The sequence below is a fragment of the Pelodiscus sinensis genome, chromosome 19 (genome assembly GCF_052426305.1).
Source record: "Pelodiscus sinensis isolate ZL-2025 chromosome 19, ASM5242630v1, whole genome shotgun sequence".
NCBI classification, from domain to species: domain Eukaryota; kingdom Metazoa; phylum Chordata; order Testudines; family Trionychidae; genus Pelodiscus; species Pelodiscus sinensis.
This window is the reverse complement of record NC_143070.1, coordinates 33267433-33329814: the sequence shown is the minus strand read 5'-3', so window position 1 is coordinate 33329814 and position 62382 is coordinate 33267433. Positions and strand designations below refer to the sequence as shown.

The 62382-nt window shown below is 51.8% G+C and overlaps 3 protein-coding genes and 1 long non-coding RNA gene across 9 annotated transcripts; 2 read left to right on the top strand and 2 right to left on the bottom strand.

The window, feature by feature from the left end:
- Positions 1-17326: 17326 nt before the first annotated feature.
- LOC149523103 (uncharacterized) lies at positions 17327-19476 on the top strand. The gene is made up of 2 exons (XM_089770521.1): positions 17327-17459; positions 18616-19476. Exons 1-2 carry the CDS (start codon positions 17327-17329, stop codon positions 19284-19286), a joined length of 804 nt encoding a protein of 267 aa, XP_089626647.1. The 3' UTR covers positions 19287-19476.
- Positions 19477-20022: 546 nt separating this feature from the next.
- Positions 20023-34682, bottom strand: LOC149523102 (uncharacterized). Of its 6 annotated transcripts, none has more exons than XM_089771390.1 (4): positions 34267-34681; positions 31650-31775; positions 25068-26288; positions 20023-22900 (listed from the first exon to the last, which is right to left on the bottom strand). In XM_089771390.1, the coding sequence occupies exons 2-3, from the start codon at positions 31738-31740 to the stop codon at positions 25117-25119; spliced, it is 1263 nt and encodes a 420-aa protein (XP_089627516.1). In that variant the 5' UTR covers positions 31741-31775; positions 34267-34681; the 3' UTR covers positions 20023-22900; positions 25068-25116. The 6 variants fall into 6 exon arrangements, with proteins under 6 accessions (XP_089627516.1, XP_089627517.1, XP_089627518.1 ...); XM_089771391.1 differs by lacking the exon at positions 20023-22900 and adding an exon at positions 33533-33801 and having other exon boundaries at positions 23025-26288; positions 34267-34682; XM_089771392.1 differs by lacking the exon at positions 20023-22900 and having other exon boundaries at positions 23025-26288; positions 34243-34682.
- A 4329-nt stretch (positions 34683-39011) lies between these two features.
- On the top strand, positions 39012-52200 carry LOC149523101 (uncharacterized). Its single transcript, XM_089771353.1, has 4 exons — positions 39012-39144; positions 43510-43712; positions 47731-47844; positions 49137-52200. The coding sequence occupies exons 2-4, from the start codon at positions 43574-43576 to the stop codon at positions 50405-50407; spliced, it is 1524 nt and encodes a 507-aa protein (XP_089627479.1). The 5' UTR covers positions 39012-39144; positions 43510-43573; the 3' UTR covers positions 50408-52200.
- Positions 52201-52337: 137 nt separating this feature from the next.
- LOC149523100 (uncharacterized) lies at positions 52338-52652 on the bottom strand. The gene is made up of 2 exons (XR_016347404.1): positions 52488-52652; positions 52338-52452 (listed from the first exon to the last, which is right to left on the bottom strand). It is a non-coding gene; the product is annotated as an uncharacterized LOC149523100 (long non-coding RNA).
- Between the last annotated feature and the right edge of the window lie 9730 nt (positions 52653-62382).

Below are 62382 nucleotides of genomic sequence, written 5' to 3'. Positions count from 1 at the left end.
CTCTTCCACACCTCCAGGCGACCTCCAACACTACCGCATCTTGCTTGCTCTCCCCAACGTCCTCATAGAATCCCAGAATCCCAGGGTGTGCATAGACCTCAGGAGTCATCGAGTCCAGCCCCCTACCCACAGCAGGACCGACCCCAACTCAATCATGCCAGCCAGGGCTTGGTCAAGCCGAGACTAAAACTCCTCTAGGGATGGAGATTCCACCCCCTCCCTAGGGAACCCATCCCCGTGCTTCCCCACCCTCCTAGGGAAATCGTTTGTCCTGATCTCCAACCTAGACCTCCCCCACTGCAACTTGAGACTTACAGCACTGAATCACTTTCCTTGACTCTCTTTTGACCTCCTCGCTGCCCCCAGCTCTCTTTCTGGCCCCTCTTGGGCTCTGAATTCATATTCCCCAGTAACTAAGTCACCTCTTTCCATACAGTCCCCCTTCTGCCCAACTGGACAGCCCTTCCGTCACCTTCGCTCTGTGCCTCCCTTGATGTTTTCAGCCTCTTCCTCACCTCGCTGCCGAGTCACGCCAAGAAGCGTGAGATTCGTTACTGATCACCCATTAGCCGTTGCATCTTCATTCATGGGCTCCTACGGCGGGCAGAGCCTTCAGGAGTCATCAAGTCCAGTCCCCGGCCCAAAACAGGACCAACTTCAACTTTCTTGTCTGTTCCATCATGCCCTGGTTTCTGCTTCTCTTCCAGCTCCCATACCGCCGGGAGACTCAGGAGAATATCCAGTGACGATGCCTATTTCCTCCAGTACAGGTTAATAGTCGTTCCGTTCTACCATCTTTCCTTGCCTAACTCTGCCCATCACCCACCCCTCCATCTAGGTACTATCCGGTGCCTACTTATTCTCCTTGATTGTAGCCTAGAGCTAGAAGAATAACAGTGATTTGTGAATATGTTCATATTCAAACGGGCTAAGTTGTGTTTCGCTTGCATTTACGCGAGTTATTCCCAAGTAGAACTGTTCGATTTTTTTTTTTAAGAAAATATTTTTAATGACACGAGCCCTTTTTCAACAATGAACATTTTTGCAAATTCATTTGGATTTTGGAATGGGGTGGGGTTGCATTTTGGTTTTTATTTTATTTTTTACAGAAATGCTGCAAATATGTTAGTTGCTCTTTGAGGCGGGTTTTTTTCACTTTTTCTTGTCATTTTTGGAGGGTTTTCATGTTGCTGGATTTCCATTGCCAGTTTCGATGCAGACCACTGGCAATTTTCAAAATCGAACCAACTCTTTCATCGTTGACCGTTTTTTTCATTCCCGAGTCAAAAATTCCATTTTCCAAAGTTTCGAAAATGAAGATGAAGCTATAAAAAGAAATTCTGAAAATGTGAAGGGGAGGGAATGAAAATTCAGTAACTTTTTTTAAAAGCAAAGGAACAAAGATACTTTTGTCAAGGTCACAACCGTAAAAGAAAAATTTCCGTCGGTTTTATTAATCGGAGGGCCTGCGGCTTCCTTGTGAAGATGTTCACAAATCCAGAATTTTCCCACAAGTTTTCCTTTTCGTGTGTATGCCGGTTCAAAAATACACCCTGGCAGGAGTGAGTCCTCGGTTGGCAAAAGTTTTAGGAACACCTTCAGGAAGCAGAAACGTACCAGTCCTCATCAATATTTCAACTGCTTTCTCCTCTCTCTCTGACCAGAACTTTGCTAAGTGCTTCAGACGCAGCAAAGAAATCAAAACCACCTAGTAGGCGTCATCTGCTTCTTGAGTTCCTGTCCCCCACTCATGCCACCCCAACTCTCTTCTGAACCCCAGTTCCGTTTGCTCACCCTTTGACCGGTCTCCATCTCCTTCTGCCCATAGATGGGGAAAAAAATTAGCACAACCATTTCTCAGGGGTGTGAAAATTCCACACCCCCGAGTGACATAGCTAAGCCAACCCAAGGCCCCGTGTAAACAGCGCTAGGTTGACAGAAGAATTCTCTACCTTCTCTTGGGGAGGCGGATGACCTACCGATGGGGGAGCCCCCCCTGTCGGCGCAGGTAGCGTCTCTGCTCAAGTGCTGCCGTTGCACTGCTGAAGTGTTTCCTGTGTAGAGGAGCCTTCTCCGTTCCTTTGGCCTTCCGGCGTTCATGCCGGCACGGCAGGATCCCAGCTCCATGGCTTCCTTCCCCCGCTCTCCTTACTGCCTGTTCTCGCTGCCTCCGTCAGCAATTCCACTCTCCTGGCTGTCCCCAGAGTCGCCCCCTCTGAATTCCCACGGGCTCCAGTCTCTCTGTTCCTTCCTGTCCCGTCCTGTCTGTCACCAGAGTCCAAGAGCTTTTCCTCTGACCGCACCTCCCTGGCTTCCCCACGGGCGTTCCCTAGCTTTCCCGCCTCACTTCCCTTCCATCCCCACCGACCGGCTTCTTCCTCTCTGTACCAGGATCCCATCCCCCCATCCCACAGTCCAGCCCATTTTGGCATCAGCGTCATCAGGACTCGAACCCAAACACAGGGTCCCTCATCTTCCCCCCATGGCTGCACGAGGCTGCTCCAGCCGGCAGCTTGGGTCTTATCTCCTCCTGCTCCATCCCCTCTACCTAATCTCACCCAGTTTGACCTTCAGTGTGTTCAGCGCCCGAGTTAGTGCAAATCCGCATCAGTGGGGCAAAATACCAGGTTTCACTAGCTGAGAGACCAAGTCCCATGTCCTCCGTGGTGTCCCTTCTGGGAAGGTGTAGTGGGGGGGACCCGAGGGCATATCGGGGTACTGAATACAAGTTAAACAAGAAAGTAGGAAAGGGTTAAAGCCCCCATCCTGTAAGCACATGCTTAACTGGCACAGTCTCCCTGAAATCAGCAGGGTGATTCCCAGTTCATCAAGCGAAGCATGAACGTCCCGTCTTTGCCGACTGAGGGCCTAACTGGGCAAACCCAATCACTGAAGAAAAGTGTGAAGAGTTAAAAGACCTTTCTGGAAACCAAGAGGAAACTGGAAGGGTCAAACACACCTCCGAAAAACGCTAACGGAGTCCAAGAAAATCCCCAAAAGAAAAAAACGAAAAGGGTTACAAGCCAATGTTTAAAGGAAAAAAAAACGTTGAAAAAATAGAAAACGAGAAAGTTTTTAAAAAAGAAATTAGGGAAGAGTTGAAAACCATGCAACTGTACATGGTTACAAATGAAAAGGAAATTAGGAAAACGTTAAATATTCAAGGACTCGCAAGGGGTTCACAGTCAAAAAGTGGTGTAAATTAGAAATACAAACCAGAATCGGACAGTCTGAGAAATAAAATGTGAAATGTTGCAGAGTATAAGAAAATGGATTTTAAAATAGGAAGAAGAAAAAGAGAAACTGTCAAAGGTTAAAAAGTTCTACGGAAGTAGGAAAGGGTTTGTTGGGTTTAGTGTGTGGGGACTGGCACTTCCTGTGACGGACAGGAAGTCAGACTCAACAGTCCGGTTGTCCCTTCTGGCCTTAAACTCTAGGATTACGTACAAGAAGAGGCAAGTTAAAGAAAACGTGTATCAAAGAAATAGCAACAAAGCAAGAGTGCAAGATAAAACCAGAGAAAAGGGATTCAAATAATTTTTAAAACCGATAGAGAATATTTTAGACAATGGTTCATATCCTATATATGCACCCGAAACAAAACAATAGACAGTGTGGAAAGGAGGAGACGGCCAAGGAGAGGAATTGGGCGAGAAACGGAGGGTCCGAAAGGCAACCAGGTGTTGGTATCTAATGACACCGATGGCAGTGCTGATTCTGAGCGAACCTTGCAAATGCGGATACACGGGGGTGGGGTGGGGGGTGAAATTTCTCTCTTGGGAGAACCCCCAGTATGGGGTCACTGCCTCTGTGGGTTGTGACAGGCTGCCCCCAGAGGAGACGGCGGCAGCTGGAGTCCCGGACCTTTGGCTTTAAACGCGTGAGCTGAAAGAATTGATCTTGACAGCTTCACTAGCCGGCTCATGCGGCCCTCGAGAGGGACGGAAAACTGAGTGAGCATAAGTCCCAGATCTCCGGCCGAAGACGCCCGGGGACTCGTGTGGAAGGGGAAGACATTGGAGGGGCGGGAGTGGGTCGTGGGCAGATATCCCAGGCAGAGACTTCCTGGAGCAGTGGGACCGTATGGGAGCTCGTTGCTTGGGTGCGGGAGTGTTTGCAGGATCGGGGGTGCGACGGCCCACTGCCTGGCTTCCCCTCCAGGGAGCTATTTACACCTATGCAAACATGGGTGTTAAATACTGGGAAGGACCCCACTGGAGTTCCTGCTTCCCCTCCTGGTGTAAATCAGGAGTAACCCCACTGGAATGTCGCTGCTGGAAAACTAATGCAACAGAGCTGAGGAGCCGTTGACTACTTACTTAATGGGCAGGATACGCCTTTGGAGGACCCACGCATGGGCTCTCGGGCAGGTCGTTGCTGGCCTTCATCATCGGTGTAAGAGTCGTAAAGTTTCCGGGCCACCGCCTCGGGTGCTGGGAGCCAGCGTGATGCCGATAAGCCAGCCGAGGAACTTGGGTGACTGCAGGCACTGAGAAATTGTGGGAGAAAAGACCTGGTGGGCTGCAGAGACCGGGGTCTGGCGGCTCCCCCGGATGCTGAGAACGGATGCACCTCTCCATGCAAGCGGAACAGGGTCCCACCTTCTCTCCTTCAGGTCCCTTCTCAAGACATGCTCCTTCAGCCTGTTAGTCCGCCACCTGCAACACTTCTTAATAACAAACACTGCTCTTCTCTGTGACCCACCATCTGAACCTCTGGCCAGCTCTGGGGTCAAGGCCAGATTTCCCCCTTCCTCTGCTTAACACACGTATGAGCTGCTGTCTTTCTCGTAGGCGGGGAGGTCCTCCGAGCAGGGAAGTATCGTTTTCCATGTCCTGAAGAGCGAGAGCGCGCAGGCAGGCTACTCAATGTAGAACCAGCGGTGCCTGGAACTCCTGACACTGCTGGCGGTGGTGGCCGAGGGGACGTTGACGGCCCGTCCAAGATTCTGCATGGGAGAGAAAACCATCGTAGGCGTCCGCTGGCGGCCGGAGCTCAGGTCTGGCGCCATGGCAGAGAGTCCGCACTGGAGAGAGACTCTAAAGATCAGAGACATAGAACACTAGGACTTCTTCCTGAAATGCACCATCAACCTGTGGAACTCCTTGCCAGAAGATGCTGCGAAGAGCAGGACTTGTAACGAGGTTCAAAAAAGAGCTAGATAGAATCCTAGAACACTAGAACTGGAAGGGACCTTGAGAGGTCACCAAGTCCAGTCCCCTGCCTTCACGGCAGGACCAAGCACCATCCAGATCATCCCTGACAGGTGTTTGCCTAACCTGCTCTTAGATATCTCCAGGGATGGAGATTCCACACATACCCCCCCAAGCAATTTATTCCAGTGTTTCACCGCCCTGACCGGTAGGAAGTTTTTCCCAATGTCCAGCCTCAACTTCCCTTGCTGCAGCTGGAGCCCATTGCTTCTTGTCCTATGTGAGTAGCGTCTCGTCTCTGGGTTCAAGGGACAGCAGCAAGTAGCCCCAAACAGATCCTCTGGCCTAGCAGGGCCCATGTGGGTGAGGAAGAGAGAACCATCCTCCAGGGACTTCCAGTGCCTGTTTCAAGATCCCCTCCCCATGCACCACCTACTTCTCAACACCAGACCTTGGCTTGGATTCTTTCCGGGATGGTGATTGGGTGGGGAGTGGCCGGTGTCCTCATAACCGCCTTGGTCCCAATTTCTTCACTCACTGAGGCTGCGTCTAGACGATGGAGTTTTTTTTCCCCAAAAGGAGCTATGCAAATGTGGAGCTAATTTGCATATCTTCTTCCGATCGCTTTTTCGAAAGCGGGTTTTCCGAAAGCGAAAGTAGTCTGGACGCAGGCGGTTTTTTTCCGGGGAAAAAAACACACCCTTTTTCGAAAAACCACGAAATCTTTTTTTTTAGGAAGAGTGAGGTTTTGTTTTGTTTTGTTTTCCGAAAAAGGGGGGGAGGTGCCAAAAAAATGCATCCAGACTACTTTCGCTTTTAAAAAACCTGCTTTTGAAAAAGCGACCGGAAGACGGTGTGCAAATTAGCACCACATTTGCATATCTCCTTTCGGGGGGGGGAGGGGGGAGAACCATAGTCTAGATGTCACCTAAGCGAAAGGGAAGTCCTGCTTCCCAGGAGAGAGGGACTAAGCGTGGAGGAAGGTGGGGCAGGCATTTGAGGATGGGGGGGCGGGGAGAGCTGGGTTGGGAGGGAAATTGTGGGATGGGTAGAAGTGGGATCGAATGGTTTGGCCGTGCGGGGACGGGCATTAGAGAGGGAAGGAGCGCGGGTGGCAGAGAAGCAAACATTGGAAGGTTATAGGATGAGGGGGAAGGGGCAAGATCAGAGAAAGGCTGCCCCCAGATCACTCTCCCTCTCTGCCCCCAACCCTGCCCTTCCCGTACATGGGTTCTGTCCAGTCTGTCCCCTTCCTGCTCGCACTTGAGGAGTTTCCTTTCAGCTGGGACTCAGAACAGGTAAAGTGAGAAACCGTCCTATCAGAAGTTCTTGGGACCGGCTGGGCCCAGCCCAACCAGCAGGGGAAAAGTGGGGAGTCAGAGGAGAATAGATGGGAGGCATGGAGGAGGAAGGTGTGAATAACACCCATGAGCCTGGGAGGAGAGAGTATTCTTTAGATAATCCTTAGTGTCACATGGGTTTAACCTGTGGAACCTGCAGCTGCAGGAAATTGTGAGGACAAATAGCTCCACAAAGACCTCTCCTGGATAGCAGGGCTGGGGCTCTGCGTTGTAATACTTACGGGACAGACTACTCCGTGCCTCCTCCAAGGGAGACCTGCCTTGAGCCTGAATGGACCAGCACCAAACGCAAGGGCTGAGTGAATGACAATCTCCCCGCAGGGCAGAGACACTGACGTGTCCCACCTCTCCCAGGCCGAGGTCTTTGTGCTAATCAAGAAGGAAGCTGGCCCACCATAATGCCTGCACCCTGCCTGAATCACGTTGCTGAGGCCAGAGGGAGATGTTGACTTTTGGCCGGGCATCTTCCACCCCCTCTGCTCCAGAGCGTGGGGTGGGGATGACAGAGACTTCACCAGAAACTCTGCCTCTGCCACACTCATCCCCAAAGGGGATAAAAGCCTCAGCTAGGCTCAGAAATACTGCCCTCCTGCCGGCCAACAAGCGGCTACCGCTCCAATATTAGATGGTAATTACTTAACTACAATGTAACTGAGATTTATATATTTTCTAGTATCTGCTTGTTTGCTTTTGTAACTGGCGCCCACTGTGTCTGTACGTTCTGACCAGCTTGGAAATGTTCGACTGCTTGTGAACAGCAACGTGCCCACTTGGTTTGGGGTTGTGTTGGGTTGTTTGTTTGTTTTTTTTTAAATGCCATGTACTGGATTGACATGTTTGCGCATTGAGTTGTCCCGAGGGCTCGGTGTTTCTTTTGTTTTGTTTCGTTCCTTTTCTTTCGACGAGTAAGTAATAAACTAGACCGTAGCGATTCCCTGCGGCGTGGAGTCTCGAGTCCTTTTGTGGGAAGGAACGGGAGTGTTACAGGTTCAGTCCTGTCAGATATTGCCCCTTAGGGTACGTCTAGACTACAGGGTTTTGTCTACAGATACTGTCAACAAAACTTCTGTCGACAGAGCGTCTAGACACATTCAGTTCTGTCGACAAAGCAAGCTGCTTTGTCGACATGGCAGTGTAGTCTAGACGCAACCCTACAGGCAATAACACCTTCTGTCGACAGAACTCTGTCGACAGAAGGTGTTATGCCTCGTAAAATGAGGTTTACCAGCGTCGACAAAACTGCTGAGTTCTGTCGACGTTATGTCGACAGAACTCAGCGGTAGTGTAGACGCAGGTATAGTTTTGTCGACAAAAGTCCACTTTTGTCGACAAAACTCTAGTAGTCTAGACACACCCTTAGTGGCTACAAGGGGGCTCGCAACAATGACCTCACCCACTTGGGGTGAGATACAGTCCAATTGGCGGTCGAGGTGCAGGGTTCCCCGCTTGCGCGGGGTTCTTCCACACCACCAAGCTAGCCTCCTGTTGCAGGATCTAGCCTTGGTTCCTTGAAAAGGTCCAGCTCCCACTCGGAGCTGACCCAGGTGCTGATGCTCCCAGCCAGCCCAGAGTTCTGGCCAGGTTGAGCTCCAGGAAGGAACTAAGGCTGTGTCTACACTGGGCCACTTATTCCGGAAAATCAGCCGCTTTTCCGGAATAAGCTGTGAGCTGTCTACACTGGCCCTTGAATTTCCGGAAAAGCAACGATGCTCTACTGTACAAAATCAGCCGCTATTCCGGAAAAACTATTCTGCTCCTGCTCGGGCATAAGTCCTTATTCCGGAACACTGTTCCGGAAAAGGGCCAGTGTAGACAGCCCAGTAGTCTTTTCCGGAAAAAAGCCCCGATCGCGAAAATGGCGATCGGGGATCTTTTCCGGAAAAGCGTGTCTACATTGGCCACAGACGCTTTTCCAGAAAAAGGGCTTTTACGGAAAAGCAGCCTGCCAATGTAGACACTCCTTTTCTGGAAAAACTGAAAACGGAATAGTATTCCGTTTTAAGCAGTTCCAGAAATTCATGCCAGTGTAGATACAGCCAGGGTGTGTCTAGACTACAGGGTTTTGTTGTCAAAACTATACCTGCATCTACACTACCGCCGAGTTCTGTCGACATAACGTCAACAGAACTCAGCAGTTTTGTCGACAGTGGTAAACCTCATTCTCCGAGGAATAACGCTTTTTGTCGACAGAAGGCGTTATTGCATCTACGCCGTCCTTTGCGTCTACACTGTCATGTCGACAAAGCGGCTTGCTTTGTCGACAGAACTGGATGTCGTCTAGACGCTCTTTGTCGACAGAAGCTTTGTCAACAGCATCTGTCGTCTAGACGTACCCTGATTGACCTTCACTCAGCAGCTCCTTATATACCAGGGTGCTGAACTCTGATTGGCTGTAGGGCCGGCAGCCGTTCTGCTCTTCTTGGAGGCCCTCTCCACTGTCCCCGCTGCTGTCCAGGGTGCTGAACGGCCTCCAGTGGAAGATGGGGCTCTGTCCACCCCATCACACTGAGAAACTGGCCTTTGCCAATGTGACATGAAACTTTCCAAAAAATCGCTGGAAGAGGATCGTTCCATTTGAATTAGGGGAGAAGAGAAGCTGATGGCGGGAGAGAAGGAATCTGACTTTCAACAGGATGTCAGGCAAAAAACATTGAAGTGGTTTCAGGCTGCCCCTGAAGGGGCGGGGCCTCAGGTGGAAGGGTCGGGGCCTTTGAATAGGAGGTGAAAGGGCTTTTGCCTCCCCTGCGGTTCCCAGGCAACTTGTTGGTGGGAGCCGGGAGCCCTTTCAACTCCTGCTATTTAAAGGAGCCGCCCAGAAAGCGTGAGCCCTTTAAATAGAAGCAGTTGAAAGGGCTCGCGCCCCTCCGGCTCCTACAATCCCAGCCAAATTTGGGGAAAACACGTCAGCACTACAAGTTGAACCTCTCTCGGCTGGCACCCTCGGGACCTGACCAGGGCCTGACCAGAGAATTTGCCGGACCACAGGAAGTCGATATTGTCTAACAGCATGATCGACCCTTCCACTGCTTGCTGGGTTCTTAGAAGACATTGATGGGTAAATTCAAGCTAAATCAGAGCACAGACCACAGCGCCAGGCCTGGTGGCTGTCAACAAACTTTATGGGACCGTGGGAAACTTGGCCACATACCAGATAAGCAGACACCTGGCTCAATAAAATCATGCCGGACCACGGATGTTGCCGGATGTCGGTTTGTTTTAGATAGAAGAGGAGCCAATAAACACCTCAGATAAACTCTTTTAACTTTATCACACAGCGAATAGTAAAGGAAAGCAATGCAAAGTGACACAGATCTATTTCTACTAATGGGATGTGGTAGCACAGACACTATAGTAACACCTCTACCTAGGGCAATACACAAAATGCTCGATTTTAAGGATAGGGCTATACATGTACGTATTTTGATAAATCACACGCAGTTCCACTGCTAAGACCCTTATGATTGTCAGACGGGAGGTCATGGCCTCTTTGTTTTCCCATGTGCAGAGGCGTCCAGAATGCATCGGTCAGTAGGAACAGGCACAGCTTCTAGTTGCAGCGAGTTAGGTAGTGGGGACACCCTACCCGATCCCTCCCAATGATGATCTTTTCTACACCTATATTTATACTCAACTTGGTCATTCCAGAACATGGGTTCCCAAACTGGGGGGTACGCCCCCTGTGGGGGGGCATGAAGTAATTCCAGGGGGTTGCAAAGGGACCCAGTCCCCCCCATAATTGCCTCTCCCCCCTCTCCCCCCCCAAGAAAGAGTCCTGTCCGTTCGCTAGGGCTGGCTTGGGCAGAATTCAAAACGGCCACCTTAAAAGGGCAATGCCTGCTTTGCTTTTAAAAGAGCAATCTTTTTTTTTTTCCTCAACAAGTTTTGCTGCAAATTTTTTGGGGGGCGGGGTAAGGGTTTCTCAAAAATCAAAAAGGGGGTGTGATGCCGAGAAGTTTGGGAACCACTGTTCTAGAACTATCTACCAATTGATTACTTATTGTATAAAATACATGGGGTCGCCGTTAGAAGTCCAGCTTACGTTCCTAAATAATGCAACTTATAGTGAAACAACTTGTAAAGGGGAATTAATACCCATGAGGAATCATGGAATCCGCTTGAGATACATTCCCAACATATACAGTTCACACACGTCCGCATTCTTGGCAATGGTACGAACCATTGTCGGAGGTAGGCCAAGATGGCAAGCAACGTCGGCAGCCCGTTCACCGTTTTTGATGCGCTTTATCACGGTGAGATTCACACTCGCCCGTTGCCTCTTGCGAATAGCACTTCACTTTGCACCATCTGATTTCTCAGTCACGGTTAAAGGGTTACACAAATACCTTAAGATAAAGTATGTGCCCTCGCAATGCGTTCCCTTCAAAACTTACAGACCGTAAGGAGGAGGACGCAAAGGAGTGACGTCACGGCACACGACAGTGCCTGCCGCCCGGCCGCCACAAAACGTGCCTGGCCTACATCGCTGGCTTTTGGTCGCTTGAAAAACGACATAAGTGCAGATCCGTGTTATGAATTTGGTTTCCATAATTAATTGACAACGTATATGCAAAACGACGAATATAGAAGCACCTTATAAAGGGGACCCCTCTGTACCTGTTATGTGCTATTCGGGCTGTATTATACTTGATTGACAGTTTTGTGGCTGTATCTGTGATTTTTGCTTATCAGAAATATTATGTACCAGTACCAAGTTTCTCCCAATGTTCTTGGCATGGTTTCTCTAGTCCAGTGTTTCTCAACCAGTGGGACAAGGACCCTTAGGGGTACTCGAGAGAAGTCCGGGGGTACGTCCACACCACTGAAATTTGGAGAAAATGGAATTTTTGTGTTAAGTTTGACAGCGCGTTATTGGTTTTGTACTTTTTACACCCCAAAATTTCATCGCCCGCCCGGCTCCGATGAAGTTGTTTCAACATATGTGTTGCAACGGTAGAAAAAAATGTGTGTCTGAAAATTGTAGGTACTGGGGGTACTTACAATTTTTTTTAAAAGGGAACAAAAGACACGACTATGTAGCACTTTAAAGACTAACAAGATGGTTTATTAGATGATGAGCTTTCGTGGGCCAGACCCACTTCCTCAGATCATAGTCCTGTATTTTGTTTCAGCTACACCAGACTAACACGGCTACATTTCTATCACTTTTTAAAAAGGGGGTACTTTTTTTAGAAGGTTGAGAAATATTGCCCTAGGCGGGTGGGGAAGTGCTGGGCTGGGTTCCCTAGGGAGGTGGTGGGCTCTCCATCCCTACAGGTGTTTCAGTCCCGGCTTGACCAAGCCTTGGCTGGGATGATTGAGTTGGGGTTGGTCCTGCTAATTCAAACTGTGAGGGGCACTCCGGCTGATGCCGGTAACCCTGCTTTCACAAGGAGTACAGGAAGTCAGAGGGGGAGCCACTTCCTTCGACTTCCTGCAGTGCAGACAGAGCCAAAAGCCGAGTTAAGCTATTTCGACCGCAGCAACGGAATTGACGTCGCTGAAGTTGCGTCACTTCATTCGACCTTGTCCCGTCGTGTAAACCTCCCCTGGATGTCGGATCGTCCCCCAGAATCGACTCCGGCTCTAGCTCGATATGACAAATTAGAAATCACAATAATAAAAGTCAACGCGACAAGGAGTCCTGTAGCACCTTAGGGTATGTCTAGACTACTGAGTTTTGTCGACAAAAGTGAACTTTTGTCGACAAAACTATACCAGCGTCTACAGTACCGCTGAGTTCTGTCGACATAACGTTGACAGAACTCAGCAGTTTTGTCGACGCTGGCAAACCTCATTTTACGAGGCATAACGCCTTCTGTCGACAGAGTTCTGTCGACAGAAGGTGTTATTGCCTGTAGGGTTGCGTCTAGACTACACTGCCATGTCGACAAAGCAGCTTGCTTTGTCGACAGAACTGAATGTGTCTAGACGCTCTTTGTCGACAGAAGTTTTGTCGACAGATACTGTCGACAAAACTTCTGTCGACAAAACCCTGTAGTCTAGACGTACCCTTATAGACCAACAGATGTATTGGAGCATAAGCTTTCGTGGGCAAAGCCCCAATTTGTTAGATGCATGTCTGACGAAGTGGGTCTTTGCCCACGAAAGCTTATGCTCCAATACATCTGTTGGTCTAGAAGGTGCTACAGGACTCCTTGTCGCTTTTGCAGATCCAAATAAACACGGCTACCCCTCGAATAATAAATGTAGCGAGGGTGACGCTAGACACACGGCCGTCCTGGCTAAATCTGCTAGCAAGGACGTAGCCGTACGTTGATGAGTTTTGGTTGTTAAATATAAATTAAATCACTCCAGGCCCTTTCTCTGCACAATAACAAAGTGAACTGGCGAAGTGCTAGGAGTAAATCAAAAAAGAAATCCCCAGCCACCGAGGAGTCACAGCGGTGAACTCTTCTGAGACAGCTGTGCAGGCCGATGAGGAATTCTTTGTTTCGAATGGGGGAGGGGAGAGATTTCACTGCCTTGGCACCACCGTGGGTTGTATCAGAGAGGCAATAGGGTGACGGGGTATTGGGAGGTCTGGGCCTTTAAGACAGTGTTTCTTACACTTTTTAAGACCAAGGAACACCAAACAATTTTTTTGTTAATGGGGAACACCGAGGATTTTTTTTGTTGAGAGAAAAAAAAAAGCCCAGAGGAAAAAGTTGTTGAGAAAAAAAAAAAAAAGAGGCTTGCCCCTTTAAGGGCGGCCATTTTGAATTTTGTTCTCTCCGCGGCACACCCCTGACTGCCTGTGCCGCGGAACGCACTTTAAGAAACGCTGCTTTAAGATGTCCCAGCCTGGGACGTTCCTGCGGAGAAATTGTGACGTAGCGGAGACTGTACGCACTCTCGCCGTCCCGGTGTTCGCTCTGGTTTTGCACTCACGCTGGTTGCTCCGTGGTGTCGTGCGTGAGTCTACTGTCCTGTGCTGCTCTGGAATAACGCTGTGTGCGTGCCTCAGTTTCCCCGGGCACTGCGGCAGGATCTGGATGAGGCGGGGAAGGCTGGGTTCGGTTTCTCCCGGCGTGGGCCTGGGAAGCGGAGCTGCCTAAAGGGCTGAGAGTTGCAGGGTGGGCGAGGTTGTTTTTCAGCTGGCTTGGGGAGCGGGGAGTCTGGCTTGGCGGGGGCTGGGCAGGGGACCCAGAGCCGTGGGTCCCGCTGCCCCCCAGCTGGATTGTACAGACGGTTCCTGGTTGCTAACAAGCCAGCGCTACGGCTGTGTGCCTGTCAACGAATAAACCGTCTGTTCTCCCGGGCTGGCTGCGGATGGGGGGGGGGCAGCGTCCTGGGGGCTCCCCCTCCCACTGTGACAGAAGTACAGGCCTGGGGGAGGGGCAATAGAGCCCTAGAGCTGGAAGAGACCTCAGGAGTCATCGGGTCCAGCCCCCTGTCCAAGGCAGGACCAACCCAACTCAATCATCCCAGCCAGGGCTTGGTCACGCCGAGAACAGCCCTGTCGCTTCCTGCCCCTGCCTGGGCTGGGGGGGTTGCCCTCCGTCACCCGTTTCAGTGCCACACCCCCCGCGTTTACCCCCAGCTCCCATCCCCCCCTTCCCTGATCTTGCCCTATTTCTAGCCCCGGGAAAAAGCACGATGCAGCATAGGGGGCGAAAGAGGAGCCCCCGAATCATCCGCTGGACCCTCTCCAAGGGGTCCACGTCCTTTCCAAAGGGTGGGGGTGCTCAGGGCAGAGGTGGGGGGGTGCAGGAGTCTAGGCAGGGCCGTGCGGGGTGCAGGGAGCTCAGGTGAGGGGACTGGGGTGTGAGGGGGCACAGGAGATAGAGGACGGGGTGAGGAGGGAGTGCAGGAATCGGGTGTGGTGTGAAGGGGGCACAGGAGTCTTTTTCTTTCCTTTCTTTTACTTTATTTTTTTCTTTTCTTATTTTATTTTATTTTATTTTTTCTTTTGCTTTTTTCTTTTCTTTTTTCTTTTTCTTTCTTTTCTTTTCTTTCTTTTTTCATTTTTTCTTTTTCTTTTTCTTATTTTATTTTATTTTTTTATTTTTTATCTTTTGCTTTTCTTTTTTCTTTTTCTTTTACTTTTGCTTTTTTCTTTTCCTTTTTTATTTTATAGTATTTTTTCTTTTTCTTTTAATTTTAATTTTTCTTTTTCTTTTCTTTAATGTACTTTATTTTTTCTTATGCTTTTTTCTTTTCCCTTTCCTTTTAATTTGATTTATTTTTTCTTTTCTTTTTCTTATTTTATTTTATTTTTGCTTTTTCTTTATTTTACTTTATTTTGATTTTCTTTTCTTTTCTTTTCTTTTCTTTTTTCATTTTTTCTTTTGCTTTTTCTTATTTTATTTTATATTTTTCTATTTCTGTATCTTTTGCTTTTCTATTTCTTTTCCTTTTCCTTTTTTTATTTTCTTTTCTTTTTTATTTTGCTTTTAATTTTTCTTTTTCTATTCTTTAATTTACTTTATTTTTTCTTTTTCTTTTTTCTTTTCCCTTTCCTTTTAATTTGCTTTATTTTTTCTTTTGTTTTTTCTTATTTTATTTTATTTTTGCTTTTTGCTTTATTTTATTTTGATTTTTTCTTTTTCTTTTTCTTTTTCTTTTTCTTTTTCTTTTTCTTTTTCTCCACCAGGCAGAATTTGAAGCGTATGCAAGGACCCTGCCCCACTCTGAAACCTCCCTCATCACCCAACTCACCCTGACAGGCTGCAGAACGGCATCTGGGGTTTGCTCTCTTATCGTCTCGTCCTGCCAGGGGAAGGGAAATGCACCAGGTCAGAGAAGTTCAGGGGTTCCCCTGTTCGAGGGAGGGGCCCCTAAAAGCACAGGTAACACCGGGTCTAAAGCTGCCAGGACCGTTCATGGCCTGATTCACTTGGGATCGCCCACCAGAACCATTTCAGCCTTGTTTTTCAAAACTTTTCTTCGCCCCCAAACTTTGGTTAGGCCGTCGCTTTCGGCTCAAGGAGGAGCAACGTCTCGGTTCCTGGACGCTCCCGCGGGGCAGGAGCCCTGTTCTCTGAGAGTATGTCTGCACGACAGAGTTGTTTTGGAAACACGGCGGGTTTTCTGGAAGAACCTCACTTCCGTCCACACTGCAATCGTGTTCTTTCAAAAAAAAAAAAGCCCCAAAGCACGGAGGGGTTTTCTGACGTTGGTAACCCTCTTTCTACGAGGAAGAAGCCTTTTTGCGAAAGAGCTCTTTGGGAAAAAGGCGTGTGTGGAGGGGGAAGAGGGAGTTCTTTCGGAAGAAGAGAAAAGCGGAAAAAGTACAGGGGCCCTGGTGACCACTCCGCCCATAGCGATCACAGCCGACATGCGAGAGAGCCTCCATTCGGTGTGCATGCTCTCTGTCAAAAAAGCAGATGGCTGTTTCGATGCGCTGTGGCCGCGTGGACGCTCGCTTTCGGAACACGTTTGTTTGGAAGATCTCTTCCGAAAGAAGCCTGCAGTCTAGACGTAGTCTGAGCCGCTCCGGCAGGGAGGTGAGGGGGGAGGAAACAAGGGCCAATAGTGTGATGGTGGCCGGTTCATTGCCTGACTCCTGTTGCAGGTAGGAATCTTTCGCTTTTCCTCTTTTCTTTTTCTTTCTTTCTTTTTCTTTTTTCACCTTTCTCTTTCTTCCTCTTTTTTCACCTTTCTTTCTTTCTTTTTCTTTTTTGTCTTTCTTTCTTTTCCCTTTTTCTTTTTTCTCTCTCATTCCTTTTTCTTCTTTCTTTTTCTTTTTTCACCTCTTTCTTTCTTTCTTTCTTTCTTTCTTTCTTTCTTTCTTTCTTTCTTTCTTTCTTTCTTTCTTTCACTTTTCTCTTTCTTTCTTTCTTTCTTTCTTTCTTTCTTTCTTTCTTTCTTTTTCTTCACCGTTCTCTTTCTTTTTCTTTTTCGTCTTTCTTTCTTTTCCCTTTTTCTTTTTTCTCTCTCTTATTCCTTTTTCTTCTTTCTCTTTCTTTTCTTTTTTCACCTCTTTCTTTCTTTTTCTTTTTCTTTCTTTCTTTCTTTCTTTCTTTCTTTCTTTCTTTCTTTCTTTCTTTCTTTCTCTTCACCATTCTCTTTCTTTTTCTTTTTCGTCTTTCTTTCTTTTCCCTTTTTCTTTTTTCTCTCTCTTATTCCTTTTTCTTCTTTCTTTTTCTTTTTTCACCTCTTTCTTTCTTTTTCTTTTTCTTTCTTTCTTTCTTTCTTTCTTTCTTTCTTTCTTTCTTTCTTTCACTTTTCTCTTTCTTTCTTTCTTTCTTTCTTTCTTTCTTTCTTTCTTTCTTTCTTTCTTTCTTTCTTTCTTTCTTTCGCTACGTCTAGACTGCTTCCTTCTGCCAAAAGAAGACATGCAAATGTGGAGCTAACTGGCATATCTTCTTCCGATCGTATTATCGGAAGAAGTTTTGTCGAAAAAGTAAGCCGTTCAGATGCGGTTCTTTCCGCAAAAAAAACCCAACCCTTTCTCAAAAGAACCCTGCACACCTCATTTTTTTAGGAAGAAGCGTTCTTTCGAAAAAGGGGTTTTTTTCCCCGATAGACCTGAGTGTAACCTGCTTGCTCTTTCGACAAAACTTTTTCCGGTAACACGGTAGGCAGAAGATATGCAGATTAGCTCCGAATTTGCATATCTTCCTTCGGCAGAAGAAAGCAGTCTAGATGTAGCCTCTGTCTCTCTCTCCCTCTCTCTGTCTCTGTCTCCCTCCCTCTCTCCCTCCAGGAGACAGGGGGAAGCAGCAAGTCTGCCGAATAAGTGTCACCGCAAGAGACTAATTTAGAAGCAGAGCTGCAGGTGTCAAAGGAGACCACTGAAGGACGGAGGGGACGATCAGGGGCCCCAGGTACTGACCTGGAGGGGTTTGCCTTGGAGCAGCATGCTAGCCGATGCTGTTTCAAGTGACCTTCCGGGAGGTGGCTGTGTATTTCTCCAAGGAGGAATGGGCCCTGCTGGACCCGGGCCAGAGAGCCCTCTACCGGGACGTGATGCGGGAGAATTATGAGGCGCTGCTCTCCCTGGGTAAGAAGCCAGGCTGGCTCCCTCCCAGCGGCTCGGCAGGAAAAAACGGCCCAGCCCTGACCCCGTCCTCTGAATCGGGGCGGGTGGAGCCACGCCCCGGAGCGGCTGTTGCAGGGGGCGCAAAAGGGTTATGGAGGCAGACTCCCAAAAGGGGAATTAGGGCCTCTCGGCGTTGAATGGTTCCTTTCTTATCCAATAGAGTCTCTCCCCAAAGTTCGGTCCTTTCCCGCGGTCCTCCGGCCGTTTCTGCGTTAGGTTTGTGTTTCTCCTGGTGGTGCGCATGCCTCAGTGCATCAAATAAAATTCATTCCGCACATGGGTGGCCAAGCTTGGCGCCGACCCAGTCTGTCGGGGGCCGCCGATCCCCACCCACCTCTTCGGCATGCGAGAAGGCCCTGAACCAGTTTGTGTCTTTATTCCCAGATGGGAAGATCCCCTCTCTGCCCCGTCACCCTCTCCATGGGATGAGGATGTTTTTTTGTTTTTATATTGAGTTTCCCAGGTTACTGCAAAGCCTTACGTGCGGGGGAAGGCGGAGAGGGGGAGGGGCTTGGCTCCCATGGGGGTGAGGTTTTTTCGGGGACTCCCCCTTTTTCAAAAAAAGCGAAAACCTCCTTTTTTTTTAAGGAAGAGCATTTTTTTCTGAAAAAAGGGGGAGTTTCCAAAAAAACCCATCTACTTTCCCTTTCGAAAGACCCGCTTTCGAAAGTGAGATCAGAAGGAGCTATGCACGTTCCCGCAGAATGTGCATAGCCTCTTTTAAAAATAAAGCACCGGCTAGACAAAGCCGAAATCTGGGACTCTGGGGAGTGTGGTTTTTTTGTTTGTTTGGGTTTTTTTTTAGCAGAGCCTATAGAGTTTTTAAGGCAGTGTCTCTTAAACTTTTTAAGACCAAGGAACACCGAACAATCATTTTTTTTTATGGGGAACCCCAAGGATTTTTTGTTGAGGAAAAAAAAAGGTCGGGGGCGGGGGGAGGAAGTTATTGAGCAAAAGAAAAAAAGGTTGCCTGCCCCTTTAAGGGCGGCCATTTTGAAACACTGTTTTAAGGTCTTTGTGGGCCACCCGTTTTCTGCACTCCGAGCCAGGAGCAGTCCTGGCACGTGCATGGGGGAAAATAATTACAGGGAACATCGACACTAACATCGACACTAACCCTACCCCTGCCCCACGTGCGAGAAAAGCTTCCGCCAGCGTTCCCACCTCGCGAGGCTCGCGGGAACCCGCCGGGACGAGAAACCTTTCCCGGGCCGGGACTGCGCCAAGCGTTTCAGCTGCCACGCCGGCCTGGAAACCCACCAGAAGATCCACATAGGGGAGAAACCGTACTCGTGCCGGCACTGCGGGAAACACTTCTCCCACCTGTCCTACCTCCATGGCCATCGGCGGATCCACACGGGGGAGAAACCGTACTCGTGCCGGCACTGCGGGAAACACTTCTCCCACCCGGCCTACCTCCTTGGCCATCGGCGGATCCACACGGGGGAGAAACCGTACTCGTGCCGGCACTGCGGGAAACACTTCTCCCACCCGGCCTACCTCCTTGGCCATCGGCGGATCCACACGGGGGAGAAACCGTACTCGTGCCGGCACTGCGGGAAACACTTCTCCCACCCGGCCTACCTCCTTGGCCATCGGCGGATCCACACGGGGGAGAAACCGTACTCGTGCCGGCACTGCGGGAAACACTTCTCCCACCCGGCCTACCTCCTTGGCCATCGGCGGATCCACACTGGGGAGAAACCGTACTCGTTCCGGCACTGCGGGAAACGCTTCATGCACCGCTCGAACCTGAGTACGCACCAGAGACTCCACACAGGCACGTGACTTTACACTGCGGAGGACGGCAGGAGCAGTGTCCGGGCCATGATCGGGCAGTAAAACCGGGACGGGAGACTGAGGATGATGGGTATCTTCCCCAGGAGAGACTATATCTTGCTCGGTTAAGTTCTAGTATTGTAGACCAGTGTTTCTCCACCTTTTTTAACGAAGTATTCCTTTAAAAAAAATTAGAAGTACCCCCAATACCTAGTGTTTAGACACACACGTTTTTTCCTACCGTAGCCACCCATTTGTTGAAACAACGTCCTCGTCGCCGGGCCGGCGATGATATTTTTAAGTGGAAAAAGTGCAAAAATAATAACACAAATTCAGGTTTCTCCAGATTTCAGTGGGGTGGATGTAACCTCCCAGATTTCTCTCGAGTACCCCTATGGGTATTCGGACCACTGGTTGAGAAACACTGGCCTAGGGAAATCGTTTTTCCTAATCTCCAATCTAGACCTCCCCCACTGCCTGCCTCTTATAACCCCCCTGCACCCGACCCCCACCAGTGCCAGCGTCCTGTTTCCAGAACCCCACTGCACCCAACCCCCCAGATCCGGCCCCTAATATTAGCCCTCTTCCCACTGCCCCCCCAGTGCCAGCCTTGCCCCCGTAGTTCCCCCATTACTACCTCCATCCCTACAACCACCCAGTGCCCACTCCCCTGGCTCTTAAAGCCTCCAACCCTCAGTGTCCCCCCCCAGCACTAGTCCTGTGCCCAAAGACCCCCCCCAGTGCCTGCTACACCCCTCTTCCCTAACTCTCTGCTGCCTCCCAGCCACCAGCTGCCCAGGTCTCCCACCTGCAACCCAGCGGCTGGCTAGGAACCACTGACCCATCTCATCCCGGGTCCATGTCTGTCCAGGAGGTCCGGTGGGAGATGAGGAAATACGATTTCCCTGGGCGGGCGGGGAAGCGCTGGGATGGGTTCCCACGGGAGGGGGTGGAGTCTCCATCCCTAGAGGTGTGTCAGTCCCGGCTGGACCACGCCCTGGCTGGGATGGTTGAGTTGGGGTTGGTCTTGCTTTGGGTAGGAGGCCGGACTTAATGACTTCTGAGGTCTCTGCCCACCCTGGGGTTGCAGTGATGCCGGCTGGAGACTAGTCTCCCGAGGGGAAGAATACGAAGCCGTTTGGGTTTAGCGCGGACCGTGCGTCGCAGGTTTCGGATCGCGTGCGAGGTCACGAACGCCCCGCTTTTTGGAGTAGGTAAGAGGCGTTTGAAGTCCGAGTTCCCCATCCCTGAAAACCACGTCCCATCCTCCTACGTAACCTCCACAGGGGTGGATAAGCACATTGGAAAGGCGATTTTGGCCATGCTAAGGGCCGGGCATTTTTTTCTTTAAAAACCCGAGGGTTATTTACATGAGTTTATTTATGCCCTACCCCCTAGGAACCCCTACTCTGAGGGTCTAGAGCGCATCTCTGCAGCACGGGGGAAGAGCGGCGTGGATTCGGCTGCTCACGCAACCGCCACAAAATTGCCCGCCACCCACGGCACACGCCTGTTTTGCTGACGCACACAGACAGGATAGGACTAAAAGGCGCTTTTCCGTGGCTGCTCTCACGTCTTCTATTATCAAACTCAGTCCTCTGGGGATTTATGATCCAGGGAGCGCAATTTTAATGTCCTCCGTGAATCTATCTAGCTCATTTTTGAACCCTGTTAAAGTCCTAATCTTTACAACATCCTCTGGCGAGGAGTTCCACAGGTCGTGTGCTAAGCGAAGAAAAATTTCCTTTGTTTTTTTTAAAACCTGCTGCCTATTCATTTCATTTCTAAGCTGAAAAGTCCAAGTCGTTTTAATCTCCCTTCATACGGGACCTGTTCCAAACCCCTAATCACTTTTGTACTTTTCTCAACCTTTTCTAATGCCAAGAGATCTTTTTCGAGATGAGGTGACCACATCTGTACGCAAGATTCAAGATGAGGGCATCCTATTTTATATAGAGGCGATAAAATATTCTCTGTCTTATTCTCTGTCCCTTTTTTTAATGATTCCTAAAACGCTATTTGCTTTTTTGACTGCCACTGTGCACTGCGTGGATGTTTTCAAACTCCATCTAAATGAATAATATATTTACTCATACCGTATGCTGCGATTAAGTCTTGGATACCTGCTCCTAGGAGAATAAATTGATAAATCAATCTGAAAATTACGCAAGCATGGAGACAGGAGGACTACAGTGCCTGGGATACTCCGGTTCGAAAAGTATCACAGGCACCTGGGGCAGGCGGAAGGAATTCGGCCACCGGAATTTTGAAATGGGCCTATGCACTAAAAAAAGCAGATCGACTGAGTCGTGTGCTAAGAATTAAACTAAAAGGCTGGACGTACTGCAACGATTTTTGATCAGCGGACCGCTCTCAAAAAGCTGATCTCGGATCTCATGACCGTAAAGAGCGCCCAACATTTGTAGCGGCTGCTGGTCTGTGGTCCATGCACAAAGTTGGCAGCTGTCGAACGGATCTCAAGCTGAGACCCACAAGTGGACAGCCACAGATTTGCAGGGCGCTAGATAGAAACATTTAGATCTGCACTCATCGGCGATCCACAAACGTGTTCTGTGGATGTCTGCGGATATCCGCATCCATGGACAGAAGGCAGATTTAGGGCACGCCCACACAGCAGGGCCGAAGTCGAAAGAAGCGCTGTCAGTTGCGTAGCGGAAATCGATATAGCCCGACTCGGCTGTTGGCGCTCTCTACATGGCAGGAAGTTGAAGAAGCCATCAATTGATCCCTCTCCTGTCATCCATTTCCAGCCCCTGACAAACAGAGGCTTACCATCCTGGCTGGTAAGTATTAATGGACCTAACCTCCATGAATTTATCTAGTTCTTTTTTGAGCCTTTCCAAGTCCTGGTCTTCACCACATCCTGCGGCGAGGAGTTCCACAGGTTGGCAGTGCGCCGAGTGAAGAAAAACGGCCTTTTGTGTGTTTTAAACTTGCTACCTATTCATTCATGACTAGTTCTTGTGGGAACAAGTCAATAACTTTTCCTTATTCACTTTCTCCATGCCAGTCAGGATTGAATAGACCTCTGTCCTATCCCCCCTTAGTCTCCTCTTTTCTAAACTTCCCAGTCTCTTTAATCTCTCTTCACAGGGGACCCGTTCCAACTCCCTCATCATTTCTATGGCCCTTTTCTGAACCTTTTCCAATGCCTAGAGATCTTTTTGGAGATGAGTCGACCACATCTGTCTGTAGTATTCCAGATGTAGGGGTCTCATCGATTTTTACAGAGGCAAAAACATATTCTGTCTTTTTCTCGATCCCTTTTTGAGTGATTCCTAATATTCTGTTTGCTTTTTTGACTGCCGCTGCACATGGAGGGGATGTTTTCAGAGAAGTCTCCACAATGACTCCAAGATCTCTCTCTTGAGTTGTTATAGCTAAATTAGTCCCCATCGTATTGTATGTCTAGCTGGGATTATTTTTATCAATGTGCACGACGTTACATTTACCAGCCTTAAATTTCATTTGCCTTTGTGTTGCCCAATCACCTAGTTTAGTGACCTTCCATTTCAGGACCATGCAAACCCCCAAAACAGTCCATGGCTGCCCCCAACGTGTCGGTTTTCCTAACCCGAATTCCGTGAAGAATGAGCTAGAAACTGCAGAAAACATATCAAGGGGAAACATAAGAAAAGAAAAAACGGTTATTGTCAGAGCTTAGCAGACAATGTTTAGTCTGCTGACCGTAATAAGCAAAGCCAATCAATTCAAGACAATAATTAGTCGGATCATCATGAGGGCATCTTTTGTTCAGGGAAGCGGAGTTCGTGACTAGTTTTAATAACTTCCCCTGTTGCCTAGGTTAATGTTTCTCAACTTTTTTTTAATAAAGTACCCCTTTAAAAATATAAGTACCCCCCCGTACCTACAGTTTTCAGACACACCCATTTTTTTCCCACCATTGCAACACTTTCGTTTAAACAACTTCATCATGAGCGGGCAATGACATTTTGGGGGATAAAAAGTACAAAACTAATAAAGCGCTGTCAAACTTCAAACAAAACTTCAATTTTCTCCAAATTTCAGTTGGATGGATGTACCCCCCCGACTTCTCTCAAGTACTCCCAAGGAGTCTCATACATCAGCAATTGGACAACATCTTCGTGGGCAAGTTTGGGAGTTTGGCATGAATCCCTACGGAATTGAGGAATGAAAACACATGAGACTGCAGGCACGTACCTGCGGCCACCAGTGTCCTAAAAGTTCAACCTGGGTTAAAAGTTTCCCTTTTTAAGGAAAACGCAAAAGGCCAGCTTTAGGGCGGGGGGACATGGAAGACGCTGAGCAGACGGGTGTAGGAGGTGTAAATCCGGCCCTGAAAACGCATGCCTGCATCCGCACAACGGATAAGGACATTCAGCTGACACACGTGCATGGCCTATTTTGGTATAATGGTCTTCGAGGCTCTGCCGATGTGTGTCATCTGTCACAATCTCCAAACACTTGGTTGGACACAAGGAACAACTTCCTCTCTGTCTGGGTGGTGAAACACTGGAATAAATTGCCTAGGGAGGTTATATCCCGGGAGATATTGAAGAGCAGGTTGGATAGATATCTACCAGGGATGATCTAGACCCGTGTTCCTTAAACTTTTTAAGACAGAGGAACACCAAAGAACAATTTTTTTTATGCGGAACACCAAGGATTTTTTGTTGAGCAAAAAAGAAAAAAGGGTCAGGGGAGAGTTGTTGAGCGGAAAAAAAGGGGTCGGAGGAGAGTTGTTGAGCAAAAAAAAGGTCGGGGAGAGTTGTTGAACCAAAAAAAGGGTCGGGGAGAGTTGTTGAGTGAAAAAAAGGTCAGGGGAGAGTTGTTGAGCAAAAAAGGGTCGGGGAGAGTTGTTGAGTGGAAAAAAAGGGGTCGGAGAAGAGTTGTTGAGTGAAAAAAAAGGTCAGGGGAGAGTTGTTGAGTGAAAAAAAAAGGTCAGGGGAGAGTTATTGAGCAAAAAAAAGGGTCAGAGGAGAGCTGTTGAGTGAAAAAAAGGGTTGGAGGAGAGTTGTTGAGGAAAAAAAAGGGTCAGAGGAGAGGAGTTGAGTGAAAAAAAGGGTTGGAGGAGAGTTGTTGAGCAAAAAAAGGGTCAGAGGAGAGGAGTTGAGTGAAAAAAAAGGTCAGGGGAGAGTTGTTGAGCAAAAAAAAGGGTCAGAGGAGAGTTGTTGGGTGAAAAAAAGGGTTGGAGGAGAGTTGTTGAGCAAAAAAAGGGTCAGAGGAGAGGAGTTGAGTGAAAAAAAAAGGTCAGGGGAGAGTTGTTGAGCAAAAAAAAGGGTCAGAGGAGAGTTGTTGAGTGAAAAAAAGGGTTGGAGGAGAGTTGTTGAGCAAAAAAAAGGGTCAGAGGAGAGTTGTTGGGTGAAAAAAAGGGTTGGAGGAGAGTTGTTGAGCAAAAAAAGGGTCAGAGGAGAGGAGTTGAGTGAAAAAAAAAGGTCAGGGGAGAGTTGTTGAGCAAAAAATAAGGGTCGGAGAAGAGTGGCTGAGCAAAAAAAAAAAAGTTTGCCTGCCCCTTTAAGGGCAGCCATTTTGAACTTTGTTCACAGTTTAAGAAACACTGATCTACACAGTGCTGGGTCCTGCCATGAGGGCCGGGAACTGGACTCGATGACCTCTCGAGGCGCCTTCCCGTTCTAGTGTTCTATGAACATCAGTATCCCCCAGAACCACCCACCCTGCTGCGGTCTCCCGACTCCAGATCTACGCCGGAGCCGAGAACCAGACTCGCAAAAGCTACCGAGGCTCCAAAATTCTATTGCTTTCAGCAGAAATGAAGAGCCCCGATACCTTGGAGGAACTGGCCCGCCAACATGCGTGGGAAGAGGCCGGGTTTTATTCACTGTGGCCAGGCTTTCTGTAGACAGAGTTTTCCTCCCGCGTGTGTTCTCTGATGCCGAACGAGGTTCGAACTCCGGGTCATGCACTTCCCGCAGTGGGAGCACCGGTAGAGTTTCTCTCCCGTGTGGGTTCTCCGGTGGGCAATGAGGTTGGAGCTCCGACTGAACCCTTTCCCGCACTCGGGGCATTTGTACGGTTTCTCCCCCGTGTGGGTCCTCTGGTGCGTGATGAGGTCGGAGCTCTGGCAGAAACTTTTCCCGCAGTCCAGACACTTGTAGGGTTTCTCTCCCCTGTGGAACCGCTGGTGCCTAGCGAGGTGGGACAGCTGGCTGAAACTTTTCTCGCAGTCGGGGCACTGGTAAGACGTCCCTCCCCCGTGCGATCGGTGATGGGCAATCAGGTGGGAAATCCTAGGGAGGCTTTTCCCGCACTCCGCGCACGTGTAGGACTTCTCCTCGGTGTGGGTTCTCTGGTGCGTGATGAGGTCGGAGCTCTGGCAGAAACTTTTCCCACAGTCCAAACACTTGTAGGGTTTCTCTCCCCTGTGGAACCGCTGGTGCCTCGCGAGGTGGGACAGCTGACGGAAGCGTTTCTCGCAGTCCGGGCATGGGTAAGGGGTCTCGCGGCTGGTAAGGCGGGAAACCCGCCGGAGACTTTTCCCAGGGCCGGGACGTTTCTTTGGCATCTGCCCTGTGTGGGATTTCAGGTGACTGATCAGCTGTGAGTTGCGACGGAAGTTTTCCCCGCAGTCGGGGCACGGGTAGGGCTTCTCCCCGGTGTGGATTCGCTCGTGGGTGGTGAGGTGGGACCTCTGGCTGAAGCTTTTCCCACAATCCAGGCAGGGGTAGGGCTTCTCGCCCGTGTGGGTCCTCTCGTGGGCGGTGAGGTGGGATCTCCAGCTAAAGACCTTCCCACACTCGGCACACGCGTAGGACCTCTCCTCCAGGGGAACGCGCAGCTGGATCGCGGTTTCGTTGAGAAGACGGAACCCTCCCGGGGGGTCGGTGGATTTTTCTTTTCTCTCCACTTCATGGCTTCCTGGTGCCCTCTCAGGCATAAGCTGACTCTGAGAAGTTTTTCCCTGCTCGGGATTCTGGGAAACATTCCCTTGGACTCTTTCTAAGGAAGTCACATTTGGATCCACTATCTCAGAACCTTCCAGAGGACCACCTAGAAGATAATAGGATAATAAGTATCATAGAATCATAGAGTTGGAAGAGACCTCAGGAGGTCTATGCCCAAAGAAGGACCAAGCCCAACTCAATCATCCCAGCCAGGGCTTGGTCACGCCGGGATTTAAATACCTCCAGGGATGGAGATGGAAATAGTAGTCAAATCATGCCAAAACAACCCAAATTTCTTTTTTTTGGACACGGTTTCTGGGCTCGTGACTAGGAGGAAACAGTAGACATGATCCATCTTGATTTCTGAGGGTGTGTCTAGACTACAAGGTTTTGTCGACAAAAGTGGACTTTTGTCGACAAAACGATACCTGCGTCTACACTGCCACCGAGTTCTGTCGACATAACGTCAACAAATTATGTGTCTTATTTCGAGCAGAGGGTGCAGTGTAGATGCACCCTAAGGGTGTGTCTACACTGCAACGCTATTTCAAAATAACTAGCGCTATTCTGAAATAACGTAGTCCACCTCTACACGGCCGGCAGTTATTTCGAAATAGTGCTGAAATCCTGTCGAGCTGGAGGACTTCTTACCCCGACTCCTGTAACCCTCGTTGTATGAGGAGGAAGGGAAGGCAGAGGAAGAGCGCTCAACTTCAAAATAAGTGCTGTGTAGATGCTCCCTATTTCGAAATGAGCTACGCAATTGACGCAGCCTGGGGAGAGATGTTGCCAGAGGCCAAGTGGAGGGGTGGGAGGAGTCCTGCATTTCGCTCAATAGCTATGTTTTTAAGAAGCATATGGGATTTCTATAGGGAGAAAGGAAGCAGAAGGGATTTTTACTAAGAATATCATGGCAAAGAAGTTAGAACATAGATAGATAGATAGATAGATAGATAGATAGATAGATAGATAGATAGATAGATAGATAGAGGGGGTGTGTGGGGATAGATAGATAGATAGATAGATAGATAGATAGATAGATAGATAGATAGATAGATAGATAGAGGGGGTGTGTGGGGATAGATAGATAGATAGATAGATAGATAGATAGATAGATAGATAGATAGATAGATAGATAGATAGAGGGGGTGTGCGGGGATAGATAGATAGATAGATAGATAGATAGAGGGGGTGTGTGGGGATAGATAGATAGATAGATAGATAGATAGATAGATAGATAGATAGATAGATAGATAGAGGGGGTGGGTGGGGATAGATAGATAGATAGATAGATAGATAGATAGATAGATAGATAGATAGATAGATGGGGTGTGCGGGGATAGATAGATAGATAGATAGATAGATAGATAGATAGATAGATAGATAGATAGATGGGGTGTGCGGGGATAGATAGATAGATAGATAGATAGATAGATAGATAGATAGATAGATAGATAGATAGATAGATAGATAGATAGATAGTTTTATTATTTGATGTTATATTTATTACTTTATAGTGTGTGGATTGGTTATGTGCAGAGGAGCGGGGGTTTATTGGTTTGGATTCATGTTTTAGTTAGGGCAGGATGGTTTTCTTTTTAATATAAAATAGTTTTTTTATAATCTTTTTTAAATTAGGACTAGCGGGGTTTGTCTCGTTCTGTTGTTTTGTTGATGGATGTTTCTCCTTTTTAGTTGTTTGTGTTTTGTTTTGTTATGTTATGTTAAGTGGGTTTTGGTTACAAATATTTGGTTTTCACTGATAAATGTTTGGGGGCGGATTTAGAGTTGCTGATTTCTTTATATTTTGATGGGGCTAGATAGGAATTGTGGGTGCTTTTATGTTTGTTTTTGGAGGTTTGTTTTAGAATAGTTGCCTTGGTGAAGGTTTTATTTATTTTTTTATACATAAGGTTGATTTTTTTGGTGTAGAGAAGTCTTTTTTGCTCTAAGAATATGTATATTTGAATAAGGATATTAAATTATAATTTAAAAAAATAATTATTCTATTCTCTCCCAGGGCAGGAGAGATCCAAGATCCAGTTCCACACCCCACCCCGATGGGAGGGGACATGAACCAAAGTTCTCCTATGTCCCCGGTGACTGCCCGAACCCTTGAGGTTTGAACCCCGCTCCGTCCCCAACAACCGACTATTTGGTGTGAACGTACTTTGGGGGCCTGATCCGGTAGGCAGCCTCCGACCAAACCGCTGGTTCAAGTCTGGCGCACGCCCGTCTGCTCCTGGTTTGTAAGCCACCCTGGGGCGTTGGTGGGAAACAAGTATCCGGAATCTTACAGGGAGGCAGCAGCCCCGAAACGTAGGTGCCCCGGGAACTGTGCCTGCCACACGTAGGCGCTGAGTGAGTTCGTGGGAGTTTGGTGAGCTGCACTCGCGTAAGACAAGGACTGAGGTGCCTAACTCCTTTGGGGCACCGAGGCAGAGGTGCGCGGATTGGGGAGAGTCCGAAGGAGAGTGGCGAAACTGAGCCAGGGTTTCCAAAAGCCTGCCCTGCGAGGAAAAGCTGACGAGAACTTGGCAGCCAAATTTCCCGCGGTCCCACAAAGTTTGTCGACAGCCACCAGTGCTAGCGCTCAGCGTTCTGGGCTGTGACTTAGCTCGATTCGATCCCCAAATCTCTTCTCACAGCTCAGTAAACAGAGGAAGTGCCAGTAACACTGCTAGACAAGGTCAACCTCCCACGGTCTGGCAAATTCCCACGGTGCCGGACTAGAGAGGTTCCACCTGCATGGTGAATCCTGAGGAAAGACTTTGGGATCCCAGGCTTCAAATACTTTAAGGGCTGTTTTAAGGAGGATGGCGAGTCATTGTTTCCCCTGGCCATTGAAAGCAGGAGCAGTTATTCTCGAGTTAATCTGCAGTAAGGGAGGTTAGATTGTCGGGGAAAGGTTTTAATGCTAAGGAACAGGCTTCAAAGGGAGGTTGTGGCATTCCTATCGCTGGAGGATTGTAGACACAGCTTCTAATAGCCACTTGTTGTTATTAGCCTCTTGTTGGAGTGAAAGTATTATATCTTTTTATATTTGCATTTTAGGTTTAATAACGGAGCAACGTAAGGGAACACATTTAACATCTTATTAAATAAGCCCTGTAGTTAAATATATATTTTATTGGTTTAAAATTTAGTAAGTAAGGAGACAGGTTTTTGGTATTGCCTGTGATGGAAACAAGTCGATAACTTTTCCCTATTCACTTTCTCCACACCGGTCATGATTTTATAGACCTCGATCCAACCTCCCCCCGCCCCCCGAGTCTCCTCTTTTCTAAGCTAAAAAGTCCCCGTCTCTTTAATCTCCCATCATATGGGACCCGTTCCAAATCCTGAATCATTTTCGTGGCCCTTTTCTGAACTTTTTCCAGTGCCAAGAGAGCTTTTTGGAGACGAGGCGACCGTCTGTGTTAAGGAGATTAGAAATATTGAAGGCCCGTGCCTTCAAGATGAATTGTTTTGATTAAGGTTTAATTTACAGTGCTTTTTGCTTTTGAGAAACACCGCTATTGGTACCAAAAGACAGGTCTATGCAGCTCTTTGAAGACTAACAAGATGGTTTCTTAGGTGATGAGCTTTTGTGAGCCAAACCCACTTCCTCAGATCAAATTGTGGAAGAAAATGGGCATGACCAGGGCTTGACGAACAGCGGCAAAAGCCACTCGCCAGCCCTGCACTGCGCACGCGCAGGACCCGCATTGCGCATGCGTGCACTGCAAACGAACGGGGCGCCCGGCTGAAATTTACTTGCCACGCGTGAGTAGATTCAATATTTTTTCGAGCCCTGGGCATGACCATAAATACCAGAGGGACACAAACAAACAAAAAGTGAACACATAGAAAATAGGCAAATCAGATTTGAGAACTGCTCTAAAATCTGATTTGTCTATTTTATGTGTTTTTAGAGCGGTTCTAAAATCCGATTTGCCTATTTTATATGGGTACGTCTAGACTACAGGGTTTTGTCAACAGAAGTTTTGTCGACAGACACTGTCGACAAAGCTTCTGTCGAGAAAGAGCCTCTAGACGACAGCCAGTTCTGTCGACAAAGCAAGCCGCTTTGTCGACATAACAGTGTGGACACAAAGGACAGTGCAGATGCAATAACGCCTTCTGTCGACAGAACTCTGTCAACAAAAGGCGTTAGTCCTCGTAGAATGAGGTTTCCATACGTCGACATAACTCAAAGGCAGTGTGGACGCAGGTATAGTTTTGTCGACAAAAGTCCACTGTTGTCGACAAAACCCTGTAGTCTAGACACACCCTATGTGTTCACTTTTTGTTTGTTTGTATCCCTCTGGTATTTATGGTCATGCCCAGGACTCGAAAAAGTCTTGAATCTACTCACTCGTGGCAAGTAGATTTCAGCCGGGCGCCCCGTTCGTTTGCAGTGCACGCGTGCGCAATGTGGATCCTGCGCGTGCGCAGTGCAGGGCTGGCGAGTGGCTTTTGCCGCTGTTCGTCAAGCCCTGGTCATGCCCATCACCTAATAAACCATCTTGTTAGTCTTTAAAGTGCTACAATAGTCCTGTCTTTTGTTTCAGCTACACCAGACTAACACGGCTGCCTCTCTATCACTGCTATTTGTATCCCTTTGAAGGGGTCTGTGAAAGTCTGCTCACGGCGAAATCCATAAACTTCAACAGAAAAAAGGGTTATCAAAGTGGAGTGTCTTGCTTGAACTTTGGGTTCGTCTTGTCACCCACTCCAGAAGAGCATCGGATCGTGACCAGCCCTGCTCCCCCTCTGTGATCGATCTGGCTGGCCACTAAATTGGTCCCCACTCTGGACTGGTAACTATAACATCGTCTGGCGGGACTGTGTGTATGGTGTGTGTTTGTGTGAGTGACTGAGGAGCACGTGCTACTGTTATGTTCTCAATAAATGCGGCATGCTGCCTTTTCCCCTATAAAAGATCTTGCGTGCTTTGTTTATGCACAACACCTAGCTTCTGTCTGAACCCTGTTAAAGTCCTGAGCTTCACCACATCCCCCGGCGAGGAGTTCCACAGGTTGACTGAGCGCTGCATGAAGAAAAACTTTCTTTGGTTTGTTTTAAACCTGCTGCCTATTGGTTTCGATTTATGGCCTCTCGTTCTTCTGCGATGGAAACAAGTCGATAACTTTTCCTTATTCACTTTCTCCACACTGGTCATGATTTTATAAACCTCAATCCAACCTCTCCCCCCTCCCCGGAGTCTCCTCTTTTCTAAACTGAAAAGTCCCCATCTCTTTAATCTCCCGGCCAGCCTTCCCCAGAGGAGAAAGAACTGGGGATCTGTTCTGGCTCCGTCTCCCGTCTAAACACAACGCGGAGCAGGAGTTCCCGCCATGTGCTGGGAAGCCAGGAGTGACAGCCGCCATGAGGCTCGTGAGCAGGACGGGGCGAGGCAGGCCTGGGTCTTTGCGGGAACCCCCGGGTTTTACTTCACCCACCGCTCTTCTCTGACTCAGTTTACCTGGCTCCGCACCTGTGCAGCTGGGTTTCTGGGTCCGCCTCTCGTCCGAGCCCCGGAGATCCGGCCCCTCCGGCTCCGCCCTGCATTCCATCGGGGAGGTCGCGTCCGGCTTGGGAGCTGGACGGGCTGGGGAAGGAAAACAGGCGGTGTTGGGATTGGTGTAACTCTCATCATGGGCTGTGGTCCCGGAATATTAACTCGGCCCTTGTCACACGGGAAAAGCTCCGGGCCAGCGCTGGGCTGCCGGGGGCCCTCGTCGTGGGAGAATGTTGTGGTGCACGTCTCGGCGGGCGGCAACGCCTGACACGCACTCATCCTCTGCCGGGTTTCCCAGGCCGTTTAAACTCCCAAAGCATTGTGGGGTCTCGGCATGAGCAAGAGGGATTCCCTCAGCAACACAGTCAAAGGGGTTAATGGGAGACATTTTACAAAGCTTTTAGGGTGTATGTGTGCGTGCGCACATGCATGAGTGTGTGTGCACATGTGCACATGCATTCATGCGTGTGAGTGTGTGTGCGTGTGTTCACGTGTGTGCATGCATGCAGGTATGTGTGTGCACGTATGCACGAGGGCATGTGCATGCATGCATGCGAGTGTGCATGCATGCAAGTGTTCATGTGCACACATGCACTATGCATGCACTCAAATGCACACGTGTGCATGTGCACGTGAGTAAGTGCATGCATGAGTGTGTACACATGTGTTCACACATGTGTGCATGGGCATGAATGTGAGTGTGCATGTGTGCGTGTGCATGGATGTGCGTGTGCATGCATTCAGGTGTGCGTGTGCACGTATGCACGAGGATGTGTGCACGCATGCATGAGTGTGTGCGTGCATGCATAAGTGTGTGTGCACATGTGTATGTGTGTCCATGTGCATGTGTGCATGCATGCGTGTGAGTGTGCGTGCATGCAGGTGTAGATGCAGGCCTAGATTTCGGGGGGCAGGCGACCCACACAACTGCCAGCAGGAGGGCAGGACGCCGGGTTTACAGATTGCCCATGTGGGGTGGATAAATCACCCGTGCCAACTACGCGCCCAGACTGGGAACCGGGTTCTACGTGCCACGCCAACTACGGTGCTGAAAACCACGCGGCGGCGCCGTAGCGACGCCCCCAACTCCATCGATCGTCTCATGAGCTTTGGGAGGGGCGAGCGAAACTCCGGCCCACCTGAGGACGTGGGCTGTGCCCCCTGAAAGCGCGTGATCCGATCCCTAGAGATGCGTTTCGCTGAGTTTCCACGGTGCCACGGGACCCCACGTTGTTTTGAACGTCACCCACGACCACGGCTGGGAAGGCATTGCCAAATCTGACACGGGGTACGGGGGGTGGGGCGTTCCTGGGTTGGCTAGTCCCGGGGGGAAGCCGTGTTAGTCTATATCTCAAAAAACACTCCGGGTATGTCTACACAGCAAAGTTATTCGAAAGAACAGCCGTTCTTTCGAAATAACGTTCCTAGCGTTGACACAAGCCAACGGCTATTTCGAAAGTGGAGGGCGTATTTCGAAATGGGGAAACCTCATTCCACGAGGAATAGCGCCCGTTTGGAAATTGCGATTTCCAAAGAAGCACTGGGTGGACGCTTATTTCGCAATAGAGGGCCTCCAGCCCTTCCCAGGGTGCCTTGCTGGTCGCCCTGGCCACAAGGTCGCTTCTGATCTGATGACCTGCCGGAACCAGTTCCAGCTGTCCTTAAATGCGATTCAGCGTCCAATCAGTGTGGACGCGCTATTTCGAAAGAGCAAAACGCTATTTCGAAATGCATTTTGTGTGTAGACGCGTTATTTCGAAATTCGATATTTCGAAATAACGCTGCAGTGTGGACATACCCTTAGACGACAACACCGGCCGTGTAGCACCAAAAGGAACAAGACTCACACTTTTGACCGAGTTTTTTTTTTTCTCCTTTCTTTTCTCCTCCCCTTCCTCCCTCTTTCCCCTGCTTTCTACTTCAACCACAGTGCCTCTTGCTCCATATTGGCCATCCGAAGATGCCAACCGTGCCGACCGCAAAGCAACCGCTGGGGTGGGGGGGAAGTTTCGTTCCCGCTAGCTCCGATCTGCCCCACGGGTGCCGGAGACCGCCAGCTGGTCCTAGGGTTGCCAGGTGTCCGGTTTGGAACCGGACAGTCCAGTATTTGAGCTTTCTGTTCGGGGAAAGAAATTGAGACTCTAGAAACGAGACAATAGAAACGGCCGGTATTTTCGAAATCAGATGTGCTGTCGATTGTGACGGAAAGTCGAGCGTGTCCGGTATTTTTGTTGACACCATCTGGCAACTCAAGTGCCGGATAGTTTCAGAAAAAGTACCGGACGTGGCGGGAAAAAACATCGGTTGAGCAACAAACAAACAAACGAACGAACGAACGAACAAGGACCAAAGTTGTTGAGCAAAAAAAAAAGTCTCTTTTTTTTTTACTGGACCGAAGCCGTCAATAACGGACTGTCCGGCCCAAAACCAGACACCTGGCACGGATAAGTCCCAGCCTGCATGAAAGGCAACTTACAATGTCTTACAGGCCCTGTCTTATTGCAACCTGAGTCCCTGCCGGTTCTTGTCGGAGCTGCGGGCACCTGCTTTCTCTCACCTTTGCTCCCCGATCTCTTCTTACCTGCAGGCCACAGGGCCCAGCCTGCTGGGGGTCAGTGCAGGCCTGCGTCCGGCCCAGCCCGGCGGGGGAGCCGCATGTCAGAAAGCAGGCAGCTGCAAAGCAAGCAACACTGCCGGAGCAGAGTGAATAACCCAGGAAGCTCAGCCGAGCAGACAGCAAGCAAGCTAGCTGCATCCTGGCCTCTCTTAGCCTGGCCAGGGCCCTCTGGTGGCAGGAGTGCACCCCTCCTGCCCCCCCTGCACACTTTGTGGGGGGCTGGTTAGGTTGGAACTTTGCACCGTCGTCGACACCGATGGATCCATCAGCCGCACCCTCGGCCGGGAACCAGAGGCATCCAGCCAGGCCGCAGAAGAGACAGACAAACAACGAGCCAGCCAGACGACACAGGCCTGCGTTCAACGTCAACGACTTTAAAAAAAAATAATCATAAAGGGAAAGCAGCATTTTTGCCCCCCCCCCCCCTGCAAAGTAAAGTTTCAAAGCTGCAGGAAGTCACCGCCCAGAGGCGAGCAACAAACACGATGCAAACTCTCGACCAATGTTTCTCATCCTTTTTTTATAAAGTCCCCCTTTTAAAAAAACACACAATTAGAAGCACCCCCAGTGCCTACAGTTTTCAGACACACACAGTTTTTTTTCTACCCTTGCAACACATTTGTGATTTGTTTTAATAACCTCCCCTGTTGCCTAGGTGTTTCTCAACCTTTTTTTTAATAAAGTACCCCTTTAAAAAACATAAGTACCCCCACTACCTACAGTTTTCAGATACACAATTTTTTTTCTACCCTTGCAACTCATTTGTGACTCGTTTTAATAACCTCCCCTGTTGCCTAGGTGTTTCTCAACCTTTTTTTTAAATAAAGTACCCCTTGAAAAAACATAAGTACCCCCACTACCTACAGTTTTCAGATACACAATTTTTTTTCTACCCTTGCAACTCATTTGTGACTCGTTTTAATAACCTCCCCTGTTGCCTAGGTGTTTCTCAACCTTTTTTTTAAATAAAGTACCCCTTGAAAAAACATAAGTACCCCCACTACCTACAGTTTTCAGATACCCAATTTTTTTTCTACCCTTGCAACACATTTGTGACTCGTTTTAATAACTTCCCGTGTTGCCTAGGTGTTTCTCAACCTTTTTTTTAAATAAAGTACCCCTTGAAAAAACATAAGTACCCCCACTACCTGCAGTTTTCAGATACGCAATTTTTTTTCTACCCTTGCAACACATTTGTGATTTGTTTTAATAACCTCCCCTGTTGCCTAGGTGTTTCTCAACCTTTTTTTTAAATAAAGTACCCCTTTAAAAAACATAAGTACCCCCACTACGTACAGTTTTCTGATACGCAATTTTTTTTCTACCCTTGCAACACATTTGTGATTTGTTTTAATAACCTCCCCTGTTGCCTAGGTGTTTCTCAACCTTTTTTTCAAATAAAGTACCCCTTTAAAAAACATAAGCACCCCCACTACCTACAGTTTTCAGATACGCCATTTTTTTTCTACCATCGCCACCCGTTTGTGTAAATAATGTCATCATGGCCCCCAAATTGTTGGGTGTAAAAAGTATCAAAATAATACAGGGCTGTCAAACTTCCAGCAAAAGTTTTCTCCAAATTTCAGGGGTGGGGACGTACCCCACAGGCTCTCAACCGTAACACTGGTGGAGAGAACATGAGCTAGGAGGGACGACGGAAAGAATTGGGCTGGTTTAATTTGGAAAGGAGAAGACCGAGAGGGGACATGAGAGCTGCTGTCACATATCTAAAAGGGCGTCACGAGGAAGAGGGAGAAAAATTGTTCTCTTTGGCCTCTGAGGACAGGACAAGAAGCAATGGGTTTAGACTGCAGCAAGGAAGGTTGAGGTTGGACATGAGGAAAAACTTCCTCTCCCAGTAGTGAAACACTGGAATAAATTGCCTAGGGAGGTGGTGAAATCTCCATCCCTGGAGATATTTAAGAGCAGGTTGGACACACACGGGTCAGGGATGGTCTAGACGGGGCTTGGTCCTTTCGTGAGGGCAGGTGACGGGACTCAAAGTCGGCTTGAGGTTCCTGTCCGTTCTAGGGTTCTATAACGTTTAGCGGCAAATGTTGGTTCAGCGTTCAACACCCACGTCGAGACGTAGCTGCTCCGGCAAGTTTCGGTTCTTTTCCACCCGCTTCCATGACACATCCGTCCCCCAACATTCACACAGCGATGTTGCCAAGGCGGCCGGCACAGGGAACGATAATTGAGCCCAACGTTTTATTGCTCTGTTGGAAAGAGCCGGAAAGTCTTGACTTTGCCTCTCTGCAGAAAACAGCGGCCTGGGTTTTTTCTTTTTAACGTTTGTTACATTTCCTATAGGGCTGAAAATGAGTAGCTGTCCTGGGAGCCAATTTTTTTTTTTTTAAGAAAGGACTGGAATTTCGAATGCAAAAGGAAGGCGTATCATTTTCAGGCCTTTCTGATTCGGCAGCAGAAGTTAATCGAGTCCAGCCCCCTGCCCAAGGCAGGACCAACCGCAACTCCATCATTGCGGCCAGGGCTTGGTCCAGCCGGGGCTGAAATACCTCTAGGGATGGAGATTCCACCCCCTCCCTAGGGAACCCAGCCCAGCGCTTCCCCACTTGCCTCGGGAAATCGTTTTTGCTATGACGGTTCCCCATTAGCTGTGTATTGCTATGCCATACATAGGGGAACTGCTCCCACTAATCTTTTCCATCCACGCGCCGATTTTTTTTTTTCCATCCACGAGCGGAATAAATTTTGTGTTGTGCACCGATGCCTGTGTGGATGTGCACCAACCCTAGAAACAAAACCGAGCTGCGGGCGCGCTGCGAATCGGCGGGGCGGTTTTGGAAACTCTCCTGAGCGGCCGCCCACGTGTCTCGCTTACAGGGAACACTGGTCAGGGGTGGCGAACCTACGGCCCAAGGGCCGAATCCGGCCCCCGAAGCTACGGGCTCCCCCAAACATCGGGAAGCTAGTGCCGGTGCCTCAGCCCTGTGGTTCCCCCACCCTGCTCCTGCACCCCCAGCCCAGTTACTGCCAGCGCCCTGCCCCACACCGAACGCTTCATTTTTGGCCCCACCCCAGAGCCTAACGGGGGACCCCAAAATCTACTAGCCCCAGCCCCCCTAAGTCTGGAGTGTGAGCGGATTGTGGGGAGTTTGTCTGCTTCTCGGTCGGGGGCCACGCCAGTGAGGTGGGTTTGGGTTTTGTTTTCTTTTGTTTGGGTGGTTTTTTTAGGGTTTTGTTGTTGTTTTCTTTTTTGGGGGGTTGGGTTTTTTTGTTTTTATTGTGTGTTGTTTTGGGGGAGTTATTTTGTAGCTTGTTTTCTTTTTGTTGGGGGGGTTGTTGTTTGGAGTGTTTAGATTTTTTGTTGGTTTTGGGGGGGTTGGCTTGTTTTAGTTTTCTTTTGTATTTGGGGGTTTGTTGGTGTTTTGTGTTGTTTTTCTTTTTTTATTGTTTTTATGTTGTTTTTATTTTTGTTGGGTTTTTTTTTGTTTAGAGGCTTATTTTGTAGCTTGTTTATTTTGTTTTTGTTTTGGGGGTTGCTGTTAGGAGTTTTTAGGTTTTTTGTTGGTTTGGGGGGGGTTGGCTTGTTTTTGTTTTCTTTTGTATTTCAGGGGTTTGTTGGTGTTTTGTGCTGTTTTTCGGTTTTTTTGCTGGTTTTATTTTCTTATTTTGTGGGGTGTTTTTGTTTTGTGACTTTTTGGTTTTTTGTTTTGTGTGTGTTGGGTTTTTGTGTTTTTTGTTATGTGGGGGGTTTTGGTTGTTCTGAGTTTTTTGGGGTTGTTTTTGTTTTCTGGTTTTCAGGTTTTGGGGGGCTGTGTTTTGTTATTTTGTGTTGAGTTTGGATTTGGGGAGAATTGTTTGTTGTTTTGGGGGTTGTTTTGTTTTCTGTTTCTTGGGGTTGTTTTGTGTGTTTGGGGCCTTTTTGTTGTTATTTTGTGTTGAGTTTGGATTTGGGGAGATTTGTTTGTTGTTCTGGGGGTTGTTTTTGTTTTCTGGTTTTCTGGGGGTTGTGTTTTGTTATTTTGTGTTGAGTTTGGATTTGGGGTTATTTGTTTGTTGTTTTGGGGGTTGTTTTTTCTGTTTCTTGGGGTTGTTTTGTGTGTTGGGGGCCTTTTCGTTATTTTGTGTTGAGTTTGGATTTGGGGTTATTTGTTTGTTGTTCTGGGGGTTGTTTTTGTTTTCTGGTTTTCTGGGGGTTGTGTTTTGTTATTTTGTGTTGAGTTTGGATTTGGGGTTATTTGTTTGTTGTTCTGGGGGTTGTTTTTGTTTTCTGGTTTTGGGGGGTTGTGTTTTGTTATTTTGTGTTGAGTTTGGATTTGGGGTTATTTGTTTGTTGTTTCGGGGGTTGTTTTTTCTGTTTCTTGGGGTTGTTTTGTGTGTTGGGGGCCTTTTCGTTATTTTGTGTTGAGTGTGGATTTGGGGAGATTTGTTTGTTGTTTTGGGGTTGTTTTGTGTGTTGGGGGCTTTTTGTTGTTATTTTGTGTTGGGTTTAGGGGGGATTTTTTCTGTTGCGTGTGTGTGGGAGGGGGGTTGTTTTACTTGGTTTTTTGGTTCTCACTTTTGATTTTCCTGTGGGTCAGCGCCCCCTTCCCCCCCCCCCCCAATCAGTTTCCCCCCGCCCTGTCGTCACAGGCTGGGGGGGGACCATGGAAGGCGCGTCTAACCCTTGCCCGCACCGCCAGGGGGCGCCCGCCGCTCCGGAGCGCTGCGTTTACACGCGGCGGGGGGGCTGGCGCTGGAAGCGGAGCAGGATCCAGCAGGCGAGGAGTTAACGCCGGAGCGCCAGGCAGCTCCGCCGCCGGGGGCTGGACTTCCTGGGTCAGATGCAGCCGCTGCTGCTCCGGAGCGAGCCAGCCCCGAACCCGCAGCCTGCAGGTGAGGGCCGCGCCCCGGGGGGGTCGGGGTTCGAGTCTCCCCACCCCGGGGGGGGGGGGCAGCGGGGGCCTCCCGTTTCTCAGCCACTTTCCCTGCAGCCCCGAGGAGACGGTGAGGGGCCGAGGCAGGAAAACCCCTTCCTGGTGCCCCATTGCGGGGCGGGGCCCCCCAGGGTGACTCCTTTACCCCCCCCCCTTCCAATTTGTAGCTGGAGCCCGCCGGGACCCACGTCGTATCTTAATGGGGCCTTTCCTGCTTCTTTCTCCCATGTGCAAAGTTTGCAAGTCGCCCCCCAACAATCCCAGGAGCCATCGGGTCCAGACCCCTGCCCAAAACAGGACCAGCCCCGAGTCCATCATCCCAGCCAGGGCTCGGTCCAGCGGGGACTGAGACACCTCTAGGGATGGAGAGCCCACCTCCTCCCTAGGGACCCCAGCCCAGCGCTTCCCCACCCGCCTCGGGAAATCGTTTTTCCTAATCTCCAACCTAGACCTGCCCCACTGCAACCTGAGTATTGTTCTGCCCCCACAGAGACCAGCCTCCCTCTTACCCTCCCTTCAGGGAGTTGCAGGCTGCTCTCAAATCCCCCCTCGCTCTGCTCTTCTGCAGACTAAATAAACCCCAAATCCCTCAGCCTCTCCTCGTAGGTCCTGTGCGCCAGCGCCCGAATCATTTTGGTCGCCCTCCGCTGGACCCTCTCCAATGCGCCCACGTCCTCTCTGTAGTGGGGGGCCCAGAACTGGACACAATACTCCAGATCTGGCCTCACCAGAGCCGAATAAAGGGGAATAATGACATCTCTGGAGCTGCTGGCAAAAGAAGCGCTGTTCACCTGTGGAACTCCTCGCCAGAGGACGTGGTGAAGACCCACGTCCTTTCTGTAGTGGGGGGCCCAGAACTGGACACAACACTCCAGAGGTGGCCTCCCCAGAGCCGAATAAAGGGGAACACTCACTTCTCTAGATCTGACGGCAACGTTCCTCCTAATGCCCCCTAATATGCCATTCGCCTTCTTGGCTACAAGGGCGCCCTGTTGGCTCATCTCCAGCTTCTCATCCACTATAATCCCCAGGTCCTTTTCTGCAGAACTGCTACTTAACCAGTCGGTCCCCGGCCTGTACCAATACTTGGGATCCTTCCGTCCCGAGTGCAGGACTCTGCACTTATCCTTGTTGAACCTCATCCTATTTCTTGTGGCCCAATCCCCCAATTTGTCTAAGCCACTCTGGTCCCTCTCCCTGCCCTCCAGCATATCTAACTCTCCGCCTAGCCCAGTGTCATCCGCAAACTTGCTGAGGCTGCAATCCATCCCCTCCTCCAGGTCATTCATAAAGACGTTGAACAAAACAGCTACGTCTGCACTGGCATGATTTTCTGGAAATGCTTTTAACGGAAAAGTTTTCCGTTAAAAGTATGTTCGGAAAAAGTGTGTCTAGATTGGCACGGATGCTTTTCCGGAAAAGCCCTTTTTCCGGCAAAGCGTCCGTGGCCAATCTAGACGCGCTTTTCCGGAAAAGAGCCCCGATCGCCATTTTCGCCATCGGGGCTTTTTTCTGGAAAAGACTACTGGGCTGTCTACGCTGACCCTTTTCCGGAACAGTGTTCCGGAATAAGGACTTATGCCCGAGAGGGAGCAGAATCGTTTTTCCGGAATAGCGGCTGATTTTGTACAGTAGAGCATCGTTGCTTTTCCGGAAATTCAAGGGCCAGTGTAGACAGCTCGCAGCTTATTCCGGAAAAGCGGCTGATTTTCCGGAATAAGTGGCCCAGTGTAGACACAGCCGAGCAGCATCGTTTTTCCGGAAAAGCACGGATGATTTGACGTTAGATTGTCAGTACTTTTGCGAAAATTCAAGCGGCCAGTGTAGACAGCTGGCAAGTTATTCCGGAAAAGCGGCTGATTTTCCGGAATAACTGGCCGGTGTAGACACAGCCAACTGGTCCTAGGACCGATCCTTGGGGCATTAGAAAACCGACCATCAACCTGATATCGAGCCGTTGATCGCTACCCATTGGGCCTGACAGTCTATCCAGTTTTCTATGCATGTGATTCCCCAGCTTGTAACGATACTTGGAATTCTTCCGTCCCGAGGGCAGGACTCTACGCTTGTCCGTGTCGAACCTCATCCGATTTCTTTTGGCCCAATCCTCTAACCTGTCTCAGTGCTTCCCAAACTTTTCGGGATCATGCCTCTTTTTTTGATTTTTGAGACATCGTCACGCCCCTCCTCCCCAAAAAAGAGCAGCAAACTTTGGATGGGATTGACAGGGGTGTGTGGCTAGGTCACCCCGCCCCCCTGGGATTTCTTCACACCCTCCCACCCCCCTGCAAGGGGGCATGTCCCCCAGTTTGGGAACTGATTTTCCGGAATAAGCTGCGGAATAAGGGTTTAGATTAGTGGTTCTCAACTTTTTTTTTTTTTTAGAAAGTCCCTCCTTTTAAAAAAAAATTCAAAGTACCCCCAGTGCCGGCGGTTTTGAGACACACACAGTTTTTGGGTTCTACCAGCGCCACACATTCGGTTACACAACTTCGGTGACGTTCTTGGGGGCAAAAAGGACACACAGAATAAAAACGCTGGCCAACGTCGAACAAAAATTCCGTTTTCGGCACATTTCACTGGTGTGGACGGACCCACCCCCAGACGTCCCTCGAGTGCCCCCAATTGTACTCGTACCCCTGGTGGAGAAACACAAGTCTAGGCCACTTTGGACCCTACTTCTGCCCTCCAATGTATCTACCTCTCCCCATAGCTTAGGGCAGTGGTCTCCGTGGTGCCCGTCAGGGCATTTATGTGCGCCCGCCGAACCATCTGGTTGGGGACCACGGGCTGAGGGTCATCCGCAGACTCGCTGAGGGTGCAATCCGTCCCCTCCGTGTCATTCATGAAAACGTTGCCCAGAACCCATTGATCGCTACCCATTGGGCCTGACAGTCTAGCCAGCTTTCTAGCCCGCTTCCCGTCCGTGTACCCGATCCAGACGCCCTGAACTCGCTGGCTAGAACAGTGTGGGAGACCGTATCGAAAGGGGGGGTTGACGTACCGGGATGGGTTCCCCAGGGAGCTCGGGGCAGGCGATTTGGGGGGCAGGGTGGGAGGGAAACGGAAGGTCCTGTCGCTTCACAGGCCAACTTCGGAGCGCAGGAGCGGCCGGCTTTTCCGGGCTCCTTCCCAGTTGTTTCCGTCCGCGTGCGGAACCAATTTTGTTCCGTGCGCCGGGGATGTGCACCACCCCTGGAAAGACACACGGCCGGCAGTGGGCGTGCCACTAATCCGGAGGCGCCCAGCGTAGGGGGACCGCTGCCGCAGAGCCGGTGCTTAACGCCGCACAAGGAACACCCACAGCCGGCCTGCGGATTTGGGCCGACTGGACCTCCTAGGCTCCGGCAGCGGGGCTGTTTCATTCCTAGGGCAATGCTCTGGCTTGGGCAGGAAGAGGTGGGGGTGCAGGAGGGAGCTCGGGACAGGGAATTGGGGTGTAGGTGGTGCGGGGGCCGGGAGGGAGGCGGGTGCAGGAGGGAACTTGGGGCAGGGAATTGGGGTGCAGAGGGGTGCGGGGGCCGGGAGGGAGGTGGGTGCAGGAGGGAGCTTGGGGCAGGGAATTGGGGTACAGGGAGGTGCGGGGGCTGGGAGGGAGGCGGATGCAGGAGGGAACTTGGGGCAGGGGATTGGGGTGCAGGGGGGTGTGGGGCCTGGGAGGGAGGTGGGTGCAGGAGGGAACTTGGGGCAGGGGATTGGGGTGCAGGGGGGTGTGGGGCCTGGGAGGGAGGTGGGTGCAGGAGGGAGCTTGGGGCAGCGAATTGGGGTGCACGGGGTGTGGGGGCTCGGAGGGAGGTGGATGCAGGAGGGAACTTGGGGCAGGGAATTGGGGTGCAGGGAGGTGCGAGGGCCGGGAGGGAGGCGGGTGCAGGAGGGAGCTTGGGGCAGGGAATTGGGGTGCAGGGGGTGCAGGGCCCAGGAGGGAGGCGGGTGCAGGAGGGAGCTTGGGGCAGGGAATTGGGGTGCAGGGAGGTGCGAGGGCCGGGAGGGAGGCGGGTGCAGGAGGGAGCTTGGGGCAGGGAATTGGGGTGCAGGGGGTGCAGGGCCCAGGAGGGAGGCGGGTGCAGGAGGGAGCTTGGGGCAGGGGATTGGGGTGCAGGCGGTGCAGGGGCCGGAAGGGGCCTCAGGTAGAGGGGGCGGGGCTGTAGACAACTATGCATTTGGAACTTAACTGTGTGTGTGTCACTTTCTGGATCAAGCATTCTCCATGGTGACAGGGTGGCTGTTGGCAGGGCAGGAATCAGGTTGGGGAGGGGAATCGGGGGGGTGAAAGGGAGTAACCCCCCATCTGAAACCTTCCCCATCGCCTTTCTCACCCTGACAGGCCGCAGAATACGATCCTCGTTTGCTCCAGTTCGACCTGTGGCCTGCCGAGCCAGGGACAGGAGATGGCCGTGGCGGAGCCGGTGAGCTTCGAGGAGGTGGCTGTGTATTTCTCTGAGGAGGAATGGGCCTTACTGGACCCAGGCCAGAGAGCCCTCTACAGGGACGTGATGCGGGAGAATTACGAGGCTGTGAGCTGGCTGGGTGAGGATTCCTGTCCCGGCGGGTATCGGAAGCCCTGGGGATTCAGAGGGAGACACAAGAACGGCCAGACTGGGTCAGACCAAAGGCCCATCCAGCCCGGCATCCTGTCTGCCCTCAGTGGCCAAGGCCAGGAGCGCCAGAGGGAGGGAACTTCCTCTCATCCCTGCTTCTCATCCCCAACTTTTTGCAGAGTCTAGGGACGCATCCCTGCCCATTCTGGATCTGCCTAGCATGCATGCAAAAAAAAAAAAAAAAAAAAAGGTGGGGCCAGCATTGCCCTTTTAAGAGACACGGCCCCTTTAAGACACGTAGCCCAGCAGACTGTCGGACGTTTGTGTACAGAGGTGCTGGTACGCTCCCTTCTTTCCAGGTAAGCTCTGACTGGAGGTGCCGGGACTGCATGTATGGATTTGGTTAGATTTCCGAACCCTTGGCCTTCACCTGGCAAGGAGTTCCACAGGTTAACGCCGCACGGTGTGCGCAGAAATCCTCCCTTGGATTGCTTTAATTCTCCTGCCTGCTAATTTCACTGAGCGGCCCCTAGTTCTTGGGTGAACGAAGCAGAGGAATTAGCCCCGGCGTAGCTGCTTTCACGACACCAGTCGTGAGTTCGTAAAGCTCAATTAGAAAGGCAGCTTCTCGTCAGGATATTCTGGACTTTTCTACCAGTCAGGAAGGGAGCAGAGCACAACACCGTGCTGGCCAATGTTCCCCCTAATCTTTTCCCACCCCGGGCGGAATAATTTTCCGCGCACCGAGGCATGTGCAAATGTGCACCACGCACCGCTACACACACAGCCTCGCGGTGGCGCTGGGCGCTTGGTTTCGGGGTCTCCTCTGAGCTGTGATGGTCCCTTCCACTGAGCTAAGCGGTTGGGCAGCAAAATTGGACGTGATTTTAATGCGGATGAATGCAAAGTTGGGAAAAAGAATCCCAGCTAGACCTAGAATACGGTGGGGACGAATTTGGCGACAACGACTCGAGAGAGAGCTGGGAGTCACTGTGGAGAGTTCTCTGAAAACACCCCAGCGGCCGTCAAAAAAAGCAAACGGCGTTAGGAATCGTTAAAAAAGGGATGGAGAATAAGACCGAAAATTCCTTATCGCCTTATTATGGGACGCCCACAGCTTGAATCCCGCCTACAGATGCGGTCGCCTGGTCTCAAAAAAGCTCTCTTGGCGTGGGAAAAGGTTCAGAAAAGGGCAAGAAAAATGCGGAGGGGTTTGGAACGGGTCCCCTATGAGGAGAGATTTAAAAAAATGGGAACGTTTCGACGTAGAAAAGAGGAGACGAAGGTGTTTCTTCATGCGGCGCATTGTCGACCTGTGGAACTCCTCGCCGGGGGATGTGGTGAAGGCCAGGGCTTTCACAGGGTTGAAAAAAGGGCTAGATTACTTCATGGCGGATAGGTCCATCAATGGCGATTAGCCAGGACGGGCAGGGAAGGTATCCCTCGAGTCTGTTTGTCTGGGAATGGGTGATGGGAGGGGTCATGTGATCCCTCTGGGGCAGCTGGCATTGGCCGCTGTCGGAAAACAGGACCCTGGGGTTAGTTGAGCCTTTGGTCTAACCGTCCTTAGGAGATGAGCTGGGTTCTGGGGCTGGTGCCAGGGGGGACAGTTCTGCTGTCTCATAACCCCCGGGTGCGTGCCTCAGTTTCCCAAGGCGCTGCTCCCAGTACCTAGATGCTGACGGGAATTTGGGGTGCGAGGGGTGGGGGTAACTCAGCCTCCTGCACGTCCACAATGTGGGGGTGCAGGGCCCGGGGACTCCCCACCCCTCGGGGACGCAGGACGTCCGACTGCTCGCGGCCAGCCGTAGCCGCTGGTCGCCGCCGATTGCAGCTTCGTCAGAAACTCGGTCCGGAAACGGCCCCGTTCCCCGAGCCCCAGAGCCCTCGGGCTGTGTGAGAGGGGCGCGAGCGGGAACCTCAAAGGCGGGGGCGTCGGGGGTGGCATCTCCGTGCACGGGGGCGGGCCCGCGCCTAGAGGAAGGAGGGCGCGAGAGCGAGACCGTTCAGAAAAGGAGACTTTCGCCAACTTGGACCCTGAGTCGGTGGGGTTCCCGGGGAGGCACATGGAAGGGGAGACGTCGGTCAGGAGAGCGGGCAGGTGTGTGTGTGTGTGTGTGTGTGTGTGTGTGTGTGTGTGTGTGTGCGCTGCTCTGCCGTGACTGTGTGTGTGTGTGTGTGTGTGTGTGTGTGTGTGCGCTGCTCTGCCGTGACTCTGTGTGTGTGTGTGTGTGTGTGTGTGTGTGTGCTGCTCTGCCGTGACTGTGTGTGTGTGTGTGTGTGTGCGCTGCTCTGCCGTGACTCTGTGTGTGTGTGTGTGTGTGTGCGCTGCTCTGCCGTGACTGTGTGTGTGTGTGTGTGTGTGTGTGTGTGTGCTGCTCTGCCGTGACTGTGTGTGTGTGTGTGTGTGTGCGCTGCTCTGCCGTGACTCTGTGTGTGTGTGTGTGTGTGTGCGCTGCTCTGCTGTGACTGTGTGTGTGTGTGTGTGTGTGCGCGCTGCTCTGCCGTGACTGTGTGTGTGTGTGTGTGTGTGTGCGCTGCTCTGCCGTGACTCTGTGTGTGTGTGTGTGTGTGTGCGCTGCTCTGCCGTGACTGTGTATGTGTGTGTGTGTGTGTGTGCGCTGCTCTGCCGTGACTCTGTGTGTGTGTGTGTGTGTGTGCGCTGCTCTGCCGTGACTGTGTATGTGTGTGTGTGTGTGTGTGTGCGCTGCTCTGCCGTGACTCTGTGTGTGTGTGTGTGAGTGCGCTGCTCTGCCGTGACTGTGTGTGTGTGTGTGTGTGTGCGCTGCTCTGCCGTGACTCTGTGTGTGTGTGTGTGTGTGTGTGCGCTGCTCTGCTGTGACTCTCTGTGTGTGTGTGTGTGTGTGTGCGCGCGCGCTGTTCTGCCATGACTGTGTGTCTGTGTGTGTCTGTGTGTGTGTGCGCGCTGTTCTGCCATGACTGTGTGTGTGTGTGTGTGTGTGATGCTCTGCCATGACTGTGTGTGTGTGTGTGTGCTGCTCTGCCGTGACTGTGTGTGTGTGTGTGTGTGCGCTGTTCTGCCGTGACACTGTGTGTGTGTGTGTGTGCTGCTCTGCCGTGACTGTGTGTATGTGTGTGTGTGTGCACGTGCGCGCGCTGTTCTGCCGTGACTGTGTGTGTGTGTGTGTGTGTGTGCGCTGCTCTGCCGTGACTGTGTGTGTGTGTGTGCGTTGCTCTGCCGTGACTCTGTGTGTGTGTGTGTGTGTGCTGCTCTGCCGTGACTGTGTGTGTGTGTGTGTGTGTGTGTGCTGTTCTGCCGTGACTGTTTGTGTGTGTGTGCGCTGCTCTGCCGTGACTCTGTGTATGTGTGTGTGTGTGTGCGCTGCTCTGCCGTGACTGTGTGTGTGTGTGCGCTGCTCTGCCGTGACTCTGTGTGTGTGTGTGTGTGTGTGTGTGCACTGCTCTGCCGTGACTCTGTGTGTGTGTGTGTGTGTGTGTGTGTGCGCTGCTCTGCCGTGACTGTGTGTGTGTGTGTCTGTGTGTGTGCGCTGCTCTGCCGTGACTGTGTGTCTGTGTGTGTGTGTGTTTGTGTGCTGCTCTGCCGTGACTCTGTGTGTGTGTGTGCACTGCTCTGCCGTGACTCTGTGTGCGTGTGTGTGTGTGCTGCTCTGCCGTGACTCTGTGTGTGCGTGCGTGTGCTGCTCTGCCGTGACTCTGTGTGCGTGTGTGTGTGTGCGCATGTGTGTGTGTGCACTGCTCTCCCATGACTCTGTGTGTGTGTGTGTGTGTGCGCTGCTCTCCCATGACTCTGTGAGGGGGGGGCAGACGGAGCTTTGCTCTGCCCCAATGTGGCCGCTCTGCTGTCCCTACGATCTCTCTCTTATGAGACCTTGGCCTGTCCCTAGCTCAGTCTCGGCCGGGAGGCGGGTGCGGAAAAGACGCGTCTCCGGGTGCGCTCCGCGGATCCTCGCATTAACAGCACTCGGAGCCCCGAGTTTAACGAACAAAACCAACCCTTCCCCCCGCCCCCGTTCCCTCCCACGCAGGCGTCTCGGCTTCCAAAGCGGACGTGCTCTCCCGGCTGGCGCGAGGAGAGCGGCTCTGCGTTCCCGATCTCCGGGGCTGGGAGGAACGGGAGCGTCCGAGAGACCCCCGCGCAGGTGAGGAATCCGTTGCGCCTACCGAGTCCTCCGCTCTCCTATTCTCCCGGCACACAACACCTGGGCCTTTTCACGGAGCTTGTCCCGTCCTTCTGCCCTGCTGGGAGGACGGATGGGTCTCCTTACGGTCTGTCATGCTCATGGGGACTAAGGAGTTAACGATACCTAACCCAGGTAGAGTTGGCCAATAGGAATGTAGGTAGGAATTTCAAACGCGGACAAAGGAAGTTTGGCTTTGTCCCGCCTTCATCCTGGGCGGTTTCTCTCCAGCTAGGGTCCGTCGAGACGACAGACTTTTGTGGACAGCGTGTAGTCAACCTGTGGAACTCCTCGCCAGAGGAGGCTGTGAAGGCTAGGACTATCATCGAGATTAAAGAGAAGCTAGATCATTTCATGGAGGTAGAGTTGGCCAATAGGAATGTAGGTAGGAATTTCAAACGCGGACAAAGGAATTTTGGCTTTGTCCCTCCTTCATCCTGGGCGGTTTCTCTCCAGCTAGGGTCCGTCGAGACCACAGACTTTTGTGGACAGCGTGTAGTCAACCTGTGGAACTCCTTGCCACAGGACGCTGTGAAGGCTAGGACTATCATCGAGTTTAAAGAGAAGCTAGATAATTTCCATAAAAGGTTATTATTCAGGGGATAGAAATGGTGTCATTGGCTTCTGTTTGTCAGAGGCTGGAGAGGGATGGCAGGAGACAAATCGCTTGATCGTTGTCTTCGGTCCACCCCCTCTGGGGCACCTGGCGCTGGCCACTGTGGGCAGACAGGATACTGGGCTAGATGGACCTTTGGTCTGACCCAGTCCGGCCGTTCTTATGTTCTTATGTAAGTTTTGCCGACAGATCCAGTCGACAAAGCTTCTGTTGACAAACAGCGTCTAGACGACATCCAGTTCTGTCAACAAAGCCCGGGAAGGAAGGGCGGGGAAAAGTTATTGACCCCCCCCCAAAAAAAAAGTCACCTGCTCCTTTAAGGGTGGCCATTTTGAACTCTTGTTCTCTGTGGCACACCTCCAACTGCCCCGCCGCCCAGGGGTGTGCTACGGAACACAGTTTAAGAAACACGGATCTAAACAAATTGGAGAATTGGTCGGAGGTCAACAGGATGACGTTGAATAAGGACACATGCAAAGTGCTCCACTTCGGAAGGACCAATCCGTGTCCCACACACACAACGGGAAGCGACTGTCTAGGGAGTCCGGCAGAAAGGGATCGAGGGGTGATAGTGGACCACACGCTAAATATGAGCCAACAATGTGACACTGTCTGGATTCTCTCTGTGTCCTTACAGGTGATGGGTCCGGGCGTCAAGACAAGGAGGAGAATTCCCAGCAAGAATGTTCCGAGCGGGTGGACCCCCAAGAGGTGGGGTCTGGACAAGGTGATGGAGAAGGTTCCCCGAATCCCGAGGCGGAAGTCGCCTGTGAAATTCAGCACAGACCAAAAAGGAGGCGGGGGAACCACTCGGGGAAGAGACCCGGCCAATCCGCACGCAGGAACAGAGGTGTCAAGAAAATCAGAGCAAGTCTCCAGCAGGGAGGAGGACGCTACTCCGCCGGGAAAGGCTTGGGTCAAAGCTCAGCCCTCGTTCTGCGTCAGAGAATCCACGCGGGGGAGAAACCCTACAAATGCAACGAATGCGGGAAAAGCTTCGGCGTCAGCTCCAAGTTTCTCCTGCACCAGAGGACCCACACGGGCGAGAGGCCCTACGACTGTCCCGTGTGCGGGAAAAGTTTCAGCGTGAGCTCCAACCTGATCCAACACCAGCGAATCCACACAGGGGAGAAACCGTACACCTGTCCCGACTGCGGGAAAAGCTTCAATCAGAGCTCCAACCTCCTGTCCCATCAGCGGATCCACACGGGGGAGAAACCCTTCGCCTGTCCCAAGTGTGGGAAGAACTTCAGTCGCAGGTCCACCCTTCTGTCTCATCAGAGGACCCACACCCAAGAGAAACCGTACATCTGCCCCGAGTGTGGGAAAACCTTCGGCCACAGCGCCCACCTCACCAGCCACCAGCGAACGCACACGGGGGAGAAACCCTACAAGTGCAGCGAGTGCGGGAAGAGTTTCAGCCAGAGTTCCAACTTGTACACGCACCAGAGGATCCACGTGGGCGAGAGACTCTATCCCTGCCCCGACTGCGGAGAAAGCTTCCGCCTGAAGTCCACCCTCGTGACGCACAAGAGGACCCACATGGCCGAGAAGCCCTTTAAGTGCCCCGAATGCGGGAAACGTTTCAACGTCGTCACGGCCCTGAAGAGACACCAGCGAATCCACAGCGGGGAGAGACCCTACAAGTGCCGGGACTGTGGGAAAAGTTTCTGTAGCCGCTCCGCCCTCTGCAACCACCAGAGCACCCACCTGGAGGAGAGGCCGTACCGCTGCGGCGAGTGCAGGAAGAGTTTCAGCCAGAGCTCCAACCTAATTCAGCACCAGCGAATCCACACGGGCGAGAGGCCCTACAACTGCCCCGAGTGTGGGAAAAGCTTCAGTCGGAAATCGACCCTTCTGAAGCACCAGAGAACCCACGTGGCGGGCAGAGACGCGGCCGTGAGCTAAACGGCGGAAAGGCTCCTCGGAAAGCAAATGGGGAGACCCCCTTGGAGTGGGCCGTGGGCAGAAGACCTTCATTAAAGTCCTGTGAAAAGGCGTAGGCCAGTCGGGCGTGTCCATGTACAGGAGGACCTGCCGTCGCTATTAAAGGAGAGAATGACTGGGTAACAAAATGGCAAATGAAATTTAATGTGGATAAGTGTAAAATAATGCACATCGGGAAAAATAACCCCAGCTATACGTACATGATGGGGGCTAATTTGGCTACGACAAATCAGGAAAGAGATCTTGGAGTTATCGTGGACAGTTCTCTGAAAACTTCCACGCAGTGTGCAGCGGCGGTCAAAAAGGCAAATAGGATGCTAGGAATTATGAAGAAATAAGACCCAGAATATCTTATTGCCCCTGTATAAAACTATGGTACGCCCACATCTGGAATACTGTGTACAGATGTGGTCTCCTCACCTCCAAAAAGATATTTTGGCCTTGGAAAGGGTTCAGAAAAGGACGACTGAAATGATGAGGGGTTTGGAACGGGTCCCATATGAAGAGAGGCTAAAGCGACGGGGACTTTTTAGTTTAGAAAAGAGGAGACTGAGGGGGGATAGGATAGAGGTCTATAAAATCATGAGTGGGGTGGAGAGGGCGGATAAAGAAAAGTTATTTATTAGTTCCCATAATAGAAGAACTAGAGGACACCAAATGAAATTAACGGGGAGCAGGTTTAAAACTAATAAAAGAAAGTTCTTCACACAGCGTGTTGTCAACCTGTGGAACTCCTCGCCGGAGGAGGCTGTGAAGGCTAGGACTATAATAGAGTTTAAAGAGAAGCTAGATAAGTTCATGGAGGTTAGGTCCATAAAAGGCTATTAGCCAGGGGATAAAATGGTGTCCTTGGCCTCTGTTTGTCAGAGGCTGGAGAGGGATGGCAGGAGACAAATTGCTTGATCGTTGTCTTCGGTCCACCCTCTCTGGGGCACCTGGTGCTGGCCACTGTCGGCAGGCAGGATACTGGGCTAGATGGACCTTTGGTCTGACCCAGTACGGCCGTTCTCATGTTCTTATGAGTGAAACGTCCTTCCTGGAGCAGAGTGGTGTCAATCAAGAGTCTGATATAAGATTCCTGTTGCGATGAGATTTGTTCATTACTTACACGCATACACACCGCCCTGTGGACCCTCTCCATCCACTCACATTAGAACATCAGAACGGCCAGACTGGGTCGGACCCAAAGTCCATTTTGCCCTAAGTGTCCTCTCTGCCCACAGTGGCCAATGCCAGGTGCCCCCGAGGGCGGGAACGCAACAGGTAATCCTCACGTCATCCCTCCCCTGTCACCCATTCCCAGACAAACAGAGGCTCGGGACACCCTCCGTAACCATCCTGGCTCGTAGCCACTGATGGACCTAACCTCCACGAATCTATCTCGCTCTTTTTTGAACCCCGGTAAAGTCCTGGTCTTCACGGCATCCTGTGGCGAGGAGTTCCACAGGTTGACTGTGCGCGGCGTGAAGAAAAACCAGATCAAGAAAAGTTCCTCCTCTACTTTAGCGCCGCCTTCCTGTTCTAGTATTCTGTGAAAAGTAATCATAGCTGGGTAGGCCACAAAACCCAGGGTTCTTGGTGGGAAGCCATCTAGATTGCCCAGTGGTAGATCCCACCACGAAAGGAATCTTCTAAGCCCTCTCCATCGTTCCTGGAGATAGGTGCCGACCTCTTCCTTCAAGTCAGGAACCAGGGAAGTTGGAAGTTCCTCTGCTGCAGTTTAAGCCCATTGCTTCTTGTCCTGTCCTCAGAAGTCAAGGAGAACAATTTTTCTCCCTCCTTCTTGTGACACCCTTTTAGGTACCTGAAAACCGCTCTCATGTCCCCTCTCGGTCTTCTCCTTTCCAAACGAAAGAAGCCCAATTCTTTCAGCCTTCCTTCAAATCTCATGTTCTCTCGACTTTTCGTCATTTTTCATCACTCATGTTCTCTCGACCTTTCGTCATTTTTCATCGCTCATGTTCTCTCGACCTTTCGTCATTTTTCATCGCTCATGTTCTCTCGACCTTTCGTCATTTTTCATCGCTCATGTTCTCTCGACCTTTCATCGTTCTTGTTGCTCTTCTCTGGACCTTCTCCAATTTCTCCACCTCTTCCTCCAAAGGTAGTGCCCAGAACTGGACACAATCCTCCAACTGAGGCCTAATCCGCGCAGAGGAGAGCGGAAGAATGACTCCTCGGGTTTTGTCACAACACATCTGTGAATGCATCCCTGAATCAGGTTTGCTTTTTTTTTACAACAGTGTCACACTGTTGACTCCTGATTAGCTTGAGGGACCCCTAGATCCCTTTGTGCCCGACTCCTTCCTAGACGGTCGCTTCCCGTTTTGTGTGTGTGACACGGATTTTTCCTTCCTAAGTGGAGCACTTTGCATTTGTCCGTATTCGACGTCGTCCAATTGACTTCCGACCATTTCTCCATTTTGTCCGGATCGTTTTGAATTATGACCACGCAAGACAGGGAGGCAGGTGGAAAAGCGGGTGTATAACCTTTGGTCCGCTGGTTATTTTATTCACCTAAGAGGTGGCGGATGTCGAATTTGTGTCTCTGCACCACCTGCAGAGGCAACATTTTGAGCAGCAGGATCTGAGCTAGCAAGGTACGGGACAGGGTGACGTGGGACCCTCTTGGGGTACGTCTAAACTACGCTTTGTTTTTGAAAGAGATTATGCAAATTCCATGGGAATTTGCATATCTTCTTCCGATCTCACTTTGGAAAGCGGGTCTTACCTCTTCCTTCAAGTCAGGAGCCTGGGAAGTTAGAAGTTCCTCCGACAATAGCCATGCTCAGAGGTCGCATCGTAGAATGATAGAACTGGAAGGGGAACTATTGTACTTTCAATGTTATAAATTAAATACAAGTTAATTTGTGATCGTTTTCTTTGTATAGATGCGTATTACAAGGTTTAGCCACTGTTGTATGGAATTATCTTTAATAATCTCTATTTTTCTCCCAATTAACTCAAATGCCGGGAACTTCTTGCAATATACCACCAATAATCGGCTTTCTAAGAAAACTCCCTCCGTCTGCTTGATTTAAATTTCATTTGAATTCCTCGGTTAATGAAATGACTTTCTCAGCTTTCACAATTGCCTACGACTGCTGCCGATCTTCTGTCATTTACGGTGTTGTGTAATAATTGAGTTCTTCTTGTACCCCGTTTATTGTGTGCCTCTCTGTAACCATTTCCAGCCAGATAGGTGGGCCTATCCGCTGCCGAATTTTGAACGGTAAAAATCGTGACTTGCTAATTAGCCTTAAATCATGCTTCGCCTCACGATGCTCCCTTCTTAAGACAGAAGTGAAAGAAGGAGGTAATAATTTTGGGAGATTTTGTGCTGTTGACACTACTTTCAATGTTGTCCTATCCAGCTTATTTAGTGCCATCTAAATTTTGTTTTGCTCTTAAAAGTTTGAATATCAAGTTGAATTATAGTGTGTTTAATCCAGTTGCTTCACTGACCTTCTACGTGGTTACCTGAAATGGTTTCTCTATGGCCACGACTTCACCTACCGCGACGGAGATCGATCTTCTGGCGTTTGATTGAGCAGGTCTACTTAAGACCTGCTAAATTGAATGCTGAGTGTGGCACCAGTCATGAGGAGTAAAGGAAGCTTTTTGTCTTGGTTTCTTCGATCCGTTTGGATTACTTAAATAAAAGTTTCCTTATTTTAAATCTGAGATCAGTGGGGGGGGGGGGGTTTGGAGGGAGGGTGTACTTTAGCGTGAAGAAAACAGAATCTTTGTTCCGTTTTAAGGGGTTACTCGTCGATTACAGTTTCGTTCCTCTTAGTGCAACGTACCTCAGGGGGCACGTGATGAAGATTCATTGCTGATTTTTCGTCTGCTGCAGTGTCATTAATAGCCATGATCAATAGGCCTGTGTGGGCTAAAGCCGAAATAAGCTACACAATGTAGGCGACAATTGTGTAGCTGAAGTCGAAATAGCTTATTTCGGTTTTTGGCACTGTCTACACAGCAGGAAGTCCGAGTTAGAGCCTTTTTCCTCCGACTTCCCTTACTCCTCGTACAATGAGGGTTACAGGAAGCGACGTAAGAAGTCCTCCAGCTCACCATTATTTCGACATTATGTCGAAATAACTGCCTGCTGTGGAGACGCGAACTGAGTTATTTCGGAATCGTGCTAGTTTTGTCAAAATAGGGTTGCAGTGTAGACGTACCCCTACTCTTAGCATTTAACATAAGAACGGCCAGACTGGATCAGACCAAAAGTCCTTCCAGCCCAGTGTCCTAGCTGCCGACAGTGGCCAATTCCAGATGCCCCAGAGGGAGGGAACACGTGATCCCTCTCCTGTCAACATCCTCTGGCGAGGAGTTCCACAGGTTGACTGTGCGCTGCATGAAGAAAATCTTCCTTTGGTTTGTTCGAAACCTGCTGCCTGTTCATTTCATTTGGAGACCCCTCGTTCTTCTGTTATGGGTTAATGTCAGTTATTCCGAATAAACGCCGCTAGGTAGACATAGCCTGCGTGTGTTAGGTTTTCCGGAAATAGTCGAATGAGAAGCAATGAATTAATTCCATTTCCTTGGCTGGTTCATTTGGTTCTTTTGGTAGTTTTACTTTGAAAATCTGCTGGCATCCAGCCCCCTTCTACCCCCCCCCCCCCCAATCCTGTCATTTTTGGAGACGGTTTATCCTCTGTCTTCCCGGCTCGTGAACCATTTTACCGATCCCTTGGACAGGAGAAAGGAGCCATGTTGCTGTCAGGCGGCAGATTTGCTATAGACACACTGCGTCTGCTTTGCCCAACATACTGATTTCTAACCAAGCAAAACCCAGGCCTGTCTCAAGTCTGGTGCACGTCGCATGCAGGCAAGGCTGGGGTGTTGGGGGGCAGGATAGGTTTTGCCCCATCATGCCTATCCAGCATCATTCAGCCAAGAAAATTGGGAGTCAACCGGGACATTTTATTTCTGATCAGGAAACAGCAGAGACGGCCACGGAACGGTTCACCACACGCATAATTTACAGCATCCTGAGTAGCAGGAAATCCTCCAAAAAAGAGCACAATCGGTAACTTACACAAGGTGTAATTAACTGGTAGATATTATTAGACTGACCAAGTCTCGTTTAGCTATAAAATGGGCGTAACAGGAAAAATCGAGGGGAGGTCGGAAAATGGCCGTCACAAGAAAAACCGAGGGGAGGTTGGAAAATGGGCGTCACAAGAAAAATCGAGGGGAGGTCGGAAAATGGATGTAACAAGAAAAATTATGGGGAGGTCGGAAAATGGGCGTCACAGGAAAAACCGAGGGGAGGTTGGAAAATGGGCGTCACAAGAAAAACCGAGGGGAGGTCGGAAAATGGGCGTCACAAGAAAAATCGAGGGGAGGTCGGAAAATGGGCGTCACAAGAAAAATCGAGGGGAGGTCGGAAAATGGGCGTCACAAGAAAAATCGAGGGGAGGTCGGAAAATGGGCGTCACAAGAAAAATCGAGGGGAGGTCGGAAAATGGGCGTCACAAGAAAATCGAGGGGAGGTCGGAAAATGGGCGTAACAAGAAAAACCGAGGGGAGGTCGGAAAATGGGCGTAACAAGAAAAACCGAGGGGAGGTCGGAAAATGGGCGTCACAAGAAAAACCGAGGGGAGGTCGGAAAATGGGCGTCACAAGAAAAACCGAGGGGAGGTCGGAAAATGGGTGTCACAAGAAAAACCGAGGGGAGGTCGGAAAATGGGCATAACAAGAAAAACCGAGGGGAGGTCGGAAAATGGGCGTCACAAGAAAAACCGAGGGGAGGTCGGAAAATGGGCGTCACAAGAAAAACCGAGGGGAGGTCGGAAAATGGGCGTCACAAGAAAAACCGAGGGGAGGTCGGAAAATGGGCGTCACAAGAAAAACCGAGGGGAGGTCGGAAAATGGGCGTCACAAGAAAAATCGAGGGGAGGTCGGAAAATGGATGTAACAAGAAAAATTATGGGGAGGTCGGAAAATGGGCGTCACAAGAAAATCGAGGGGAGGTCGGAAAATGGGCGTAACAAGAAAAACTGAGGGGAGGTCGGAAAATGGGCATTACAAGAAAAATCGAGGGGAGGTCGGAAAATGGATGTAACAAGAAAAACTGAGGGGAGGTCGGAAAATGGGCATTACAAGAAAAATCGAGGGGAGGTCGGAAAATGGATGTAACAAGAAAATTTATGGGGAGGTCAGAAAATGGGCGTAACAAGAAAAACCGAGGGGAGGTCAGAAAATGGGCGTAACAAGAAAAACCGAGGGGAGGTCGGAAAATGGGCGTAACAAGAAAAATTGAGGGGAGGTCGGAAAATGGGCGTAACAAGAAAAACCGAGGGGAGGTCGGAAAATGGGCATCACAAGAAAAAACCGAGGGGAGGTCGGAAAATGGGCGTCACAAGAAAATTTATGGGGAGGTCAGAAAATGGGCGTAACAAGAAAAACCGAGGGGAGGTCGGAAAATGGGCATAACAAGAAAAACCGAGGGGAGGTCGGAAAATGGGCATAACAAGAAAAATTGAGGGGAGGTTGGAAAATGGGCGTCACAAGAAAAACCGAGGGGAGGTCGGAAAATGGGCGTCACAAGAAAAACCGAGGGGAGGTCGGAAAATAGGCGTAACAAGAAAAACTTGCCAGCTGTCTACACTGACCACTTGAATTTCCGTAAAAGCACTGACGATCTCCTGTAAAATCATCAGCGCTTTTCCGGAAATACAATGCTGCTCCCGTTTGGGCAAAAGTCTTTTTCCGAAAGACTTTAGCGCAAAAGAGCCAGTGTAGACAGCACAGGACTATTTTCCGCAAAAAAGCCCCGATCGCGGAAATGACGATCGGGGCTTTTTTGCGGAAAACCACGTCTAAATTGGCCACGGATGCTTTTCCGCAAAACGTGCTTTTCTGGAAAAGCATCCTACCAATCTAGACGCTCTTGTTCCGAAAATGCTTTGAACGGAAAACTTTTCCGTTCAAAGCATTTTCGGCAAATCATGCCCGTGTAGACGTAGCCAAACTGTGTTGTGGTACGCCGGCGGGCTGCGGAGAGCAGAGTTCAAAATGGCCGCCCTTAAAGGGGCAAGCGACTTTTTTTTTTTTTCCTCCCCAAAAAATCCTTCGTGTCTCTTATTAAAAAGAGGATTGTTCGGTGTTCCTCGGTCGTGAAAAGCGTAAGAAACACGGGTCTAGTTGCTTTCAAAGTTGATGGTAGTCGTGGTTTAAATCACGGCTCTACGGCTTGTCAAACTCAAGGCCTCAGTTTCCCTCTTGAAGGCTTGTAATAAACAAGGAAGTGGTTACGTCTCTCGGGGGCGTCCAGATTTCCCTCGGCGTGAAAATAAATCGAGAGCCAGGGCCAGGTGAGAGGGGGAGGTCGAAGGATTTTCTGAACCACCAGAGAAGGTACCTGCAAGAGCTGGCGACAGACCCCCCCCCCAGGACTCCTGGCTCCCAGCCCCACTGCTCTACCCGCTAGACTCCCCTCCCCTCCCGGAGTCGGTGACAAACCGCAGGAGTTCTGGCTCCCAGCCCCACTGCTCCGCCCACTAGACTCCCCTCCCCTCCCAGAGTCGGTGACAAACCGCAGGAGTTCTGGCTCCCAGCCCCACTGCTCTACCCGCTAGACTCCCCTCCCCTCCCAGAGTCGGTGACAAACCGCAGGAGTTCTGGCTCCCAGCCCCACTGCTCCGCCCGCTAGACTCCCCTCCCCTCCCGGAGTCGGTGACAAACCGCGGGAGTTCTGGCTCCCAGCCCCACTGCTCCGCCCACTAGACTCCCCTCCCCTCCCGGAGTCGGTGACAAACCGCGGGAGTTCTGGCTCCCAGCCCCACTGCTCCGCCCACTAGACTCCCCTCCCCTCCCAGAGTCGGTGACAAACCGCGGGAGTTCTGGCTCCCAGCCCCACTGCTCTACCCGCTAGACTCCCCTCCCCTCCCAGAGTCGGTGACAAACCGCAGGAGTTCTGGCTCCCAGCCCCACTGCTCCGCCCACTAGACTCCACTCCCCTCCCAGAGTCGGTGACAAACCGCGGGAGTTCTGGCTCCCAGCCCCACTGCTCCGCCCACTAGACTCCCCTCCCCTCCCAGAGTCGGTGACAAACCGCGGGAGTTCTGGCTCCCAGCCCCACTGCTCTACCCACTAGACTCCCCTCCCCTCCCGGAGTCGGTGAGAAACCGCAGGAGTTCTGGCTCCCAGCCCCACTGCTCTACCCACTAGACTCCCCTCCCCTCCCGGAGTCGGTGACAAACCGCAGGAGTTCTGGCTCCCAGCCCCACTGCTCTACCCACTAGACTCCCCTCCCCTCCCGGAGTCGGTGACAAACCGCGGGAGTTCTGGCTCCCACCCCCCTGCTCCGCCCACTAGACTCCCCTCCCCTCCCAGAGTCGGTGACAAACCGCGGGAGTTCTGGCTCCCAGCCCCACTGCTCCACCCACTAGACTCCACTCCCCGGCAAGAAGCGGCAACAGACCCCCAGGCATCCTGGCTCCCAGCCCCACTGCTCCGCCCACTAGACTCCACTCCCCGGCAAGAAGCGGCAACAGACCCCCCAGGCATCCTGGCTCCCAGCCCCACTGCTCCGCCCACTAGACTCCACTCCCCTCCCAGAGTCGGTGACAAACCGCAGGAGTTCTGGCTCCCAGCCCCACTGCTCTGCCCACTAGACCCCACTCCCCGGCAAGAAGCGGCAACAGACCCCCAGGCATCCTGGCTCCCAGCCCCACTGCTCTACCCACTAGACCCCACTCCCCGGCAAGAAGCGGCAACAGACCCCCCAGGCATCCTGGCTCCCAGCCCCACTGCTCCGCCCACTAGACTCCACTCCCCGGCAAGAAGCGGCAACAGACCCCCAGGCATCCTGACTCCCAGCCCCACTGCTCCGCCCACTAGACTCCACTCCCTGGCAAGAAGCGGCAACCGACCCCCAGGCATCCTGGCTCCCAGCCCCACTGCTCCGCCCACTAGACTCCACTCCCTGGCAAGAAGCGGCAACAGACCCCCAGGCATCCTGGCTCCCAGCCCCACTGCTCCGCCCACTAGACTCCACTCCCTGGCAAGAAGCGGCAACAGACCCCCAGGCATCCTGGCTCCCAGCCCCACTGCTCCGCCCACTAGACCCCACTCCCCTGCAAGAGCTGGGTAAGACCCCCCCCCCGAAGGGTTTATTTAGTACAGGTGAGGGGGGTGTCTGGACCCCAGACACCCCACAGGACCCCCGAATGTTCCAGGGGGTCGGAGAATCCCACCCCATACCCAGGATCTCCCTGACCAGCCCCTCAGCGCTGAAGCCTGGCCTGGACCCAGGCCCAAAGTCCATCTCCGCAGAGGGGCAGAGCCCCACACCTGGGCCCGTGCTGCCCCCTTAGTCCCGGGATGGCCCTGCTCTGACGTCCGGGCAGCGCCTGGAAGGAGAAAGCAGAGCGGAGGGTTAGGGGGTGTCACGGCCTCCCCCCCCGCCCCGAACTCTGCCCCATGGAGGGAGCGGGCTCACCTGCGTAGTCTCCACCACAGCCCCACGGCCACGGCGGCCACCGCCCCCAGGGGGAGACCCACGGCCAGGCCCGGAACCCAGCGCCGGCTGCGCCCTGTAAGGCATGGGGGGGACCATGCTGGGAACAGCAGTATGGGCCCTGCCCCTCGGCCGGCCCCACGGCCCCTCTGCTCCCCACAGCCTGACCCACGGCCCTCAGTCCCCCCCCGCCAGCCCTCTTCCCTCGGTCTCCCCCACTGCTCCCCACAGCCTGACCCACGGCCCTCAGTCCCCCCCGCCAGCCCTCTTCCCTCGGCCTCCCCCACTGCTCCCCACAGCCTGACCCACGGCCCTCAGTCCCCCCCCGCCAGCCCTCTTCCCTCGGCCTCCCCCACTGCTCCCCACAGCCTGACCCACGGCCCTCAGTCCCCCCCCCCCCCCAGCCCTCTTCCCTCGGCCTCCCCCTCTGCTCCCCACAGCCTGACCTACGGCCCTCAGTCCCCCCCGCCAGCCCTCTTCCCTCGGCCTCCCCCACTGCTCCCCACAGCCTGACCCACGGCCCTCAGTCCCCCCCGCCAGCCCTCTTCCCTCGGCCTCCCCCTCTGCTCCCCACAGCCTGACCCACGGCCCTCAGTCCCCCCCGCCAGCCCTCTTCCCTCGGCCTCCCCCACTGCTCCCCACAGCCTGACCCACGGCCCTCAGTCCCCCCCCGCCAGCCCTCTTCCCTCGGCCTCCCCCACTGCTCCCCACAGCCTGACCCACGGCCCTCAGTCCCCCCCGCCAGCCCTCTTCCCTCGGCCTCCCCCTCTGCTCCCCACAGCCTGACCTACGGCCCTCAGCCCCCCCCGCCCAGCCCTCTTCCCTCGGCCTCCCCCACTGCTCCCCACAGCCTGACCCACGGCCCTCAGTCCCCCCCCGCCAGCCCTCTTCCCTCGGCCTCCCCCACTGCTCCCCACAGCCTGACCCACGGCCCTCAGTCCCCCCCCAGCCCTCTTCCCTCGGCCTCCCCCTCTGCTCCCCACAGCCTGACCTACGGCCCTCAGTCCCCCCCGCCAGCCCTCTTCCCTCGGCCTCCCCCACTGCTCCCCACAGCCTGACCCACGGCCCTCAGTCCCCCCCGCCAGCCCTCTTCCCTCGGCCTCCCCCTCTGCTCCCCACAGCCTGACCCACGGCCCTCAGTCCCCCCCCGCCAGCCCTCTTCCCTCGGCCTCCCCCACTGCTCCCCACAGCCTGACCCACGGCCCTCAGTCCCCCCCCGCCAGCCCTCTTCCCTCGGCCTCCCCCACTGCTCCCCACAGCCTGACCCACGGCCCTCAGTCCCCCCCGCCAGCCCTCTTCCCTCGGCCTCCCCCTCTGCTCCCCACAGCCTGACCCACGGCCCTCAGTCCCCCCCGCCAGCCCTCTTCCCTCGGCCTCCCCCACTGCTCCCCACAGCCTGACCCACGGCCCTCAGTCCCCCCCGCCAGCCCTCTTCCCTCGGCCTCCCCCTCTGCTCCCCACAGCCTGACCCACGGCCCTCAGTCCCCCCCGCCAGCCCTCTTCCCTCGGCCTCCCCCACTGCTCCCCACAGCCTGACCCACGGCCCTCAGTCCCCCCCCAGCCCTCTTCCCTCGGCCTCCCCCACTGCTCCCCACAGCCTGACCCACGGCCCTCAGTCCCCCCCGCCCGCCCTCTTCCCTCGGCCTCCCCCTCTGCTCCCCACAGCCTGACCCACGGCCCTCAGTCCCCCCCGCCAGCCCTCTTCCCTCGGCCTCCCCCTCTGCTCCCCACAGACTGACCCACGGCCCTCAGTCCCCCCCGCCAGCCCTCTTCCCTCGGCCTCCCCCACTGCTCCCCACAGCCTGACCCACGGCCCTCAGTCCCCCCCCCAGCCCTCTTCCCTTGGCCTCCCCCTCTGCTCCCCACAGCCTGACCCACGGCCCTCAGTCCCCCCCCAGCCCTCTTCCCTCGGTCTCCCCCACTGCTCCCCACAGCCTGACCCACGGCCCTCAGCCCCCCCCGCCAGCCCTCTTCCCTCGGCCTCCCCCACTGCTCCCCACAGCCTGACCCACGGCCCTCAGTCCCCCCCGCCAGCCCTCTTCCCTCGGCCTCCCCCACGGCCCCTCTGCTCCCCACAGCCTGACCCACGGTCCTCAGTCCCCCCCGCCAGCCCTCTTCCCTCGGCCTCCCCCACTGCTCCCCACAGCCTGACCCACGGCCCTCAGTCCCCCCCGCCAGCCCTCTTCCCTCGGCCTCCCCCTCTGCTCCCCACAGCCTGACCTACGGCCCTCAGTCCCCCCCGCCAGCCCTCTTCCCTCGGCCTCCCCCACTGCTCCCCACAGCCTGACCCACGGCCCTCAGTCCCCCCCGCCAGCCCTCTTCCCTCGGCCTCCCCCTCTGCTCCCCACAGCCTGACCCACGGCCCTCAGTCCCCCCCCAGCCCTCTTCCCTCGGCCTCCCCCACTGCTCCCCACAGCCTGACCCACGGCCCTCAGTCCCCCCCGCCAGCCCTCTTCCCTCG

What these genes read in the sequence shown, in the direction of transcription:
- LOC149523103 (XM_089770521.1), top strand. Translation starts at nt 17,327, where the DNA reads ATGCTGTTTCAAGTGACCTTCCGGGAGGTGGCTGTGTATTTCTCCAAG. An exon ending in TGAGGCGCTGCTCTCCCTGG is followed by an intron (nt 17,460 to 18,615) that starts GTAAGAAGCCAG and finishes ATCGACACTAAC; the next exon opens with CCTACCCCTGCCCCACGTGC.
- LOC149523102 (XM_089771392.1), bottom strand. Translation starts at nt 31,740, where the DNA reads ATGGAATGCAGGGCGGAGCCGGAGGGGCCGGATCTCCGGGGCTCGGAC. An exon ending in CTGCACAGGTGCGGAGCCAG is followed by an intron (nt 26,289 to 31,649) that starts GTAAACTGAGTC and finishes ATTATCTTCTAG; the next exon opens with GTGGTCCTCTGGAAGGTTCT.
- LOC149523101 (XM_089771353.1), top strand. Translation starts at nt 43,574, where the DNA reads ATGGCCGTGGCGGAGCCGGTGAGCTTCGAGGAGGTGGCTGTGTATTTC. An exon ending in CGAGGCTGTGAGCTGGCTGG is followed by an intron (nt 43,713 to 47,730) that starts GTGAGGATTCCT and finishes CCTCCCACGCAG; the next exon opens with GCGTCTCGGCTTCCAAAGCG. An exon ending in TCCGAGAGACCCCCGCGCAG is followed by an intron (nt 47,845 to 49,136) that starts GTGAGGAATCCG and finishes GTGTCCTTACAG; the next exon opens with GTGATGGGTCCGGGCGTCAA.